Raw genomic sequence first — 72089 nt, forward strand, 5'->3', positions numbered from 1 at the left:
TAAGTATATAATCTAAACATCATCATAGTTACACGAAAACAATTCATAGTTACACGAAAACATTTCAAATTGAGGGCTTCATACCATAATGTTCACAACACTTCAAAATGATGTAATAATTTCAACACAAGTTTATCAATGATCTTGAAACAATTTCGTATATACATACATATATATATATATATATATATATATATATCCTTTAAAACAAATTTGAAAACCAAAAGCCAATGTCCATGGGGTTTAGGATAGTCCCACATACCATAGATTACTTAGGAGGGAGAGTGGAACCCGAATCTTGTTTACGTTCTTGAAATTCTTGACTTCAAAGATGAACTCTTGATCTATGAGGGAGGGGCTAGAGTTTTCTTTTGGGATGATAAGAGTAGTTTTTGATGATATTTTCCCTAAACACTCTTTAATTTTGTGTTATGGCAGAGTTATGACGAGGGAAAAAAACTGAATTACCCTCCCTAAGGCTAGTTATTTAAAAAAATTCACGAACTGGGCATCGACATGATGCATCGAGATCACATCAGTCCACTATTTCATCGATGCTAGCATCGACGTGTCGCGTCGAATTTGCATGGGGCCACTGTTTCCAACATCCAAAAACATCCCAAATGTCGTTCAAAAAATATAAAACTTTACCGAGACATCCCCCTTACTCCCCCGGACATGAATCAACTTAAAAATCCATATCTCAAGGTTGGAAAAATCAATTTAGGGGTCACACAAGTTTAGGAGCTCAAAATATGACAAAGTCCTTTTGATCCTTAGGAAATTTTCAGGTGATTAACCCCTTAAGCATGCTACGACGTGAGGTATTAAATCAAGGATACCACGGGGTATTACATTATCCCTCTCTTGGGATCATTCATCCCTGAATGATGGCTCAAAACACAAACAAGCATGGTTCAAGCATACTAGGGAAAGATAAAGAGAGCAGGTTATAACTCGTACTATTTAGGTCGTCGTCAATAGTCTCAAAGAGAGTTGGGTATCTGATCTGTATATCATCTTCTGATTCCCAAGTGGCTTCCTCAACTTCTTAATTCCTCTACATCACCTTAACCAAAGCTATTTCCCTATTCCTTAACTTCCAAACTTAGCGGTCTAAGATAGCAATAGGTTTGTCTTCATATGATAAGGAGTCGGTCACTTTGATCTCCTCAACAGGCAATACTAGGGAATGATCTCCAATGCACTTTTTCAACATAGACACATGGAATACTAGGTGAACAGAAGCTAGACTTGCAGGAAATTCTAACTCATAAGCAACCCTACCTATCTTTCTCACAATCTGATATGGTCCTATAAAGCGTGGACTCAGCTTCCCTTTCTTCCCAAATCGCATGACTCCTTTCATAGGGGAGACTTTTAAAAACACCCAATCTCCAACCTTTAATTCCAGGTCACTTCTCCTAACATCGACGTAGGATTTTTAGCGACTCTAAGTTGTCTTAAGTTGTCCTCTAATGATTTTCACCTTCTTCATTGCCTAATGAACAAGATCAGGCCCAAACAACTGTGTCTCACCCATTTCATACCACCTAATCGGTAATCTATATCTCCTCCCATAGAGTACTTCAAAAGAAGCCATCTTAATGCTGGTATGATAGCTATTATTGTAGGCAAACGCTATCAATGGAAAATGATCTACCCAACTACCTTTGAAGTCAATACACAAGCCCTCAACATATCCTCTAAAGTCTAAATAGTGTGCTCCGCTTGTCCATCAGTCTGAGGGTGGAATGCAATACTCAGATTCACTTGGGTACCTAAACCTCTCTGAAAAGATCGCCAAAACTTTGAAGAGAATTGCGTACCTCAATCAGATATAATGGACACACAGCCTGCTTTGGTACCTCTAAATACCATCACCGATAATTTTAAAATCCATCACCTTCTGTTGACCCATATCTTTCTTAATCTGCATCAAGATGGGATTCTCAGCCTATTTCTCCTTAACTTCCGCACATAAGGAAGACTTAGATATTTTATGCACAACTAATGCGCCATCTTCGGAATTTAAAAGTCATACCCCTAGATTTGCCAGCTGGTGAATATCTTTCACCATCTCTCTCTTTCCTTTCTCAACATGAGAAAGACTGCCTATAGATAATCTATTGAGGGTGTCAGCCACCACATTTACCTTTATCGGATGATAATGCAGTCTCATGTCATAATCCTTCAACAGTTCTAACCACCGCCTTTGCCTAAGATTCAACTCTTTCTGCGAGAAAACATGCTATAAACTTTTGTGGTCAGTAAATATATCAAGATGTACACCATAAAGACAATGCTGGCATATTTTAAATACAAATATCACAACCGCTAACTCCAAGTCGTGAGTAGGGTAATTTCGCTTGTGTACCTTCAACTGCCTAGATGCATAAGCTACCACCTTGCCATGATGTATAAGTACACATCAAATTCCTACTCGGGATGCATCACAGTATACAACAAAACCCTCTGTACCCTATGGAAGAGTCAAAACAGGTGCAGTAGTCAATTTTTCATTCAAGTTACCAAAACTATTTTCACAAGAGTCAGACCACACAAATTTTAACTTTTTATGTGTCAACCTGGTAAGTAGAGCAGCTATGGAAGAAAAACTCCCTACGAATCTTCTGTAATACCCTATAAGAAGCTCTGAATGTCGGTTGGAGTCGTGGGTCTGGGCCACTTCCTCACTGCCTCAATCTTTTGGGGATCGACTTTAATTCCCTCACTAGACATAATATGCCCCAAGAAAGCAATAGCATCAAGCCAGAATTCACACTTAAAAAATTTTGCATACAATTTATGATCTTTGAGGGTCTGAATAATACTTTGGAGGTGATTGGGATGATCCTCCTCACTTTTAGAATAAATCAAAATGTCATCACTGAAAACTATGAAAAACAAATCTAAAAACTGACGGAACACTCTATTCATTAGATCCATAAAAGCTACAGGGGCGTTAGTCAGTCCGAAGGACATGACTAAGAATTCATAATGGCCATATCGGGTTTGGAAAGTTATTTTGGGGATATCAGCCTCCCTAACCTTCAACTAATGATACCTCAAATGAAGGTCAATCTTTGAAAAACACCTAGCACCCTAAAGTTGGACAAAGAGATCATCAATTCTAGGAAAAAGGTATTTGTTCTTAACAGTGACCTTGCTCAGCTGGCGGTAGACTATACACATGCGGAGAGAACCATCTTTCTTATGCACGAACAGTATAGATGCACCCCAGGAAGAAACACTAGGACAGAGAAAGCCTTTGTCAAGCAAATCTTTTCACTATTCTTTCAACTCTATCGGAGCCATCCTGTATGACGGAATAGAAATAGAATGAGTGTCCGGTAACAAGTCAATGTCAAAATCTATCTCCCTATCAGGTGGTATTCCTGGGAGATCATTGGGAAAGACTTCCGGGAATTCATTTACTACAGGGACAGACTGGAGAGAAGGACTGTCAGCACCAAAATCCTTGACCCAAATAAGATGATACAAACAACCCTTAGATATAAGTTTGCGGGCTCTAAGATAAGAGTTGAATTTCCCTTTTGGTGCTAAGAAATACCCCTCCCATTCTATCATAGGTTCATTTGGAAAAGATAAAGTAACCTTTTGGGTTCTATAGTATAGGATAGCATAGCACTAGTTGAGCCAATCCATTCCCAAGATGGCATCAAAATTAATCATGTCAATATCTATAAGATCTTCCACAATATCATGGTCACAAATAGTCATTATATAGTTTTTATACACCCTTTTAGGTACCACAGGGTCACCAACAGGAGTAGATATGGAACCCAAAACTAACTGACACATACGGGGTCACATAAGACAAGGTAGACCCTGGGTCAAGCAACACATACGCATTATGGGAAAATATTTGTAACATACCCGTGACTACATCTAGGGAAGCCTCTGTATCCTGGCAGTTTGCCAGGGTATACAACTAGTTGCGACTGCTCTCGGTAGCTGAAGCATCACCCTTAGGAGGTGGTGGTGGTGCGGAGGAGTTTGCCTGAGACCTGGCGCCTCCAACATTTCCCTTCACTGCTGGGAAATCCCTCTTGAAATGGCATGGCTGGCCGCAGAAATAACAAACAAGATTCCCAAACGGACACGGCCCCTGATGATATTTTCCATATCTTTTACAACGCGGGTATGACCGAGGAGTATAAGCTACACTTCCCTGAGACTGAATACCTTGCATTCTCAGTCCCTATTTAAGCTGAAAATTCTAGGACCGCCGATCAACTGAAGGTCTGGGTGCATGGGCGTTGGCTGATGACTGGGAATGAATCTAAAACTTTTTCTTTGGCCACTTATTACACCAATTACCATCTTAGTGTTGACTATAGTTCTGGTCTGCTGGTCTGGCCCTTTTGGTCTGTCTATCTTTCTCTCTTGCTTCAGTAACCCTCTTTTTCTATTTCTCTACTTATTGCATGTGAATTGGCAATTTGGAGAAGTCCATAGCTCTATACAATATTGCCCCATTGTACTCCAATACCAAGTCATACAAAAGACCGAATGCAAACTTCCTCATACGGTCCCTAATATTTCCTGCCGATTCCGGAGCATAACGGGATAGTTGATTGAATTTTAGGGTGTACTCCTTGACGCTCATTTTCCCTTATTTCAAACTCATGAACTCTTCAGCCTTGGATTCCCTCAACTCTTAGGGAAAGAATCGGTCCAGGAAAGCTTCCACAAATTTGCCCCACACAGAGGGCCCAGCATTTTTACCTCTCAAATCTTCCCACTCATTGTACCATTAATTTTCTACCTCCTTAAGTTGATAAGCCGCTAGTTCAACCCCTTCCACTTCATCCACATGCATTACTCAAAAAAATTTCTCCATCTCATCTACAAACTCTTGTTGATCCTCCTCTACTATTGTACCATAAAATTTAGGTAGGTTCAACCTCATAAACTAGCCCACCCATGTAGTCTCGGATGCACCAGATGCAAACCCAACATCCTCTGACCGTTGGGTCTGTGAAGCCACCAACTGTGCAATCATATGCATCGACTATCTAAACTCATCATTTGATATCTCTCTCTGGGGAGATTGGGTGTGATTAGCCCCAGACTAGGAAGCCCCAGGTGCCCTAGGTGGACTGGTCTAAATGGGAGGGACTCCCGAAGCAGCAACAAATTCAGGAGTGTGAGCCCTATTACGTGTCCTCATCCCATGGGTAGGACAGACATCTTCAGTTTGGGCATTCTGATCATTGGAGCGACGTAGAGGCATGATAGTTTTTCTGAAATACAAAAGACCATTGATTAGGGGACATTTCAGACTCTACAACACGAATTAAATCACAAAGAAAGGAGATATTCCTAAATGCCTAGTAGCCTCCTGTTTATAAGTATGGCACATAAATAAGACTCTACCCAACGCAATTTCGTAGACACCTTGGGACCATGAACCATTCTCTGATACCAAGTTTGTCAAGATCTGAGTCGGGACCCTAGCCGTGACGAGCATCCCAAACCATATAGGCCCGGACGCTCTTTTCTATATGGTACATGAGACATCAACCCATAGTAGGGATATAGAATTTCTAATATCAATGATAAATTCATAATAAGGAAATAGTGGAATGATAGTATAAATCAAGGCTTAACAAATTAAATCATCATACTCTCATAATCAAATACTTTTTGGATATAATTTCATCTCAACATCATACACATATCGGATGACATAATCCCATAGCTCATGGACAATAATATAAGATATAAAACCATATTTTCGATTCATGGTAAAACATGTAAATTCTTATGTCAATGTAATTCAACAAAAATACTGGGCACAAGATCGAAAGGATAATCTTGTTCAAAGCCCCACATACCTAAAAATGGAAGATGAATATGAACTTCCGACTCCAGAACTTTATTCACAAAAATAAAGGGTGCTTCTCAAGGCCCTTAACATGATCAACTCGAATCCCAAATCAATTTGAAATTTCTACGGTTCAATCAAGAGACATAGAAGGATGAAATTTGGAGTAGTAGGGTTAGGGTTTGAGTCTTAGGAAATTTCGGAGAAAAATGAGCTATTGAATGCTCTTAATGGACTTAAATACATGGTTTACCCGAATGGATTGGAGTAGGAATGACCAAAATACCCTTAAAAATCAAATAATGTCAAATCTATCCTTTGGTAAACTATTTTGATAGGCTGAAGTAGATCGACCATAATTTTTAGCTTCGATGGCCAAATTGGATGAAACCAATTTCATTGGAAAGAGGACTTTCAGAGCTTTCTGTTGATATATAGTAGCTTACCCAGATTATTATGTACAAGGATTTATGATCGTTTGAAGTTGACCCTAAAATTCGCCTGGCCTTAGTATTTTTTTCCTGCACATTTACTGTTCACCACTATTCACGGTTAGATTAGAATGATCATAACTCATCGCTCGAGTGTCTGTTTTGGATGATCCACATATCGTTGGAATCTTATTCGATGCTCTACGCGATGACGGATCGCATATTCAGAAATTCCACACAGAAAAATTATTAATCACGATAAAGAACAGAATTCAACACATTTTCGTCCGAGATCTTAACGGAAAATTTTTCCAGGGCATCACATATGGATGGGCTGATTTTGAAACGACGATGACATGAATGAGTTAAACTTTTAACTGATGGCATAAAGGAGCCATTTCTGATAGTTCAATGGAATATTTGAGTCTTTTTCCTTAAAAAATAAGTTATCTGCTACATATTTGCTATGTATATGTCCACGATAAGTTCACAACAATAGTATTTGCTATATTTTAAAATGGAACTAAGAAATTCCGCCAAAGACCTGAGTTTTTTACCCATTTTTTAGGCCCGGTTGGTCATGATTTTTTTTTTTTTAATTTTTTCAAAAAAAAAATACTCTTTATATCAAATACAACTCGAAGTTGATGTTTGGCTATGAGAATTCCGAATACAACTCCAAGTTTTATTTGGAAAAGTGAAAAACAAGAAAAAAATTCACTTTTTCCATTTCTTTCTCACAATGATTCAAAAATAACTCCAATTATATTCATGAACAAACACATCTCCAACTCTAAAAATTTTAATTTTCATGGTCAAATATCCATTAAATAGAATTGGGCAAAAGGAAAATTTATAAAAAGAATTAAGGGATAGTTTAGACGTTTAATTCTCTCTTGAATTATTGTAGCTAGTCCAATGAGTCATTTATTTGCGTAGAAATCAGGTATCTCAATTCTGGGTATCTCTGGCTGCTGCATAATATCTTTCGGTATAATCATATCTCTGGTTAATCCTATTTTTACAACTTGTATAACTGGTTTTATTTCGTCGTATAATATCTCTGCTGGTGCAGTATAACACTTTATATAAAATAGATTTTCTTTGGTGGTGCAGTATAACACTTTATATAAAGAAATACAGCCGTAGCATATATGTTTGAATTTATATTTGAATTTATGTTTGAATTTAGATTGGATTGAATTAATTAAGAGAAGACCATTTAAAAACAGAGAAGCTTTTAGAAAAATTAAAGAATCTTTAATTAGTAATTATTCAGAATATATATGTCTAAATAAAACAAAAGAAAACCCACAAAGATTAGCCTACCTAATTACCTTAGTATCTAGTATTGAAGCAAAATTAATAATCCATTTAAAATCTAGAAGAATGAGACACATACCACCTAATTATGATAAAATTAGATTTAGTTATCCACCAAAATATTATAAATATAGTTTAAATGAATAAAGTACAAAAATACAAAGAACTAAAATAAATTATTTCTGAAAAACGTAAAGAATTAAAAATAAGAATAGAAAGACTACATTATAATATATTTGCCGGAGTTAGTGAAAACTCAATAAATACACAAAAGGATGAAATATCAAAATTAGAATCACAAATAGATAGTTTAGAATATATATATCAACATGAACTATTCACAATAAAATGAACAAAGAGGAATTTATAATAGATGAAAAAATATATGAAAATCACGAAGGATTAAAAATAAAAATAGTATTTTCTAATCTAGGAAGAAGATATAAGAAAATTGGTGAACATTTATATTTAATGTTAGAAAAAGAAGAATTAAAATTAGAAGATAAATTGACAGCTATGGTAAGAATAGAAAGAGAAAATGAAGAAATAGATAGGAAAAAGGAAATAGAAAAAATAAAACAACAAACTACAGAAGAGATACAAAAAATCGAAGAAACTAAAAATAGTAGGATTGCTGAATTAGAAAAAGAACTACTAATGTTAAAAGATTTGTATGAACAAAGACAAAAGGAAAAGGAAGAAAAAGATAAAGAACAAAAATTACTAAACGAGATAAATCAATTTAAAGAAAAATTAGAAATAAACAACAAAGAAATAAAAAAAAAGAAATTAGAAATAAATAATATAGATGTTGAAGAGACAGATAATTATGATTCAGAAGATAGTGAAACATATACAGAAATATTAACAAATACAAAAAATTTAGAAATCAATGAAAAACAAGAAGTAATTAATGAAGAAAACTTAGAAAATATCAACACAGAGATAAATACTCTTAATAAAAAAGAAGATGAAAATATAATACCTAAAACATCAGAAATAAGAAAACGTACATATGATAAAAATAAGTTTAAAAGATATAATCTAAAGAATGAATATGACAAATGGACACCAAAACAAATAGCTAATAAAAATTATAACTTTCTAGACTTAGACTGTGTAATAGATACAGAAAAAATAATACAATTATGAATAGGATATATGACAAAACAATTATTAGATAATAATATAAACATAACAGATGCACCAGAATATATAGAAAAAACACTAATAGGAACAGTGAAATTATGGTTTTCAAATTTAACTGAAAATAGCAAGAAGGTATTAAGAACTAATAAACCTATAGAAGGAACATCACCACCAACAACTAAACTAACACCTATATAATTATTAAAAAAATATGAAACAGCTATAAAAGATGAATTTGGTAGTGTGACAACAATAGAAGAAGAACAAGATGAAGAAAAAGATACAAATAGGAATTTAATGTTAAAATTAGCAATATGTAATATGTGTTATATAGATGAATATACTTGCGCATTTAAAGAATATTATTATAAAGGAGCATATAATATAGAAGAAAGTAAAGAAATAAGAAAATTATATTTTAATAAATTACCCGAACCATTTAGTTCAAAGATAATAAAGAGTTGGGAAGAAGCAAAAATAGTAGATACTCTAGGAGCAAGAATAAAATTTTTACAACAATGGTATAGAAACTTATGTGAAAAATATAGAGAAGAATTAAAAATGGAAAAAACATTGATAAGAAATTTAGCATGTTGCAAAGATAAAATAGCACCCCAATTCGGATGTGAAGAAAGATATTATAAGAAAAGAAAAAGACATAAGAAATATAAGAAATATAAAAAATCAAAATATAAATACAAGAAACCAAGAAAAAGATATTATGTAAAAAATTGTAAATACAAAAAACCATATAGAAAAAAGAAATCTATCAAAGAATGTACTTGTTATAATTGTGGAAAATTAGGACATTTAGCTAGAGATTGTAAATTACCTAAAAATCCAAACAATAAACAAATATCACAAACAAAAATAGAAAATACAGAATATATGCAGATAGATTATATACATTATGAATTAGAAAGTGAGGATAGTATATATGAAATTTCAGAAAATGAAACAGATAATGAAATAGATAGTGAAATAGATGAATCAAATGACTGAAGAAGATATAAAAATAATAACAACGGAAGAATATTTAAATGATGAAGGAACAGAACAAAAAATAATATTTGGCAGTAACATATTTGATGAAATAAAAGGAAAAGAATTAGACTTAAGTGTAGAAAAAATATTTAAAATACCAACAATAAGAAATCTATTTACTAAGAAAAAAGAAGAATATTATGTAGTATGCCAAAAGGAACATGTAATAGACTGTAGATATGCAAAAGGTAAAGCTAGTATACCACTAGTAACAAAAAGAATAATTAATAAAGAGATAAATAATATAAAAAGTAGAGATCCAATAAAATATGTACACCTTGGAGGTACAGAGATATTAATAAAAGCATGTTTTAGAGAAGGAATAGATACACCAATAAAATTATATTTAGCAGAGGATAGAATTATAAAACCTGTAGAAAAAAGCATAATAACTGCCATAAAAGGAAATTTAATATACCAAAAATTTAAATTTATAATAAGTGCAAATTATTCAGTAGCGGTAACAGATAAAAATATAGATAAATCATTAGTATTATATTGGAAAATATCAGAAATAGAATTAACCGCAGGAGTAAAATATTTACAGCAAGATGCAAAAATTTATATGTATTAACAACAAAACATAAAATAACAGGAAAAAATAAGATTAACAAAATACGAATAGAAAGTTCATTCGAAAAAATTGTAAAAACAATAGATTATAATGATTATAGCTATAGAGACATAGATATAGAAGAAAATTTAAAAATAGTAAATGATAGAATAAGTACAACGAAAAGAATAACTAATGAAAAACCAGAATCATCAAGCTCATAAAAAAGGACAAGTTATGAAATAAATTCAACAAATAATTTAAACCAATATTACATAACAGGAAAGGTAAATAAAAAAGAATATTTAATACTCTTAAATACAGGACAAGAAGAAAATTATATAGCAAAATATCTAGTAAAAAATGAAGAAATAAAAACTGATAATGATATATGCCCAGATCTACCCAGAAGTTTAATAAATAGTAAAAATATAGCAGAAAAAGAAATAATAATAGGAATTAGAAAAATAAAAATAGAATTTAAAGCAAAGGAAGAAATGCAAAAAGCAGACATAATATTAGGAATAAAATGGCTAGAACAAGTAAAACCATATAATATAGAACATACACAATTAACCTTAACATATAACAAAGAGAAATTATTTTTAAGAAAAGCCTTAACATAAAATGAAAATATATGTATTAATGAAGATAGTAGTAGAAGGATATTACAATAGATATTACACGCCTATGATAGATAGAGGAGCAAAAGCTAATTTATGTAGATATAATTGCTTACCGGAAAGCAAATGGGATAAATTAAAAATACCAATAGTAATTAAAGGATTTAATAATGAAGGAAGTTTAATTACTTATAAAGCTAGGAATGTAAAAATACAAGTATGGGATAAAATATTAACAATAGAAGAAATTTATAATTATGAACTAACATCAAAAGATATACTTTTAGAAATGCCGTTTTTAGATAAATTATACCCACATATAATAACTAAAACAGATTGATGGTTTACAACACCATGTAAACAGAAAATAAGAGCAAAAAGAGTTAATAATAAAATAAGAAAGAAAACTGATTGGATAAAAGGAAGTGAAAAAATTACACAAAAGTTAAAAAATATAAAAAAATACTGAAGATACAATAAAACTAGTTGTATTTTCGATAAATAAAACAGAAATAACTATATTTTCAATAAATAAGATAGAAATAATTAAGAAAAAATTAAAACAATTATATAGTATAGATCCATTAAAAGGATGGGAAAAACATAAAACTACTATAAAAATTGAATTAATAGATAAAAATAGTATAATAACCCAGAAACCATTAACATATAATTTTGACAATTTAAAAAAATTTAAAATGCATATAGATGAATTATTAGAAAAACAATATATACAAAAAAGTAATAGTAAACATAATAGTCCAGCATTTATAGTAAATAAACATAGTGAACAAAAAAGAGGAAAAAGTAGAATGGTTATTGACTATAGAAATTTAAATGCAAAAACTATGACATATAATTATCCAATACCAAATAAGATATTAAAAATAAGACAAATACAGGGATATAATTATTTTAGTAAATTCGATTGTAAATCAGGATTTTACCATTTAAAGTTAGAAGAAGAATCTAAAGAATTAACTGCATTTACGGTACCACAAGGATTTTATGAATGGAACGTATTATCATTTGGATATAAAAATGCACCAGGTAGATATTAACATTTTATGGATAGTTATTTTAAACAATTATCTAATTGTATAGTATACATAGATGATATATTATTATATACAAAAACTAAAGAGGAACATTTAAAATTATTAGGACAATTTACAGATATAATAGAAAAATCGGGAATAAGTCTAAGCGAAAAGAAAGATGAAATTATGAAAAATCAGATAGAATTTTTAGGAATACAAATAGATAAGAATGGAGTAAAAATGCAACGACATATAGTACAAAAAATAATAAATTCGAAAGAAGAATTAGATACAAAAAAGAAATTACAATCATTTTTAGGATTAGTAAACCAAGTAAGAGAATATATTCCAAAATTAGCAGAAACTTTAAAACCACTACAGAAAAAATTAAAAAAGAATGTAGAATATAACTATAATGAAGAAGATAAAAAACAAGTTCAAAAAATAAAATTACTTTGTAAAGAATTACCAAAACTACAATTCCCAGATGAAAATAGAAAATTTATATATAGTAGAAGCAGATGCTAGTGAATGTAGTTATGGAGGAGTACTTAAATACCGATATGAAGCAGAAAAATTAGAACACCATTTTAGATACTACTCAGGTACGTTCAATGAAACAGAAATAAAATGGGAAATAAATAGGAAAGAATTATGTTAATTATATAAATGTTTGTTAGCATTTGAGTCATATATTGTATATAACAAGTTTATTGTACGAACAGATAATACACAGGTACGCTGGTGGTTAACAAAGAAAATACAAAATTCAGTTATAATAAAAGAAATTCGGAGACTAGTCTTAAATATATTAAATTTCACATTTATAATTGAAGTAATTAGTACTAACAAAAATGTTATTGCAGATTACATATCAAGACAAAGCTACACAGACTGATATAATAGAAGAGGATACTCTAGAAAAAATACTCAACACCCTAACTATGCTTTCAATGAAAGTGGACAGTATGAGTAATGAAATAGAAAAGCTAAAGACTAATGAAGTTAAACTGAAGTCTATAGCTACAAATCAGCTAACTCAGCAGTGTGCAGAGCTATGTCGATTGGAAGATATTAAAGTTCCAGAGCTAGAAGGAGACGATGGGACACTCCATAAAACCCATAATGCTTATCAATCTACTTCTGCAAGTACAAGCAGAGGAGTTAGTAGACAAAGATATCAGAACATGAATATGAATAAGATATTTGAGAAACCATTTATACCAAAAATACAAAAAAACCCTTTGTTCATACCCCCACAAATTACCACATACCGAGATAGTCTAAACCAAGATAAAAAAGTTTACAACTATACAACCCAAAAATACATAGAAAATATCCACAGAGTACAAACTTTCCTAAACCTTAACCCCAGAGCTACAAATATCAAAGAACCAAACACAAATTATATAATCCAAAAATTACAAGGTTAAAACAAGCTAATTGCACTACCCAAAATCAACCCAAGCTTAATAAAAACTTGTTTTGACTATGGATTATTAAATACCATATACACCCAAGACGGAGAAGAACTAACAGCTATGGAAGAATTACATAAAATATTCACCACCTATAAAAAAATAACCAAAGAAAATCTATTTTATATAAAGTGTTATACTGCACCAGCAGCGATATTATACGACGAAATAAAAATAGTTATACAAGTTGTAAAAATAGGATTAACCAGAGATATGATTATACTGAAAGATATTATGCAGCAGCCAGAGATACCCAGAATTGAGATACCTGATTTCTACGCAAATAAATGACTCATTGGACTAGCTACAATTACTTAAGAATTAGCAAATAATTATACCAATGGAAATCCAATATGGAGCTATTATTCAAGAGACCATCAGATGATTTATTCAAATTCAAAAGAACTACGACAAGTAGATATGGAAGATGGTAGGCAATGGATAATGACATTACTTAACCCAGAAAAATAATCTACTGCAAACAGACGAATTATTGAAAAGTTATGCAAGATAATTGGATATAAATATCCAGACCATCAATGTTCGAGATGTAATGGAGAAGATAATATTATCCCAGAAGTCCACCTAAAATAAAAAAATCAAGAAGATAAGCATGCCAGCTGGAAGATACAAGATAAGAAGCAATAATGAAGATATGAAAAAGCAGCAGATACGATAAAGAGAAGATATCAACGGAGTAATAATAGAAGACAAGCTATTAAATTCATTTTACGTAAAGTTTTTGTATAGCCTAGATTTTTAGACTTTTAGCCTTTTTAGCCTTTTTAGACTCTTTAGTCTTTTTGACTATTATTAGTCTAGGCATTAATGATTTTTGTCTTATTAGAAGACTTTTTTGTAAAGTAGATTCATTTTAAAAACGTGCAAATTCTTGTAAAGATTCATTCAGTCTATAAATAAGATGAACCGAAGGCATTGCAAAGCAAGCCTTCATGTGTTGAAGCATAAATACTCTCTCTTGTCCACAACAAATATTTTGCTCAGTTATTAAAAAACAGATTTATTTCAATGGAAAAAGCTATGGAGGAACAAACCTACCCGAACAGGTATATTTATTTATGATTATGAATAGCTAAATTCATAATTCCCAACAATCATGGTATGATAAAATAAATTCATGTTAGTTACTTTATAGTAGAATTATTCGAAGAATAATATGTTAAGAAGTTTATTAGCAAAGTGAAAATGGAGAAAAATCCCTAAAAACTGTGTCATCCTAAAGGTGAAACCAATGAGGCAAGAAGCCGTGGTGGGGAGTAACTAGAGTAGAGGTGCTGTTTAAGGGAAAAGTATCCAGATTACCATGCTAATAGTGACCGAAGAACATGTTATTTAAAAATAATCTAGTATATAGTAATCTAAGATGACCATATTTTGTTATGTATATGGTTGAAGGAAATATTTTGAAAATAACAATTTTATGAAAATGAATAATTATTTATCTGATGTGATGGTAAATAAATTTAAAATACTTATTTTGTATGCACTTAAGGATATAAAAGTAGTAGATATAAGAAAAATCATATTAGAAAAAACATTTAGTAAATATTATATGACTAAAGTAAATTACATACCATACCTACCTAACTACTCTTACAAATACTTACCATGATAAATTATATAGAATTTTTGGAAAAAGATATGAGAAACATACAGTTAATAGAAAAACAGATGAAAGTAAATTTAGACAAATACATGAAAAATAAAGATATAAAATATACAGAATTTTTTAATGAAAATATACAAGAACTGCTAAGACTAAAACAAACAACTACAAAATATTATAATAAAATATTTAGTTAATTTTAAATGATAGATAATCTTAAAGTCTTAATCTTATATATACTTAGAGATATAGAAATTATAGATATTAAGAAAATAATATTAGAAAAAGTATTAGACTATGAAATTGAAACTATAAATTGGATAACACAGTTATACCTGGATAATTACCTAGAAGGATATTATTCAGATTAAGATATGTTAGAATATATTTGAAAAACTAGAGAAAATCAATATAATCTAAATAAAGAAATTAATTATAGAAACCAAATTAGAAAAATAATGGAGAATCTAAAAGAAAAATTAATATGGATAGAAGAAACCTTAGAAAATTTAGAAAAAAGTACATGTGATAGTTTATATAATTTAAAAAACTCGCTACGAGAAGAACAACACAAGATAATAAATAACATTGAAAATTTAGAATTAGATATACATTACAATACAATTAGGATAAATTATTATACAGAAATCTGTAACTCTGCAATTACTACAGGATAAAATAATAAACTACACAAATTAATGAATACATCTTACGAAAAGAATAAATCATTAAAAGATATTGAAACAAAATTTAAGAAATATCCACGCATAAAGAAAAATAGATTCATTATACATATAATAGATCTATTTCATAAATTAGTTATTCGCATAGATCCGCAAAAATGAGTTAAACTTTTTACAGCTCATTAAAATTTTTTATAATAGATAAATTTTAAATAATTAAATATTATATTTGGAGAGGTGTGCGGTTAAACTAGTACACCTGTATATCAATCTACTAGTTTTCCATTTCCCTACAGTTATTGGTCCACTTGTAAGGACTGGTGAGGTTAACTGATATTCATACACAGATAGTCGCCTACGCAACAAAGTTAATAACCACAAAGTCTTAATTAGATTCACGCAGGCCCCACCTAGAACCCCCAACACAGCAGTTTCTTCCTACTATTAAAAAGCAAAGCTCACGGGTAACTTCCATTCCCTCCCACAAAGATGGAAACTCTCTCTGCAAATTTTGATCTTGGATCATCAATCACCAAACCTTTGATAAAACCCACTTCAAAATCATTATTTTCTTGTAAATTTCCATCCATATATCGGGGTAAAACACCAAGATTTAGTGCCCAGGCTTTCGGCAGAAAGGAGCCTCCTATTGCACAGTTGAAGAAGAAGAAGGATTTTCTAGGAGAGAATGAAAATTTGGTGAAATGGGTAAGGAAAGGAGTTATTGGATTAGCTGCTGCTTTGTCCTTGTGTCAGTCTCCAGCTCTGGCTGAGTCTCTAACTGTAGCATTCCCTGTCTCTCACACACCTGAGGTAATCAATTTGAATTATTTCTTTTTGTTTCATAAAAGAAATGAAAGGAAAATTACTAGCTGCTGATTCTAACTCATCGTAGAAATTTACTTGATTATAATCTCTTAATACAATTAAATGATTATTTGTTTGTTTTGTAGGTAAATACAGTTCAGAGGACCTTAGTTGAGGCTTGGGGTTTGATTAGAGAGACATTTGTCGATCCAACTTTCAATCATCAAGGTAAAATCATTTACTAAAAGCAGAAGTGTGTTGGGGGGAACCTACTTTTTGTTGGGGAACAATGATAAATATCACTATTGTGAAAAATAAATAAACTACAATAATAATAATATTTCTTCCGTAGTAGTATCAACAAGTTATAATAATAATAATAACAAGAACAATAATAATAATAAAGATGGTGATAATAATAATAATAATAATAATAATAATAATAATAATAATAATAATAATAGTATTACTGTGATACTTTAAGTAATATATAAAATACTTGAGTCGTGCTAGGTACTGTCCTAAGAAACTATTTCCGTAATATGAAATGTTTCCCAAAGATTAAACAAGCACTTTCCTGATTAATTAGAGGATATTCATGAGTAAGTCTTCCCTAATTAACCAGAGGATAAAAAATCAACAAAATTAATCATAAATCCAACAAATTTTAATTTAGAAAAGGAATATTAAAATTATTATAAAATAAGGCAAAGTAAAGTAAGATAAAGAAATGGGTTAGCAGTGAAAGGAAGAAGAATATATCAATGTATTGGTGTGTTCGTTTGAAGGGAATACATTGGCTATTTATAGGCATGTTAGGATGGTGGGAACCAACATTTACTTGGACTAAAAGAACACATGTTCTTTTCTTTAATTTCCTTTGTCATCAAGTAAAGCACTTGGCCAAGATTTTGCCAAGTGGACAAGTAGTTTCCACACTTTTTTTTAATGATTAATTATTTTTAAAATATCTATCAATCCCTCGTATAGTTTTAAAATAATTTGAAATAGACATTAAAATTTATTGGATTTATATGATCAAAATGCAATAGGCTTGGTGTCTTTTGGACTATGAATCAAACTTAGATCGATAAAATTTAACTTACAGAATTATTAGTGAAATATAATATTTCTATGAACCAAATAACTCTTATTGTAAGCCAGAGACTTTACCAATCATATTTTGACCGTAATTTTGTTGTTCAACACGGTTTTGCGCCAATAGGCCATGCAAGTGCCTGGTATTCATATGAGCTCTAGAGAATAAGGCCAAAAGTCTCATAGGAACGACCTCATTCCACTTCACATATAGATTAATTCATCAAGTGTACACTGCTTTAAATACACCACTCGTAAGGGCTATGAATTCATTAACAGTTAATAACTCATCCCTCAGTTTTAGTAGCAGTTCAAGCACTCTCAATAAGTGCGCAGAGTCAATATCGACTTGTTATTACCCATATGAACCTACTTCATGGGATCTCCAATCACATAGGTTGGATTACCATCTCTATTAACAATTTTATTGGCCTTAACCCAATCTTTTTTGAGGTTTGAAGAATTAATTTTTTTCCTACAGGTTTAGTTAGTGAATCGGCCGAATTCAATTCTGACTTCACATAATTATTGGAAATTATTCCATCTCTCAGCAATTGCTTAATAACATCATGTCTCAATTTCATATGTCTACTCTTACAACTATAAGATTTATTCTTCGCAATAGCAATTACGGCTTGACAATCACAGTGTATATATACAGGAGGCATCAGATCATCCTTTCTTAAAGGAATTTTAGACAACAGATCATCCTTTTTCAAAGGGATATTAAGCGACACATCATTCTTCTTAGAAGGGCTATGAGGCAACATATCATCCTTTTTAAAAGGGATATTTGCTAAGAAATTTCTTAGTCATTCAGCCTCAGTACCAGCTAACTCCAGAGCTACAAACTCTGATTCCATAATTGATCTAGAAATGATCATCTGCTTAGCTGATCTCCATGATATTGCACCACCACCTAACGTGAACGCATAACCACTAGTGGATTTTGTCTCATCTGAATCAGAGATCCAGTTTGCGTCACAATATATTTCTAAAGTAGAAGGAAATCCACTATATAGAATACCATAATTCGTGGTTCTTTTTAAATATTTCATTAATCTTATTAATGCAGACCAATGCTCTTTATTGGGGTTGTGAGTATATCTACTTAGTCTACACATAGCATAAGCTATATCAGGTTTGGTAAAATTCATCAAATGGATTAGACTCCCAATAATCTGTGCATATTTAGACTGGACAACTGGGTCACCATTATTATTTTTTAATTTACGGGTCGTTTGGTAGAGTGTATTGGCAAAAATAATGCATGTATTAATAAATGTGTATTATAAATACCTTATTTGGTACAATTTTTAGTCTATATATAACTAATGCACGCTCTATTGTGTATTAAAGTCTGTATTACTAATACCACCCATTTTCTATGTATTAGTAATGCAAAGTCTTTAATACATGCATTAACTTATTAAATGACCTTAATACCCCTCAATTTTCCTCTCAAAATATTTCACCATTCCTTTTCTCGCCATTTTAATTTGCAATAGTGAATCTTTTCAAAACATTTCACAATTTTTTTTCCGCCATTTTAATCTACAACAATGAATAATTGATTTAAATAATTGTAACATATTTTTGCTTTGTTTCGAGGATCTTTTAAAAAAAATTAAAAAAATTGAGACTATTTCTTAATTTTACGTCTTATATTTTATTTTTATTTTGACTATGTTAATTCGTTGGCATAATATTTCATGCGCAAAGACGAATGTCTTGCAATTAATCTGAAACCTCTATATACTAGTTCAACAATACTAATTATATTTGAGATGACAAAGAAATTTTGTTGCAAAAAAATGTATAAAATCAAAGAAGGGTATTTTTGTAAACAAACATTTATTTTATAGAAATTATATAAGATGTATTATTTCTTATATATCAAACCAAACAATGTATAAGAAATAATACATGCATAAGTAATACAAGTATAAGTAATACAAGCATTACTAATACACTATATTTTGCATTGATCTTATACTGTCTACCAAACGACCCCTTAGAGTTAGCATCATAAGAAGTAGCTACGGGAGTTACCTCCTAACATTCAAACTTCTAAAGAATTCTTTCAACATGATGTTCTTGTGTTAACATTATTCCATCGTTACTCCTTATAACTTTAATGCCCAATATCATATTTACTTCGCCCAAATCTTTCATATCAAAGTTAGTAGACAAAAATAATTTGGTACATTCTACAATATTTAAACATGTACCAAATATAAGCATGTCATCAACATATAAGCAAATTATCATATAATCATTGTCTACTACTTTAGTATAAACACATTTATCCACTTCAATAGAGGAAAATCCATCTTTTATAAAAACTTGATCAAATTTCTCATGCCACTGTTTAGAAGCTTGTTTAAGGCCATAAAGAGATTTAATTAATTTACAAACTTTATTTTCTTGTCCAGAGACTACACAATCTTCAGGTTGAACCATATAAATTTCTTCTTCTAAATCGCCATTTAAGAAAGCTGTTTTTACATTCATTTGATGGATAAAAAGCTTATGAATCGATGCTAAGACAATTAAAATTTGAATAGAATTTTTTTTTGTTATTGGTGCAAATATATCAAAATAATCAATATTTTGTTTTTGAGCAAATTCTTTAGCTATTAAACGAGCTTTATATTTATCTATAGATCCATCAGGATTAAATTTCTTTTTGAAAATCCATTTACATCCAATAGGTTTTGCACCAGGAGGTAAATTAGTTAAAATCCATGTATTATTTTTCATAATTGAATCAATTTCAATTTTTATTGCCTCTTTCCAAAATTTAGCATCAGAAGAAGATACAACTTCAAAATAATTTGATGGTTCATTATTGACAAGAAAAGTTTGAAAGTCATTTCCATAAGAAAAATATTTTCTTCTAGGCCTTTTACTTCTTAATTCCTCAATATTAGAGGTAGATTCATTTTCTCTTTCAACAGGTGCATGAGAAATTTTATCTGACAGTGGAAAAATATGTTCAAATAATTCAACATTCTTTGTCTCAATTATAGTATTACTATCAAGTATATCACTTTTCAATACAAGAAATCTATATGCAACACTATGTTCAGTATATCTAATAAGCATGCAGTCAGCAGTTTTAGAACCTATTTTTCTCTTTTTAGGTTCAGGTAAAAGGACTTTAGCAAGGCACCCCTATACTTTTAAATATTTCAAATTAGGTTTGTAACATTTCCACAATTTATAAGGAGTTCTACCTGTTCTTTTATGAGGAATTCTATTTTGCAAGTGACATGCTGATAAAATAGCTTTACCCTACAAATTATCAGGTGCATTAGAGTTCATCATTTCTTTCAATGTTCTATTTTTTCTTTCAGCTACTCCATTAGATTGAGGTGAATAATGCAAAGTTACTTTATAAATAATTCCTTCTTTTTCACAAAGAGCATTTAAAGATATATATTTTCTATCTCTATCAGATCTAATTCTCTTGATTTTTCTACTGAGCTGATTTTCAACTTCAGATTTATAAGAAACAAAAGCATCAAATACATCATCTTTATTTCTAAGTAAATATAACTTAGTGAATCTAGAAAAATCATCAATAAAAGTTACATAATAATTTTTTTCACCTCTACTCATAGTTTGTTTTAAATCACTCAAATTAGTATGAGTCAAAGATAACAGTCCAGTTTCTCTGTTAACTGAAAAACATGATTTTTTAGTAATTTTAGCTTCAGCACATATTTCACATTTATCGAAATTACTTGAATCTAAACCAGATATTAAACCAAGTGATTGCATATTCGTTATATCTAATATTAACATGTCCTAATCTAGCATGCCACAAAGAAGATGATGCATTATCATTGATAATATTGAGTACATAAAGTTCATGGTTACAATAGTCTTTTCCCACAAATACATTATTTTTTGTCAAAATAATCTTATTAGATTCAATAGACACTTTCATTCCAGCTTTATCCAGCAAAGCCACATAAATCAGGTTTGCTCGCATTGTAGGAACATGTAGCACATCCATCAGGGCTAAAGTTTTTCCCGAAGTGAGTTTTAAGAGCACTTTACCCTTGCCCAAGACTTTAGCAGTTCTTGAATCTCCAAGATAGACCACTTCACTGCCATCTCCTATTGATGTATAGGAGGCAAATGCTTCTTGATTTGCTCAAATATGTCGAGTAGCTCCAGAGTCTATTGCCCATTCTTTTATATGTGCTACAATATTTACTTGAGAAATAACAACTGCAATTATTTCATCTCCTTCGGCTAAATTAGCTTTAGAAGGATTTCTCATTTCTTTGTTATTTCTTATTCTGTGCCTACATTGAGCAACATAATGACTTGGTTTTCCACAAGTAAAATAAGTGCCTTTTCTTTTCTTAAAGTTGGGATTATTAGGCATGTAACCTTGAGACTTATTATCATACCTTTTGTTGTTGCTGTTTCGGCTTTGCACTAAGTTTGCTTTGAGTGTCAGTTCTTTTGCTTTAAATGACTCCTTTCGATTGGTATCTTCAATTAAAATATGAGTCATTATCTCCTTAATAGTAAAATTTGTTTGCTTATGCTTTAGACTATTTTTGTAGTCATTCCACGCGTCAGGTAATTTTTCGATTAATATCACGACGATAGATTTTTCTGGTAAAGAAATTCCTTCGACCTTCAAATCTTCAAGTAATTTTTGATATTCGTTGATTTGAATTTTCATCTCCTTCATGTCACTTATTTGCCAATGATAATATCTTCTGACTACAAACTTTTGTTTGGTAGCATCTTCAGCAGTGAACTTTTTAATTAAGACTTCCCATATAACTTTTGCTTCCTTGCAACTACAGTATGCATCAAACAGCTTATTAGAAATAGTTTGTAATATAGTATGGCGACATACCTTATTGGCGTATTGCCATGATTCCATAATTTTATTGTCGACGTCTGCAACAGGTTGTGGATGTAGCAAAGCATGTGCCACACCATGGACATCAACTAGTGAGAAAATACATTCTTTCCATCTTTTAAAATTTTCGTAAACAAAAATTTCAATATTTGATACGTCAGGAAATAGTTTAGCATATGGTAAAACAAGTGAAGTAGGAGTAGTAGGGGTAACATCGGTATTAGTTGCAGAGTTACTAGTATTTCTTGCCATAGTTTCTTAGGTTGTTGGGAAACAATGATAAATATCACTATCAATTGTGAAAATAAATAAACTACAACAATAATAATATTTCTTTTGAAGTAGTATCAACAAGTTACAATAATAATAACAACAAAAACAATAATAATAATAAAATGGTGATAATAATAATAATAATAATAATAATAATAATAATAATAATAATAATAATATTACTGTAGTATTTTAAGTAATATATAAAATACTTGAGTCGTGCTAGGCACTGTCCTAAGAAACTATTTTCGCAATGTGAAATGTTTCTCTAAAATTAAACAAGCACTTTTCTGATTAATTAGAGGATATTCATGAGTAAGTCTTTCCTAATTAATCAGAGGATACAAAATCAACAAAATTAATTATAAATTCAACAAATCTTAATTTAGAAAAGGAATATTAAAATTATTATAAAATAAGGCAAAGTAAAGTAAGATGAAGAAATGGATTAGCAGTGAAAGGAAGAAGAATATATCAATGTATTGATGTGTTCATTTGAAGGGAATACATTGGCTATTTATAGGCATGATAGGACGGTGGAAATCAACATTTACTTGGACTAAAAGAACACATGTTCTTTTCTTTAATTTCCTTTGTCATCAAGTAGTTTCCACGCTTTTTTTTAATGATTAATTATTTTTAAAATATCTCTCACTTTTAAGTTTGTTTTTATCAAATTTCTTTTTTGTTTTTCATCAAAGTTGGATTTCAAACCGTGATAAAAGGGAGTTTATTAGTGTTCTTTTCTTCCCTTTGGTTTTCTGGTGATACTGTTTTGTTGTATCCGCAAGCAACCTAACTGTTTTTGGAACATATCTCACAGATTGGGACTTGAAACTGCAACAAACGATGGTAGAAATGTTCCCATTGAGGTCAGAAGATGCTGCCTATAGCAAAGTCAGGGGAATGCTATCTACGCTTGGAGATCCATATACGCGCATTATTAGTCCTAAGGTAGGTAATCTTCCTTGTATGATTACAAACAGATAACTGCATATTCAATATGCAGTAATATTCCTTAACGGGATTGCTTCGACTATTTAATTACCTCTACAAGATTTCCATACTGTAACACTCCGTATAATTCTTGGCTTGATTTAACTCTTAGTTGCATGCATAGGGAGTTTAAGGCCTGAAAATTTTTCTAAGTGTTTGGGACTTAGTCATATTTTAAACCTTTTAACTTTGAGGATTTTAAAATTAGTCTTTCCGATCCCGAGACGTAGATTTTTGAGTTAATTCATGTTCGGGGGTGTAAGGGGCATATCTCTGGGAAGTTTCTTATTTTTTGAACGGGGGTTGGGTCGTTTGGTTTTCGGTTCCAGAACTTCACCGCAATAGCGGTGCGTCGCGGTGAGACCTTAACCGCATTGCGGTGACCTTGTCATTGGCGTTTCAGTCGCGAATTTAATTACCAAAAGGGCAATATGGTCTTTTCCTCTCATTCCAATTCGTAAACTGACGGATTATATCGTCTGCTAGGGCAAATATTTTCCATTCTCATCAATTATACTCTCAAGCAAACCCTTCCCTCTTCCCAAAAACAAGAATTCGATCCTCTCAAGTTTAAGAATGGCAAGAAAATAGCAAAATTAGTGTTTCATTCTTCAAATTAAGAAACTTAAGGTATGTGGGACTATCCTAAACTTCTTGGGCATAAGTTTTTGTGTTTTTTTAAATCAAGTTAAAGATATATAATCATGTTTACAAACAGGGTTTTTGACATCGTATTGAATAACATGTATTATGAACTTGTTTTGATGAAAGTAAACGTTTGTCAATCTTTTTTTATAGAATTGAACTATAACCATATTTATATATGCGTTTTCAGTTTTGCAAAGTTTGATTGAGAGCATGAATAACTAAACTCCCTCTCTTGTTGTGATACCTCTTGATTTTACATGTTATGGGTTGTTCAATTGCATGTTTAGAAGCATGAGATACACGTTTTACTATTGTTATGGACTTGACATTGGTTATGAAATGAACAGAGGGTGTTTTCTTGTTTATAAATGTTCTATGTGATGAATTGAAAGAAGTGCATGGATTGTCATAAAGAAATTGACCATCATCTGTTAAAGTATTGAAAAGAGAGAATCTTTGCAAGGGTTTTCACATGTTTTGAAATAAGGACTCTCTTGTATTGTTTAAATGTTTTGGTGGTCAAATGATTTGATTGGATTGAAATTCTAAAGTATATCATGTTATGGCTTATGTATAGATGTGATTTGCAAGTCTTGGTATGACGATACCAAATAGATAAATGCCACAATAGATTCAGAACAAATTTGGAATACGAAATTTATTCAAATTTTCAGATTTTGAGTTCAGAAAAATGCATGTCTTAATAATATTGAAAATGGGCTTTAAGAGAGTTAGGTGGTTACCCAAATAAGGCACGAGTTCAAATAACTCATTGCCCAAAATCGTGTTTTGCTGATATGGGTTTTATTATGTCCCATGATAGGGATTATACGCTGGCCTTGTGCCCTTTGATGTTTAGATGTAAAGACTCCAACCCTTGCGGCAAACTTGGGTTGGGGGTTTGATGGTTGAGTTAAGGGCGGATTCCATATAGCCCGTGGGATTGTAGATATGTATGGTGTACCACTTAGCTCAGAAGTAAGACTAAGGGCTCATTTGTTTGCACTTAATGGAAGTCTGAATCTGAATGGTTCAGACTTGAAATCATTAAGTGCATTTGTTTTTTATTAAGATTTTATCTCTTAATAGGTCTGAATAGGTCTTAATCATTTAGATTTAGAATCAAATCTTAATAGGTCTGAAGAGGTATTCTGGTGTTGGATAATATTCACCGCCACTCTATTCATAATCATCAGTCATCACCACTAACCACCTCTACCACTGCCATTATTGTCAACCACCACCAACCACCTCCACCATCACAACCATCATCGACAACAAATATCGCTACCAACCACTATTGTCAACCGCTACCACACCTACTACCTCTATTATTCTAATTATATTCATCGACCACCGCCATTAACAGCACCACCATCATCAACCACTACCGGTCAATTCCTACTATCGACCAACTCATCCATCACAACTAGCACCACCACTAACTACCACTAATACATCACAACCTCCACACATTCTTTAGCTGCCATCACTATTGTGACTAGTAATGCCACCTCTACCATTACTTCAACCACTACCATCGCTATAATTTATCTTTACTAACAACAACCATCTCTACCATCTCAACTAACTACATCTCCAACTAGCATCAACACATTGCCAACCATCATGCATTCATTTGTCAGCCATCACAATCAACACCTCCAACTACTAACATCAAACAATGTCACATCACAACCACCACCACTACTATCAACCGTCACCATCATAACAGTCACTACGATACCAACCATTACAATTATCACCACCAATATTACTACTCACTAACATCAATCATTGTCACTGCAACCACCATTATAAACCATTTCCACTATCACTAACAAACATAAATATTTTTTTTAATTAAATAAGAATTTTGTTGTATTAAATTACATATTTTTCTGATATATAATTAATTTTTTATTTAAATTGTATTTTTTATTTTATTATGTACACAGATAAATATTTTTTGCATATTCAAATGTTGAAAATCAGACAGTCTTAATCATTTAGTTTTCAGATCTAGAGACAACATCTTAATCATTCAGATGTGCATTCAGATTCAGACCTCTGAATCTTAAAAAATAACAAATGCAGCCTAAGAGTCTAGTTGAGATTTATACGCATATGTTTTAAAGCCTATTTATTGTGCCCATGTATTTTCAAATGTTTTATGATATGTTTTTTTTTATGAAATACTCTCACTTACGCTGTGTATCAGTATTTTGTTTTTGGGTTGTTCTACGTACCAGTACATTGTGTATTGACCCCGTATATTTCAGGATTTAAGGCTCAGTCCCGAGGTCCCGCTAAGCAGTAGATCGTTGTCGGACGTTTGGAGTTGGTGAGCCTCCCTTATTTTGGAAGGCCTTATTTCATGTGATGTTTTCAATTGGTTTTAGTTCATGGTTCGTCCGGGGGCTTATTCGCGGTTTTAGACGAATGTTGTTTTCAGTTTAGTAGAGATTTCGCAGACTTGTGTTATATGGATTTGGGTCTTTTATGGACTTATGTCCGCATTGTCAAGTTGAGTTAATAAGATGGCCATGATCCCAGTTTATTTCCGCATTATAATTATTTGATGAATTATACATATGATTACAAGTTAAGAGAGCTCTCGGGCCTTGATGGTTCGGAATGGGCTCGTCACGGCCAGGGCCTTGGTTCGGGTTGTGACACATACTTGTTTTTCTTATACATCTTAAACAAAACATCAATAGGTTTAGGTTTAGGCAGGTCTAGGATTTAAAATTTGTGGGTTCCTATGGGGTTAGAACCCATAACCAAGGGAAGCTTACAAAGCTTTTAGCAATCTCTTCTCTTCCACTAGTCCAATAACATGCTTTGTTTATGGGTTCCCAATTTATTATTCTTATATATTTACTAAATTTCTTAATATAAATACGAGATCCGTACGAAAGTGACTGGGTTCCCGAGAAACCCCACTTATACCACTAAATCCACCCATGGGTTTAGGTTAAAAAAGGGACACCATTTCATGGAAGTTGTAGTTCATAATGCTGTATCGGAATAAAGTGATTAGCTGAAGTAGCCTTTTCAAGGACTTTGTGCCATGTCTGCCCTACTTTCCTAGTATGGCTAAAATTAATATTCTCGTATGACACTGACAACATTTTCTACAGGAGTACCAAACTTTTAGAATAGGAAGTGATGGAAATTTACAAGGTGTTGGCCTCTTCGTCAGTGTTGAACCAAATACAGGGCACCTGGTTAGTAACAACGATCGAATGAACATGCGATGTTACTTTATTTCTGTGAAGTATAGGTTGATTATTCAGAAATATATTTTATTTGAATATCTCTTACTTCCTTACAAAAATGCTTCTTGAGGGAAAATATCAGATTTTAACCGTCCATTTTATCCCAGTTTAAATATTTTCAGCAATGAAAATCTAGTTACTTAATTAGGACAGTTTCTAATAGGAACGTATCCACTCCTTCATGTCTAATGTGCGAAGCAAATTTCATTAACCTTTGGATCATATGTACAATTGATTTCAGGTTGTTTTGTCCTGTGTTGAGAATAGCCCAGCTGCACGTGCTGGTATTCATGAAGGAGATGTATTGCTTCAGATAAATGGTATGTATCAGACCAATTTTTTTTTAGAATAACTTAGCAAGCTGACCTATCAGTTGCCGAAAGTTCAAAATTTTAATCTTCCATCCTGTGGAGTAAAAGAGATTTCCTAGATGCAGTTGGTCGGAAGAATGCAGAAACATTGTTGTCTTGTTTAAAAGCGTATAGCTTTAATTTCTTCCGAAAGTTTATTAGTCCAAAGCGTGAGAACGGTACTTATCCTATATGAGTACGGTTCACAGAGAGGCACCTAAATCAGTTGCCTTTTCTTGTGTTCAATTTTGTTTGTCATCTCACAGCTTTTCATTATCTCCTCTTTCAAAATGTCTATAGGTTTCAAAGATGATCTAATCTGTCTGACCAGTTCTATACCAATTCATGTTACTAGTTTTGTACACAACTTTAGTTCGATGAAGTAAATTCTCAGTCTGCCACTCATTGTCTTCTTCGGTAATCTATTGATAGAAGTTGTGAACTGATGAACAAATTCAGAAAAGTGCTTACACTTGTGTAGCAGCAGTTACTCAATATAAGTTCATTCGTACAAGCTGTTTATATTCTTGTAAAACGCTCGCTTAGGGGCGCTCAGATGTGTATAGTGTATAGAACATAGAATCACTGCCCGTAATGCAGTGAAAAGCCTTTCTTGATGGTGAACCTGTTCCCTAAAAGGCAACTCCAGAACTTTTGTTAGTGAGCATGAATGTCGTAAATCACTTTAAAATGAGAGGAAAGACCACGATCATTGAACAGTGCTCTCCTCCATGTCCTAAAAACAGAAACCAAATAAAACAGTTGGATTAGAATGTGAATTTTTCCTGATGTCTTCAGGTGAGAGGCTTGACGGAGTTGACAGTGAAACAGCAGCTCAAAAACTGAGGGGCCCAGCTGGTACAATTGTTACAGTCAAAGTTCACAGAGTAAGCCTGTCCCCTTTTATTTGAGCCAACTGCAACTTTTCTACTGTTTCCAGAACATTAATTTATGTAAACCATCTTGTTTCAGCATCCACAACAACTTCATCAGAAATTATCTGTACAACGGCCTTTTCTGCTTGATTCTTTTGCATATTATGTGTCCGTTCTTTTAATTTTTATCCCTCTTTTGTCAGGCAATAGTACTTACGGTCGTGCTGGTGCTTGAACGAAAATATTTGCTTCATCTAGATAGGCATATTTTAGAAAAATTCTGTGTCTTTCAATGGAAGTGAATGCTCTTTCTAGCTCTAAGTTTTCACTTTTTTTTCTGCCTTTCTCTTGATCAGGGTAATGGTACAGGAGTATCTGGTTACCAAGAGGTATGATGTCTGCAAGAAGAAATGACAATAACTTATTATTTTTTGGTTAAAAGTTTTCTCAAGTACATGCACCTAACTCTTTCCTGTTATCTAAATTCAAAATTTATCGACTTCCTAATTATTATTGTTAACATTTCTTATTTTTAAAGGTTAAACTACCTCGTGAAGTGATTAAGCTTTCACCAATATTCAGTGCCATCATCCCTCATAAAATGCCCGATGGTCGTCTCTTGAAAACTGGATATGTAAAGTTGTCAAGCTTCTCTCAGGTAACGTCATCTTACGAGTCATAGATCACTCACTTTCCATTATCTTCAAATGACAAACAACATGAATTTTTTTGCATATATTGAATAAAGACTTGCATATGTTTTATGTAACAGTCTGCTGCCACGGACATGGAAAACACAATTCAGGACATGGAAAATCAGGGCGTGCAATCATATATATTAGATCTTCGGAATAATCCTGCAAGTTCCTTAAACCCCTTCTCTTCTACTTTTGTACTCTCATACTTAAATCTGTTCACCCTTTGCCATCTGAAGTGTGTCTTATCTTTCTTATAAATTGTGCAGGGAGGTCTGGTTACGGCTGGGTTAGATGTTGCCCAGATATGGCTTGACGGCGATGAGACACTTGTGAACACTATTGACAGAAATGGGAATATGGCGCCAATTAGCATGGTCAATGGACATGCTGTAACCCATGATCCACTCGTCGTCCTTGTAAGTTTAAGATATATCCTTCTCATACTATATCACAAATTCATTTGAACTGAGGGGTTTAGTTGTTGAAGAAATATTTGTGCCTTTGATTCCTGACAGGTGAATGAGGGAAGTGCAAGTGCTAGTGAGATTCTGGCCGGGGCACTCCATGATAATGGCCGTGCAATCCTTGTCGGGCATAAGACTTTTGGTAAAGGAAAGATACAGGTTTGGTTGGAACCTGGGATGCATACTAACCCTTCACTCTATATATAAAAGCTACCCAGTAGTGTTCTAAATTCCTCTTTGAACTATTGATTATCTTACCTGTTTTAACTTTCTGATTGATTTGACGCCTTCATAAAATGATGCATTACAGTCGAATTATTATTACATAAATCTCCTAGATGGGAAATGGACTTATTTAAAAGCTTTTGAACTCCTTTTCCTTTAATCTCGCATTCTTGAGTTGTACTACATTTGTTCGGTATTCTCTCCATTGTCATGTTAAATGAAACACCTAGCACATGATTTCTAACTTATCTACAAGTAGTGGTTGGTTAATGTAAGCATATAATTTTCCCTTGTCAATTTGTCAATTATGAGATAGGCTAATCCCTGTTTTGCTTATAAATCTCCTCTTTTACGAAATCTAGTTGTTTTTGACGCAGAGTGTTACACAGTTGCGCGATGGATCAGCTCTATTTGTTACAGTAGCCAAGTATTTGTCTCCAGCACTTCACGACATCGATCAAGTGGGAATAACACCTGATATTCAGTGTACAGTTGATATGCTTAATTCACCCAAAGACACTATCAAGGAAATCAGTGCATCCTCATCGTCTTTGGAGGCTGATTCTTGCATCATAGTTGCTGAACATGAATTGGATATTCAAGAATCGGAGGGCTCTGCTTCGTGACTACTAGTTAGGAATACCAATAGTCTCATGTATTCCTAGCATACTCATTGTGTAGTAGGAGATTCAAAATGGTAGGCGTGGTTTATGAATATGAATCATGTTGTGTATAAGGTAATATTTGCCCTTGGAAATTGAGGAGAAAATAACTAGTTCAACGAAGAAACTCATAGTACTACTCAAATAATTTTCCTTGAAGCACAAAGAGAAGGAATCCAGGACAAGTAAGACAATTTAGCCCTATGTTTGTGATAATTAATTGGACAAAACAAGAACATAGTCTAGCATGGTTTCAGCAAAATACAAGGAAAGCAGTGGTTAATATGACCCTAAAGATAAGTACTAATGCAAATGCCATTTCTCTTGGATCATTTCCATCCATTTGTTGTATTTTTGCGACTGCTCCGTGGGATCAGCATTATGAAATTAAGTTAGTTAAGCTCACCTTGGTCCCCTCGAACCCGCCTCTTTCAAAATGACAGCTCCAACTATTTATTATATATGGTATGGTAAAATCTCACCTAAAACTTTAGGAATTTTTGTCCTCATAACTTGGGTTCTTCAAGACTTTAAACTTCTCTTTATGTTTGAACCGAAGAAGAAGATAAATCTCTAAGAATTTAAGAAAAAGTTGGACTGCTAAGTTTCGAAAGGGTTGTCCTACACTTTAAAATACAAAGAACATGATTTCCACAATCTCTAAAGAAAGAATTGAACTAAACCATAAGTGTTTTCACTTATCTTGGCTTGCAAAGAGGAGGGTTCCTTCAAGAACCCTCGGAGAGGAAAGAGGCAGCTATTTTAGGCTTGAGAGAAAATAGAGAGAGAGAGCTAAATATGATCTGATTTTTGCAAGTAAGAATAAAGAGAAAATGAAGTAATTTGGACTCTTATAAATCACCCTACTTGACCACCTCTTTTTTTACCATTCTCAGACACATTTTGGTCAAAAATAGTCCAAGCAGGTAATGCACCTACATGGCTCTTTAAGCTGCTCAAAAAGTCCAAGTAGATGATGCACCTGCTTGGTTTATTTCTATCTGGAACACATTATATTGGGCCTTAAATATATTAGATATTGGGTTGGTCATTTGGGCCTTAAATAGATTAGGATTGGGCTATTCATTCTCCCCTTTTCTTTCACTAAATTTTAGCCTCAAATGAGCCCTCTACTTTAACTTAACACTTACCTTTAACTATAAGCTCAAATACGAAAAAATTACGTCAAGTTTAAATACTTTTGTCAATGCTAAGTTAGTCATATATGTTTTGAAATGTAAAGGGAATAGCTCTAAAAACTCGGTTGGGACAGTCCTTGGCCATATGACCAGCCTTATTACACACAAAGCAAACCCTGTGTCCTGACTTAATAGAAGGAGGTATGATTGAGCTAGGACGACCACCTAAAGCTGCTGAACTTGAAGACTCACTACCTGAACTCTACATGGTTGCTTCCAGTTGTCTACCATGATACCCATGGAATCCTCTAAATCTCTACCTCGGAAAACTTGACCTCTGAACTCGCCCTGATGGGCAACTTCTTGGCGCCTCCCTGAGGCATTAAAGAATAGACTTAGTTATCTTAGCATGATCCATAATACTCAAAAACCATGCTCCACATACTACCATCTAAGTTGTAGAAAGCTAAAGAGAAACATCCATTCTTTTATAAACTTTCAAATCTTATTAAACTCGATGGAATTACTGGCATAAAAATACACCTTAAACTCCATGTGATCAAACTAATCTCTTATCTGATCCCTCAAACTGAAAGGCACAAACCTGTCTATAAAGGCCTCAGTAAACTGATCCCAAGTCATCTCTAGAAAATCCAGAAGTCGACAACCAACAAGTGACCTCCACAAGTCTCTAACTCCATCTCTAAACTTTTAAGTATTATTAGCAACCCAATGCGACTCAAGCGAGCTAAGGTTATGCAATTTCTCATGAAAAGCCATCAAGAACTCATAGGCATCTTTGCTTACCATACCATTGAACCTAGGAAGACCCAATTGAGTGAATCTCTAAACCTTTTTTAATTCTCAAAAGACATAACTATATTCACAATAATATGAGGCATAATAAATCTGGCTGCCTGAGAACCCATCTAAGGAGCATCATAAAAAAAGGTTGAACTCCTAACCTCAGAATACCATACTTTGATGCCAATACTAAAGGAGGAACCGCACTCAGAGTCTATGGTGTACCATAAGTAGATATTGGTAAAACAAGAGAATCCATACTTAGAACTTGAGGAAACCATAAGAAGACTCTAGTACAGACAGAGGTGCAATATTTGGAGCCTCATGCTCGTACTCTATGTTGAGCCTAAGCACGACTCATAAATTGCCCTCTAGACTAGGCTCTCTCCTTAAATAATAGATCCACATCTCGAGTATCACTGGATCTAGTCCTCACTATCTATGTGGAAAAGAGTAAAATATGACTTAGAGCATAAGGTATGAAAAATCTACACGATGAGGAACAAAGTAAGGCAAGTTCCCTAAAGACATCTTATAACCTCTCAAAGATAGATATAGACGTCTACGTATCTATCCACAAGATTCTTTAGATACCCCATTCTTACACTATTAATACCAATGAATCTGATTGCTCTAATACCAATTTGCCATAACCTAAAACTAAGGGTCATGATGGTACTTGTCACAGTAAGTCTTGACAAGTAAGCTTATCACCCAAACTAATATAATAAGGAAAATAAACTACTAGAGCAAAGCCAAGCCATACAAATATGATAATAGTAGAAATTTAATCAAGGATATCAAATCAAACCATAAAACCTAGTGTCACAGTGTAAGTACCACTAATACAACTCACAGTTAAAATATGCATAGGATATTTAAAAAGGAACTACTTTGTCTCTGAATACAATAAGACATAGTCCAGATAAGAAAAGTAAGTGGCCAACTTCGAATGCATATATCAACCACTACCTCGATAGACTCCAAATGCTACCTGAATTATCTATTCGTACAGTGCACTCGTACTTAGATCTTTCCCAAAATTGCATAGTACGAATGATTACGGTCTACTTATCTTAGTAAGTATCATAGGCCGATTAAGTAAAGTAGAAAATAAAGCATATAAACATAAACTATGGGCACGCCACCTTTAATCACAAAATGTCCAACAATAGCCCATGTTTTCTCCACTAACAATTCTACTACATACACATACAACAAAAATAGGTAAGGGAAAGAAGAACAAGTTTACACATACACCAAATACAAGTATGAGAAGATAGAACAAATGGATAGTTATAAATCCATAAACAAAAATACAATCACAGAATAAGCACAACATATGGAATGCAATAAAAATGATGAAGATAATGATGATTCATGAGGATCATCGCACAACCTCGCTATACCCCTACCGAGCTTTGCTCTGAAGTAAGACCAATGGGGGATTCATCAACCTACACCTGCTCTGCTCCCAGGTAGGACCCATGAGGGGTTCATCAACCCATATATAACCAATATCCAATACCAATATCCATAACTGCTCTCTGGCACATGCATCGGTAGAGGATTTTTAAAGATATTACATTTTCTGTCAGAAAAAGCTAGTATTTCTAGTATTTCCATAATGGTACAAATATTTCATAAATGAATATGATATGAGGATGTAATACTTAAAACCAACCAAAATAAGAATATCTAATATCCAACCAATATACCAACTATGTGAGCAAAAGATCTGCTCCAATCAACCAACCGTCCATTATATAGGCTTTTCCTACTAGAAAGAGTGCAATCAAACATACATATATCGGTACCAGACCAACATCATACAAAACCCTATATGGTTACACATAGCAAATAATGTCTTAACAATGTCAAATATTATCCATATAGGCCCCACACAGGCACATAAATCACCTAAAAACATTTTCCACAATGCAACCCTATTCCCATAACATGATTTTACATTATTATCAACTACCCAACCCAGTCTGAAGAAAGTTAAGCCATAACCTACCTTGAGTACCAAAACTATAAAATATAAGACTTTATCACCAAGCTTTTACCTCACAGATGAACCAAAATTAGATAAGACTCTCAAATATTGAATCTATACATCGAAAGAAAGCCAAAGATACCCATATTACATATTTCTAAATCGAGGTCAAAAGGGACCCCTAAAATGTATTTTAAAAAAAGGGGTAAAGATCAAAATTTTCATCCAAAAATATATTTCTTGGGATTAAAGGGGCCCATAGGAGAAAATCCAAGTAAAAACGGGTTAAAATTGGGGTTTAAGTTAAAGAAAATGCTAATTTGGGCCTTCTGGGCCAAAATTCCCAAATTTTAACTTTAAATCCGAGTTTAAAGAATATTTGGATGATAAAAATTAAAGAAAGATAATTGAAATAGGGATTTGGAGCATACCCAAGCTTAGATATTGAAAATAGTGCACAAAAACTCGAATCCCAAGCTCTAAGTCTCAAAAATGGTGTAAATATCTCAAAAATGGGAATGTCATTCACCCAGGCATCACTTAAGAGACTATCAAGTCGCTTAAGCATCCATCACTAAAGTGACCAAGCATCTCTTAAGAAAAGCCTGCATTATTGCATAAGCAATATTGGTTGTTGCTTAAGCGATAAATATCTAGCATACTAGTGTCGCTTAAGCGAAAATTGCCTAAGTGAGCCCCTTGTCGCTTAAGCGACACCCTACCTATCAGGAGAGTTCGCTTCAAGGACAAGTCTCTCAAGCGAACAAAGTATCATTTAAGTGAGTGCATCTGCTGAGTGGTGCACCAGTTGGAGACTTGGAGAATAATTCTCCATAAACCCCTTGGGATTTGTTTAAAATCTCAAGAACACAAATGAACTATGCTACTAGACTAATTTTGATGCTCTGGACACACTAGAAATGTTAGATTTTTGGAAAAAACATTGTTTTCACAAAATTGACCCCCAAAATCTAATTTCACAACTTTTTAAATCGAGGGTCAAAATGAGAAATAAAAGCCATAAAAACCATAGCAACCATGTTACCAATGTAAAATTCACTTTCTAGATCTGTTGGAGAAGTCCATTTTTCCATCCAATGCACAACTCAAAAGATTTTGGCCAAAGTTAACTAATAAGCCTTTTAAACCACCCAAAACCACAACCTTACACAAATAACATCAAAATTCATTAGAAAGCATACCAATCATTCCCACACTCTAAAAATACCAAAATTCAACCATAGGGAGGGGTAAAAGGTCAAATCACACAAAAATAAATATTTCACACAAATCAACAATAAATCATCTCATTACAAGTATGACTTCGAGGATTGTTATTATTAAGATGCCAATGCGGGTACTGGTATTGGTATTTTTAGGAATTATTTGCATTTGTCATTATTATGATGCCCGATCAAGGGCTTGCATTGATATTATTTATGTCTTACATGACTCACTACTTTTGTGTTGTCAGTTGATGGCTTTTTCAAGATCTATTAAGATTTGAGGAAATTTAAGCTCATTTATACCATTATTGGGTTGATTTATTTCATGATATTGATTTGGTTATAAGAATGCATCCTTATTTCATTCATCCATAATTATGAAACTGGTACCACTAAGAAATATTAATTTTGAAATAAAATAGAACACTTTATAAAACCCCTTAATGGAGGGATGTGCCAACAAGGTTAATTGGATATAAGATTGTGAAGCCCCATGGGTCCTATCTTTTATGTCACAACCCGAGACTACCCCTATACATATTAACACAATGCTTAGAATCATAAGTGACCCCAATCTAATCCATGGTCTGTCATGACACTATGAATACTGTATAAAGCATGATAATTGTTTTGCATAAGCTAAAGAGAATTTAAATGACATAAGTAAATCCAAAACAAAACTTATAACTAAAATGGGAATCATCTAAACAAAAACCATAAGCTAAAAATCCATTGTCTAACTTTTTGAAAGCCTCTACTAAGACAAGTTATTGGGATAAGCCTCTGATTAACTCTAATTGTCTGAAACTAGAATAATAACATAATGAAAGTACTGAAAGCTAGTCCATGAAAGATGAGGACTCACCAAACTCTACTACAAATACCGGTATGAGATTGTTCTAACTACGAGCTTGATGTTAAAACTTTGAACCTATAATATAAAATAATACAGCACAGTAAAAACATATGGTCGGTATTATGAATGTACAAAGAATGCGGAATATTTACTACAGTCTATGAGTTGACTATTTTGAAGATGACATGATAATCTAAACATAAAGAAGAAATACATAAACCGAAACAATGATCAATTAATAAACATGTAACTGTATAATATGATGTATAAATTAGATACAAGGTGAAGCGAGGTTTGAGACTAAACTATGGGAGGTTTCTGTAATCAACAAAGACTATGAGAGTATTATGGAATCCTACTTATTACCAAAGTTGGGAGGGTGTTCTATATCTTTCTATGGGTATAAGTTATTATTATTATGAAATCACTCGTGATCCCATTAAGGGTAAAATAGACACTCTCAACTAACAAAGTACCCTTTAACCTACGATGAAGCATACTTTGGTACTTGGGTTATCTAAACCCATGTCCTCTCGATGCTAAGTACTACTACTAACTAAAAGTAAAGTAATTTATTGAAATGCTTAACAATATTGATGTTCTGAAATGGAAATATATGTGCTTCATCGAAAAGTATTCTGAATCGTGAATATTCATGGACTAAGTATTCAACTGATGATGCATGATATCCTAGGTCATCGTTTGTTCATAACCCGCCCATAATTAAGAATGCAAGTAATCATGAGAATTAGTTAACCTTTGCATGATATGAAATTTCATAGCTCAAACCCAAAATAAGTAATATATCAACATATGGAGAATTCATAACTATGATAATTTACAAGAACTAGAAGTTAAGGGAAAACATGTATTCATAGACTAACTAAAGAAAGATACTACGTCATAAAGGAATTTTATACTTTCACGGAAATCCTAACTCAAGGAATGGTTTAAATTAACAATTTGAATTCACTTTGGGACTCAATCGATAGACGAAAACTAAGTTATAAAATACCATATACTTGAGAGTGAAACCTTAGTGAATACTTTGAAATTGGATCTTTAAATTAAAGAATCCTAATTATTGGTTTGGAATATGATGTAATGAAACTCTGGGTTATTTCTTATTTTTTTGCATTTTCGGCATTTGGAGCCATCTTATAGTAGTTGTAGGTCATTTATGACTTGCCGAAACTATCAATTTGGTTATCAAATAGTTTATTTGGGTTTTAGGATTATTTCTCTATTTTGAAGCTTTGCTTTTAAGGAATTGGTTTCAAACCAAAGATCCTAATAAATGCCTCGAATAATAATTATGACAACACCATCAACTTCAAAACGTTGATTTAGGGGCTAGAGGGACCCTTTGGTTTAGGTTCTAAGTCTTCTAGACTCATTTTTTAGCTATTGGGTAGATTTTATGAAAAATGAAACTACAGGTGTGGGCCTCATATTTAGTCAAAACAATATCGAATGAAAGTTTTAATGGTTTCATTAAATCTTGAATATCGAATTTAATATGGTAGTATAGTTCGTCTGCATGCACGGGGTTTTGCATGAATTTTGAGCACTCAGTCAGAGTCTACTTTTAACTTAGAAAATTTGATGCCTCAAGTTGTTGGTGTGGTCTCTTAGGAGGATGAATGACCACTTAAGTAGTAGTTTCTTTAGTGATATTGGATTATTTTAGCGGCCTAAGCTATTTGAAGATCGTTTACGCAATTATTGTTTGCTTTAGGAGACATCGCTTTAGCGGCTAAGATGTTGTTTTATCTATGTTTGCAATTTTTTGCTCGACTACTATATATAAAAAGTACTATAGAAGGAGGTTTAATCAGATATTCCTAATGCCTTTTGGGAAAGAAAAAAGACATATTATTGAATTAACCTATATTAAAGGATTTGATGAAAGGGTTATTCCAACCAAAGTAAGACCTATTCAAATGAACCATGAATTAATGGAATACTATAAAAAGGAAATTAACAATTTATTATAAGGATTATTAGACGTTCTAAATTGCCTTGGAGTTGCTCAGCCTTTTATGTCAATTGTCAAGAGGCTTATAATTGAGAACTAGTCTTGGGGCACCTCTTTCCTTTTCAGCATTATTATTGACATAAAAGGTTGAGCAACAACAAGGTGATTTAGAAGGTCTAATAATTATATAGCCCTAGAAATTTGGTCCCTGGAAGATTTCTAAAATTTTATCCTTACTGCCAGACTACGGTTCTCCATATGAGTCATGGGGAGTCCTGATGGGTCTCGAGGAGCTAATTGTAGCTTGGCCAGTAGGTTGGCCTGTAGTTTCTACCATGACTATGACTAGGGGTTATGAGTCATAAAGACACAAAACGAGTCATATGGTGTTTTCCATAGACTAACTAGTGTGATGCCCAATTGTTTTTACTTTGACAACAACTGGACCATGCGAGTCGTAATGTCTGAGTCAGAGTCGTATAGTAAAAATCACAGACAAGTTAGTGTTGGTGACCATGAGCACTATCCAGACTATGAGTGGAACCTTACGAGCCATAAGGTGATCCTACGAGTCGTAAGGTCACCCATAATGACTGGATGGTAAATTTTCAGTCTTTTTACTAACGACATTTAGTCAATTCCCCTTTTCCCTTACTTTGACCCCACGGCCATAAAACACTCAAGAGGGTTATTTCTCATTCATAACATAATAAAAAATACTCTTAAACTCTCTAAACTCTCCAAGTCAAGATACTTAGGGTTTCCAAGAAGTTGATCATCTATGGGCTTAAGGGTTGATTTCTCTCCATAAATCTTGGTATTTAAGGCATGTTAGTACACCCCAATTCTTAATTTACAAAAATCATGTGTTTTACATGGTTTAATTTGTATGGATTTGAATATGGGTTTTGTTTTGGATGAGGATATTGACATGGTTGATTCTTAAATTATTTTTCCATGATTTATTATTCATTGATTATGCTTTATTAATGGTTTTGAACTTATGGGGTGCGTGGGTATTGTAAATAAACTAAGGGGTTATGGTTTTCTCCAAATAGGTGTTTGAAATATGAATTAGTTTTAAATAATTGTGTTTCCTTGATGAGTGATAATTTTACCACTTATTCTCACTAAAAATTTGCGCTCATTATCTTGTTTTGAATGAATAAATAAGACATATTAGTGATAAAATACACTAATATCCACTCTTTGTAGGCATAGAGTTGAGGATATCAAAATATGTGGATTGTAACTAAAAATGATCAAAAGAGAGCATGAAAAGTGCAGCTGAAGACTTAGAGCTGAAAGGACTCAGGAACCACGATCGTGGTTTGCTAACCGTAATTGTGGCAGTCAAGCGAAAGTCATTCAACCACGATTATGAAAGTTACCCATGGTTGCGTAACTGTAGTCGCAGCTAGACCCACGCGATCGTGGCTTAGCGAAAGAAATTAGTCCAAGGGTAAAACTAGAAATGAACGTGGCTGATCCCTATTTTGACAAAAAGACTCAAACCCTAGCCTAATGAATCATATTCCATCTTCCCCACTTTTTAGGTCTAGCTCTTGAGTTCATAATCTTCATTTTTGGAGAAGAAAATATTGTATAATTTTTGGGTTAGGAATACATTAGAAGCTTTCTAAGTGGATGATTAGCTCAATTCCATTGTTGATTTTTGGGAGTGCAAAGTTTGAAGTACCATTCACTTAATCTTCAATAATTCACTTCAATGGAGATTAAAGGTATATCTATTCTTATTTATCTTTTGTGTAGCTAGATCTCCCTGTTGGGGTTATGTGTGAATAGGGGTTAAAGTGTGTGTGGTTTGTTATTGATTGGTTTCTATTTAGTATTTCATTTTTTTGGGTTTTATCATTGCTAAGATAACTTGGTTGGGGTTTTGATATTGGGTGTATTTATGTATTCTACTGTCACTCTTCTAGTTCTTTTAGCCTTATTTTGAGGATGATTCTATGCTATATGGGTTGATAACGAGATAAATGTGTATCAAAGTGTTAAAGCATGTGTTTATAATGGTTACAAGTTTTTTCCAACAAGTTTGTGCTTCAAAAAGTCAATTAGAGTTCAAATAGAGAAAATTAGTGTTACTAGCTTGAGCTAAGTGCTTGTCTAGTCTATCTTGTTAAGCTCTATTGTGTTTTATGTGTTTCTTAAGGTTTAAATTGTGCTATTGTATGTGGAATGAGTTGTTATGAGAGTACAAAGTACAACTAATTCAAGGAAAGAGTTGAAACTTCAAGTGAAAGATCATGGAAATCAGCCTAGGCTAAGCTCTTATTTTTGATTCATCGTGATAGATATTGTGCGTTTGTACCTCTAATTCGTGCGGTGTTTTCTTGTAGGATCATTTATGAGATTAATATTATTATATATATATATTATATAAAGTCTGAAAAATCATTAGAAATACACCACAAGAAAAGGGATAAAAGGAGGAAGGACTAATACTTAACCAAATTTTGGAGTACAACTTCCAGTAGCACCATGCGATTAGCATGCGTTGTATGCTGTATTCCTATGGAATAAAGGGTGTGTCAAATTCTCCATTCCATATGAATAGAGGGTGCGACTCATGGTATACTCCACCCGTAGGCATTTTAAGCTAAATCAACTTCTACACAGACTCGGCTTACCCTTATGCTATAAATACATGTTGTATCACATTTTTACATATATTTTGACATATTTTGGAGATCAAGGGGTTGATACAACTCCATAATTAGGTTTTAATTGTTTTTATTTAGTTCATTCATGTTCTTATTTGTTAATTACAATATTATGATTACGATTATGACTATGCATTGCTAAACGCCCTGTTTTTAGGGTTGAAGCCAAGAACATGAGTATTATTATTTTGAATTAAGTTTGTTTGATTTTCTTATCACTATTGGTTGTTTTTTATTCTTATTATAACTATTTTAATGATTTTCTACCCTTAGAATACATCAATTGTCAACCTTGTGAACTCGGGAGAGGGAATAGGGAGTAGAACATGGGAATAAATAGAGTATGGTTTGTATTTCTTTATGAAATAAGGAATTCAAATTAGTATCTAGGATGGAGATGTACTTAGATGCCGTACTTGATTCATACGTAGGATGATAGCTTAAAGAAATTAAGTGGAATATTGCATCCCCGCTCAAATTAGTATCTAGGACAGAGATGTACTTGATGCCATACTTGATTCATACGTAGGATGATAGCTTAAAGAAATTAAGTGGAATATTGCATCCCCGCTCAACGATGTAGTTGTAAGGTTCAACTTAGGTAAAGAATTAGAGGTTGGGAAACCATAATCATGCAATTAACCCGACGAATCAACAACTAAGATAAGAAAGTTAACAAATGAAATTCTATAACATAATATGATTGTTTAAAGTGCTTCAAACCTAGGTTTTCTTCTATTAATTGTCTCAATACCTTTAATTTATACTTTATTTATTTTACTTGCAAACTCCAAACTTTATTTTTGTTACTCTCTCATCAATTGAATCTAAATTGTGAACTAATATCAAATAATTGCCAAATTAAGTCTCTGTTGGATCGATATTAGGTTTTCTTGAAGGCCACATTACTTCTTGATAAGACCACGTACACTTGTGTGTGCGCTTGGGTGTGTTCAAGTTTTTGGCGCTATTGCAGAGACTTGTATTTTGGCAATTGTTTATTTTAGTTTTTCTTTTAGATTTATTTGGTGTTTTTATGCTTGGTCTTGGTTTTGTTATTGCAGGAAATAGGTTTTTAGGTTGATAAGCTGGCAAGGGATCGGGGTTGGTAGAACCAAGCCTTTAACCCAAGCAAGACTTTCACCAATATAGGAAAGAAGCAATTCTTCTCCCCAGGATTCCTCAAATCTAAGAAGACCAAGAGAATACTACTCCAATGGCTGAAGAACAAGCTTCCCGAAGGACAGTTAGGGAAGTGGCAGTCCCACTTCCGATGAACTTGACTTCCACAATTCAAAGATCGACAGCTGAGGGAATTTCAAGTTAAAACACAATATGGTGCAGCTTCTTATTAGCGCTGGACTTTGTAAGGATTTCACACAAGGATCCACAAGTCCACTTGTAAACTTTCATTGAGCTTACTATATATTCATTTCGATTAGGGTGGGTACATATTATGTAAGGCTGATACTATTCCCTGTTCACTTTTGGGGGAAGCTAAAAGGTGGTTAAATGCGAAGCCGGTCAATTCAATTACATAATGGGATGACTTAGACAGAAAGTTCCTTATCAAATTCTTTCTATCAGGCAAGACTGCGAGACTTCGCAGTGAGATAGTGAGCTTCAAACAGAAGCCTGATAAAAACCTCTATTATGCTTGGGAATGCTTCAAGGTTCTTCTTCGGCATTGTCCACACCACCAAAAGTCCAATGAGGTACTCGCTCATACTTTGGTAGAAGCTCTTGATCATAATACAAAGATTTTTCTAGATTCATCTGTAGGTGGTCAAGTGATGGAATTGACTTACAATGAGTTGTACATTTTATTAAACCGCATAGTATAAGGAAATCCAGAGTGGCATTCAGATTCTAAAAGTTACACGAAAAGAATTACGGGTGTATTAGAGGTGGACCAATTTATATCCTTATCATTATAGGTTTCTACCTTACAAAATTTGATCAACACTCAGTTCAGCAGCATGAAGTTGGGAGCAGCACAACCTGCAGCCACAAGTAATGCCATCTAACAAGCTGTAGATTGGTGTGAGATCTGTGGAAATAATGGCCATTCAACGTCCATGTGTGCTTGAAATTTAGAATTTTTGATGTATGTAGGCAATTCTCAAAGGACAAATTATGGTAATGCCCACAACATGAAGTGGAAAACTCAGCCACCAAATCAGCCATGGAAAAACCCACATCCACAGGCCTAATCAAATTAGTCAATGAGCAACATAGAAAAGATGTTGAAATAACTCTTAACTAGTCAAGCATAAATGGTTGTAGATATGAAAAGTCAACAGACAAAATTAAAAAATCAGAAAGCGACCACAAGAATTTTAGAGTTGCAAGTGGGCCAATTATCACAGGCAATGAATACTAAACCACCAGGTAGTTTGCCAGTAAATACAGAAAATTCAAAGCAGGTTATGGAAATCACCTTGAGAAGTGGTAAAGAGCTATAAGGAGAACCTCCCAAGGCAACAAAGGAGGTAGATATTGATATAGTGACCTAATAGGTAAATGACAGAGTTGCTAAAAATTCAAGAAAGCCTGAGTATTTGAAAGAAAAAGTTGTTGTAGAAGAAGTGAAGAAGATGCCGACGCTACCCTTCCCTCAGAGAAAGATAAAAGTAAAGGAGGTGCAATGTTCAAAAATTTCTTTGACACATTCAGAGAGCTTCATATTAATTTACTTCTTTTAGATGTTTTGCTGAGTATGCCCAAGTATGAAAAATACTTAAGGGATGCAGTGGCTAATAAGGTAAAACTATAGGATGTGGAAGCTATAACACTTACTAAAGAGTGTAATGATGTGAGGCACAAAAAATCCCCAAGAAATTGAGAGATCAAGGAGGTTTGATATCCCAATTCAAATTGGGAGAAGTGTGGTCCATGCATTGAGTGAATTAGGGGTAAGCATAAATTTGATGCCCCTATCACTGTTTAAAATATTGGGCTTGGGAAAGACAAAACCCACCACCATGGTATTGCAGCTGGCAGATTGGTCATTTATACATCTGAATGAAATAATTGAGGATGTCCTCATAAAGGTTGTTAAATTCATTATACCTTCTGACTTTATTGTTCTTGATTTTGAGGTAGATGAACATGTACCAATAATCTTGGGGCGTTCATTCTTAGCAACTGTAGAGGCCTTGATTTATGTTAGAGAAGGCACACTCAAAATGAGGGTAGATGGTGAAGAGGTAGTATTCGATATTTATAAAGAACCCATCGTAAATTACCAATATAAAGATTTATGTATGATCAATGTTATTGAAAGAGAAAAGTGTGGGGTAGTTAATCCACTAAAACCCTTTTTGGATTACCAGAGTGAGAGGCCCAAGTTGAATCCACCATTTCCCAGCATGATGAAGGTTGAAGTGAAAGGAGATGTTGACCTTGAGAGTGTAATCTTAAGAGGTCAGAAATAAATAAAAAATGGCTTCCAAGGGGGAGTAAAAGGGTGAAGGAATATGGTTGAGTTAAGTTGGGTTCTGCTGCGACACTAAATTAGGCGCTGCTTGGGAGGCAACCCAAGTTAATTAGGTATGTTTTTTTTTTTTAATTTTTAGTTTTTATTTCATGTAGTTTTTGCTTTTGGTTGAGTCATAGGTTAATGGAAAGTCTAAGTACCATAAACTTGAGTTAAGGATTATGGCAAAGATTGAGTGTGGGGTTGCATGGATCTCTTTTATGCAAAAAATGCTACTAGCTAGGTGTAGAGGCCTCAAGAAGTATTTCTATCTCTTACCTTTAAATTCACTTTGGGGACAAAGTAGATTTTTAGGTGTGGGGAAATTCCTAAATTTTTACTCAATTTAAAGTTTTTTGTGTAAGATATTCTTATTGATGCTATTTTTGATTATAGGGTACAAGTAGGTTTGTTTGTAAAAGCATATTGGTTGAATGAATTACTATTTTTGAGACTCCTAGGCTCATTTTTATGACTCTTGTACTTATTGGCATAATTTTGAATTTATGTTATTGTTTGGTTGGGAGTCTATGATGATCCTATATGAGTTAAGCATGTGTCATGTGCATGTGAGAATTTTTGTATATTCCTTGTTGCATGTGATGTGTAGAACTTGCCTGGTGTGTGGGAAGACAAAATGGTGTAATTGGTTGCGGTGATTAGTTTTAAATGTATAATATAGTGTATTAAAGCTCTTAGAGAGGTTAGTCACTATTCCCCAAATAGTTCCTACCCATCCCCTAGCCTACATTACAATTAGGAAAAGTCCTAATTGATCCTAACCTTTACCTTCAGATATTAGTGAAGCATTACACTAAGGGAACTCCTATGGTTCATTGCGTTTAACTTGTGAATTTTTTGTGAGAGTGAGCGTAATTTGATTCTTGTACCCATTATAGTATGAATTGCTTAATTATGAGTGATTACGATTAACTCTTGTTGTGAGGGGCACATGTTTGATGAATGTAGGTGACTTGTATTACATCCTTGATTGAATGATAAGCATGAGTTTTCCAACTAGGTGAGTTAATTCTTGAGTCTAGGATGTTTTGGAGTAGTGTTCATGATCTTTCAATTGTGTAAATAACATTCTTAGTGTAGTAAGTTGCAGTCTATATAGTCATTATAGTACTAGATTGAGTGTCTTACATTTAGTATAAGTGCAGAGTCTCCTTAGATGATGATGATTAAAGATAAGAATTTTTCGAGGAAGAACAAGGCTTTAAGTGTGGGGTGGTGATGTTGGGTGTATTTATGTATTCTAGTGTCACTATTCTAGTCCTTTTAGCCTTGTTTTGAGGATGATTCTATGCTATATGGGTTGATAATGAGATAAATATGTATCAAAGTGTTAAATAATGTGTTTGTAATGGTTACAAGTGTTTTCCAACAAGTTTGTGCTTCAAAAAGTCAATTAAAGTTCAAATAGAGAAAACTAGTGTTACTAGCTTGAGCTAGGTGCTTGTCTAGTCTATGTTATTGAATTGTATTGTGTTTTATATGTTAATTATGGTTTAAATTATGCTATTGTATATGGAAAAAGTTTTTAGTAGTTTACAAAGTTCAAGTGAGTCAAGGAAAGAGTTGAAACTTCGAGTGAAAGATCATGGAAATCAACCTAGGCTAAGCTCTTATTTTCAATTCATCGTGATGGATATTGTGTTTTTGTACCTCTAATTCGTATGGTGTTTTCTATTAGGATCATTGGTTAGATTAATATGATGATATATAGATGATATAAAGGCGGGAAAATCATTGGAAAGACACCACAAGACAAGGGATGGAAGGAGGAAGGACCAACACTTAACCAAAATTCGGAGGACAACTTCCAGTAGCACCATGCGATTAGCATGTGTTGCATTCTATATTCCTATGGAATAGAGGGTGTGTTTCATGATCCATTAAATAGGAATAAAGGGTGCAATGCATGGTCTACTCGACCTCTGGGCGTTTCAAGCTCCATCAACTTCTACACAGACTTGGCTTACCCTTATGCTATAAATACATGTTGTATCATATTTTTACATATATTTTGACATATTTTGGAGATAAAGGTTTTTATTATTTTTATTTAGTTCATTCATATTTTTAATCATTAATTACAATATTGTGATTACGATTATGACTATGCATGGCTAAACGCCCTCTTTCCAGGGTTGAAGCCAAGAACATGAGTATTATTGTTTTGAATTAAGTTCATTTTCTTTGATTATCACTATTGGTTGTTTTTATTCTTATTATAGCTATTTTAAGGTTTTGCAACCCTTAGAATACATCAATTGTCAACCTTGTGAACTCGGGAGAGGGAATAGGGAGATAGAACATGGGAATAAATAGAGTATGGTTTGTATTTCTTTATGAAATAAAGAATTCAAATTAATATTTAGGACAGGGATGTACTTAGATACCGTACTTGTTTCATGCGTAGGATGATAGCTTAATGAACTTAAGTGGACTATTACATCCCCGCTCAACAATCTAGTTGTATGGTTCAACTTAGGAAAAGGATTTGAGGATGGGAAACCATAATTATGCAATTAAACCTACGAATCAACAGCCAAGATAAGCAATTTAACGAATGAAATTCTATAACATAATATGATTGTTTAAAGTGCTTCAACCCTGGGTTTTCTCCTATTGATTGTCTCAAGACCTTTACTTTATGCTTTATTTATTTTACTTGCAAACTCCAAACTTTATTTTGGTTACTCTCGCATTAATTGAATCTAAATTTTGAACTAAAATCAAATCATTGCCAAATCAAGTCACTGTGATATTGATATTCAGCTTTCTTGATGGCATTTTTACTACTTGATAAGACCACGTACACTTGCATGTGCGCTGCCATGTTTGATAAGTGAAAGCCCCAAATACTCATATGGGTATTTAATAAGTGAAAAATCTATGCTCTCGAAAACCCAAAGCCATCTTTGAAAGAAGCGATTTGGGCGAAGTTTTGGAATCCATATCATCCTTGAAAGAGGGATGTGGAGACTAAAGAAATGATAGACAATTGTGTATGTAGTTTGCTAAATTTTCACTATCTTAGTCGTAAGGGTGAATGTGAGGTTTACTATACCATGGGTATCATCCTAATATGGATGTCTAGATTGAGGTTGTGGTTATAATTATTGAATACACCTATTAGGTATTCTAAAGAATCAATGGGTGAAAGTTTGGCGTTTTGTTGAAAGACTAGCATCAAAGTTTATTACCAAACCTACCCATATTTGACTTACTAAATTGATGTTGATTGCTAACACCCACATATCACTCCCTTATTAATGCATAATCCCATGATCCATTCATACCTGTTAAAAATCTAATTATTCATAGCCCTAAATTTATACTAGAAAAACTGAAAAAAAATATTAGTGTAGGTATATATCTCCCCCATTTTTACCTTTTTGTAACATTGGTTTGGATTTAACTTGTATCTATTATTTCAAAGTAACTTGATTTCCATTCACATTGTTCCTTGTAGATTTTACCCCGAATCCAAAGTTGGGTAAATATATTGATCACAACCACCTTGTACTTAAATTGACGTGTAAGTTGAGTGTCAGCAAAAATGGTGCCATTGTCGGGGAATAATTTGGCGTATTGAGTTATTTTGAAATTTTAGATTACTTTCTTGAATTCAAGCATGTAAATATTTGTTTGTGATTTTCTTTTGTAGGTAGCTTTTTATTTTATTTTACCTTTCTCTATGGCATCTTCCAACAAATATGATTTGGTAGTTGGAAGTCCTATCTTGACAATCCATTTTCATATTATGACATGTCACACTTTATGATATATTGTGACTATTCTTCCTGGAGAGAGATGGATTCACTATCTCGATCCTATAGGGAGTATAGGTGTTCTTTATGTAGTGGTCGAAATAGACATTGGTATGATTATCCAAATGCCCCCTCCCTTATTATACTAACTAAATCACTAGTTTTTATTATGAGATTGATAGGTCTTATAATGAGAAGAAGGATAAGCAACAAATCGGATCCATTGGTCTTGGAGCAACGATTCAAACCATTTTGGATCAGGTAACGATAACCGAGGAGAATACTCAAGACTTGCATATCTATTTCTTCCCCCAAAACCTTCTATAACACTTCTGTATGTATTTTTTTGTTTGATATAGCATATATTTGGTGTGATATAACTAATGATTGCCTAAGTGCATTGTTTATAGGATCTAAGCCTCAGAGATGGAGGGATTTGACAACACCAGATTCATGACTCCAGAATGTTAGAACCTCTGCAATGCGAATTTGCACAGGACTAAGTTACTCCCTAAAAGGGTGTGTCGGCTTGGACAAAGTAGAGGAAAAGTTCCTAAGATTTCATGCTAGACTTACTCAGATCGAGTGGCTATGCTTTTCCCCAGAACCATGTATTTCTAATGAGCATTGGGTGCATGAATTCTATGCTAACTTAAGCATAGTTTCCTTCACAAAACCAATGTTGATGATTCCGGTGAAGCAAGTGAACTTAGGGACAGAGCGGATCAATGACATGTATGGACTCCCAAATTTAGACATGAAGCAGTTCCATACAAAATCATACGAGCCAGGGACCTGGATGGAAAATATTTTATGTCCTGGTAAAGATATTCCATGGGCCACTACTAAGGGAGACATTCTGATGAATGACTTCACAGTTGAGGCCAGACTTTGGCTTAATATTATTTGTTGCCAAGTATCACCATATACTCATATGACCATTGTTACAAATTTTCAAGCTCAGATGGTGACCTGTCTTCTCTCTGGCATCGCCCTAAATATGGGCAAGATTGTTCATTTAGAATAGAGGTACATCAAAAATCATAGAGGTACACATCTTCTCCTTCCTTCCCTTATCACAGAGCTATACAGGAGGGCATAGGTAGAGAAGTATGCTATAAATACCTGGGTGCTCCCAGGACCTTTTATCTTTCTACTTAAATTTAGAGGTGAGAGTGCACCAAGATAGCGTAAGAAGAGGAAGCTAGACTCTAGCAAATCGACCCAAGAGGACATAGACTCTTGTAGATCTTCATCAGCCAGCCCTCTCAATGACATATCGAGTTAGACATGGATGGTTAGAGAACTACTGTCCAGACTACCTCAAGGACCCAGAAAGTCTTCCACCTATCTTCACTCGTACATAGCTCAGTCAGACTATTAGAAATACAGGTAGGACCAAGAAAAATAGGGAATCACCGTTGTCTATTTGGAGAGAGCTTATTCAACCTTAGCTGCATCATAAAAGGACCTCATGGATTCATATGAGAAAATGGTAAAGAGAGAGAAAAAGCAAGATAAATTCTTCTAGAAGCTATGGAAAGAGGTAAAGGGCATATTCAAGGTGCCAAAGCCCAACTATCAGCTTTCTTCACCTAGGATGTACAGTGAGGATGAGGCCCCCGCTGATTGGTCTGCTGATGATGCTGAGGGTGATGGTGAAGAGTCAGTGGGAGAGGATAGCTCTTGATGCATATTCAGGAAGACCCCTTCTACTCTTGCTAACTTGCACATGCAGTGAGGACACTACATCCTTTAGTTTGGGGGGCCTCCGTATTTGTATTATTTTGATGATGTATTTCTGGATATTTTAGTTTGATGCTATTTTGGGATGATATTTTGGATACTATTTTTATTTTTATTTTGTTTTTAGGATTATGCATTGTTTGGGTACCATGATAGCACCCATAATTTATGGATTAGCAAGTTTTTCTTCTAGTATTAGATTTTCTCTTTTCACTTTAGCTTTTATTTTGATTGTGATGATGCACGATAAGCTTTGCCCTATGATGGATTAAGTGACAACATTCTTAAGGGTAAACTGCCGTGTTTGGGTTTTGAGACATAGATATAGGGGAAGTCTGAGTACTCATAGCATAAATGTCAAAAATGTAAGGGAGGTCTGAGTACCTGTGGCATTGTATGTTGTAAAGTTAGGGTCACTTTATACACCATTGGCGAATAGTTTGCCCATTTTGAGCCAAAATATGAGACTAAGGCCTTGGTTGTAGCCATAGTTTAGCAAATTGTGCGAGAGGCTAATACAAAATGAACAACTTCCTTCATCTAAAATTTTTAAAATTTCAAGGGCATGGACGTAAACAATGTTGTAAAAAAACTTCTCTCTTTTTGTGTCTTCACAAATTTGGACTTATGAATAGAAATAGATACTCCAATTTTGTCTCTGGCATGAGGGACATTTGAGTCCCCTTGGCAAATTTTGCATGCCATATGTGGTGAGATTTTGGTATTCATCTCTTGTACACTTGTGTAATCTAGAACTTGCCCCATTAGTCTTTCAAAACTAATTTTGATTATATGTGGTTGGAGAAATAATCTTAGGCCACCTTTTTGATTTTGGAAACTACTCTAGCCTAAAAAGCCTACCCATGCATAATTATAATCCCTAGCACACACTTTGAGCCTGTGGACCTCTTTTTGGCAAACTCATTACAACCAGTGACCCATTCTTTCTATTGCTCTTCTGAAACAAACCCTTCTTGAACATAAAAATATAACTTGAGGCTAAAAGCCTAAGTTGGGGGTGGTAATAGTTGATGGAATAAAGTATGAGGCCACAAAATTGTTAGTGAAATGCTAAATGATCCTAAGTGTTGAATATAAAAGAAAAAAAAACAAAGTATCCAACAAAAGGAATGAATTACATGAAAGCTACAAGAAAAAAAGATAAAACAAATGGGTAAATAAAGGACGCAAAAAGTAAGCATGATAAAAGAGAGAAAACAAAGAAGAATGGCCCAAAGTCAAAAAGGAAGATTTAAAAATGTGGTATAGATGTTCAAGGAAGGGTGTAGCCATGTTGTTCCTGAATGATATCGTATCCTAAAATGAACCTACATTGCAAGCTTAGAAATTCCTTTGAGACCTCCAACCATTTAATTTCTTTATAGTGGTGATTGAAAATAGGGTCAAGCTTATGTTATGGAACTTGTTACATAGAGATCTCTTTTGTGTGAGAGAGAGTTCTTGCACTTAAAACTCCTTATTGCATTTTTGGTACTTGGTGTGTAGAATTTTCTTTCTTGCGAGGATTGGCATGCAAAACATATTGGGGTGGGTGATATTGTCACTTTTTGAAGAATAAGGCTAATGGAGTATAGCTAAGTTGTGGTCAAGAGGAAGCTACCTCTAGAGTATTGGTTGTTGTTTCTTGGTTTCTCTTTAAAGTCTTATGTATCCTTAAATGTTTCATCTTGTAATAAGAGGTTTAGTGGAAATTAGCTTAGCCAGTATACAATGAGCTACTTGTGATTGCGACTAAAGTTGAAGTTATTGTGAGCTTTAAGGTATAAAGTTAGGCATAGAGAATTGTTGTCTCATGGAAAGAGGTAGTGTAGCTTGAGGACAAGCAAATGCTTTAAGTTAGGGGTGTTGATGAGTGATGATTTTACCACTCAATCTCACTAATCATTTTTGCACAGTACCTTGTTTTGAACAAATAAATGAGACATATTAGTGATAAAATACATTAATATCCACTCTTTGCAAGCATAGAGTTGAGAAGATCAAAAGATGTGGATTGGAGCTGAAAATGATCAAGAAGAAGTATGAAAGTATAGCTGAAGACTTAGAGAAAAAAATACTTAGGTTCTACGATCGCGGTCAGCTAACCGCGATTGCGGTAGTCAAGAAAAAGTTATTCAACCGCGATTGTGGAAGTTACCTGCAGTCGCATAACTGCGGTCGTATCCAGATCTGTACGATCATGGCTTAGCTGAAGAAATCAGCCAAAGGGCAAAACTAGAAATGTACGTTGATAATCCCAATTTCAACAAAAAGACTCAAACCCTATAATCATGAAGTATATTCTATCTTCCCTATTTTTTAGGTCTAGCTCTTAAGTTCATAACCTCCATTTTTTGAGAATAAAATATTGTATAAATTTTGGGTGAAGAATACATTGGAGACTTTCTAAGTGGAGGATTAGCTCACTTTCATTGTTATTTTATGGGAGTGCCAAGTGTGAAGTAACATTCACTTAAGCTTCAATAAATCACTTCAATGGAGATTAAGGGTATATCTATGCTTATTTATCTTATGTGTAGCTAGATCTCCCTCTTGGAGTTATGTGTGAATAGGGGTTAAAGTATGTGTAGGTTGTTATTGATTAACTTCTATTTATTAGTTCATATTTATAGGTTTTATCAATGCTATGCTAACTTGGTTGAGGTTTGATGGGTGAAAGCCCCAAATACCCACATGGGTACGATGAGTGAAATCTCCATGCTCTAGAAAACGCAAAACCATTTTTGAAAGACGGGTCTTGGGTGAAGGTTAGGAATCCATATCATCCTTGAAAGAGGGATGTGGAGACCAAAGCAATGATAGACAATCATGCGCGTAGTTTGCTAAAGTTTCACTATCTTGGACATAAGGGTGAATGTGAGGTTGACTATACCATGTGTATCATCCTAGAAATAAGAATGCCTAGATTGAAGTTGTCGTTACCAATTGTTGAACACACCTATTAAGTATTCGAAAGAATCAATTGGTGAAAGTTTGGTGTTCTGTTGAAAGACTAGCATCAAAGTCTATAACCAAACCTACCCATATTTGACTTACTAAATTGATGTTGATTTCTAGCACCCACATATCGCTCCCTTAGTAATGCATTATCTCAAGATCCGTGCATACATGTTAAAACTTTAATTATTTGTAGCCCCAAATTTATACTAGAAAAACTGAAAAAGAAACATTAGTGTAGATATCTATCTCCCCCATTTTTACTTTCTTGTAATATTGGTTTTGATTTGACTTGTATGTATTATTTTGAAGTAACTTGATTGCCACTCACATTGTTCCTCATAGATTCAACCCCGACTCCAAAGTTGGATAATTATATTGACGACGACCTCCTAACACTCAAATTGACGTGTAAGTTGAGCGTTATCATTTCTCAGCCCACTTATGTAAATAGATTTAAATCAAGCTAGCGATGGACCATTTCTCCGATCATCGCAGCCCCCGTTCCATATTTTAAACTAGTTTTTAAAAGGTTTTTTCGGTCTTTCCACTCATTTATACCCTTATATATTCAAAACAAAGCAAATAGATTTCATTCATCATCCAAAATAAAAGAGAGCTAGGGTTTCTCCCTCAAGATCAAATCTAAAACCCTTCTTCAAGTAATCGAAGAAATCATCATAGATTCTATAAATTGAGTTGAGATTTAAGTTCTCCAAGTTCAAGGGTTGCAAGAACCCTCTCTCAAGAGTAATAAGAATAGTTCAAGCAAGCTTGTTCATCCAATTTTATAGTTTAAGGTATGTGGGGTTTTGAACAAGGGTAATCATTTCACCCTTGTGACCAAAGGATTATTTAAACTACAATTTTCTATAATTTATGAGATTTTACATGATATTGAATTGGGTTTTTTCACCCATTGTTATTGGTTACAAGCTTTTGATGTTTTCCCATAAATTGAGAGTCTAATGGCATGATTTTTACATGTTTTCTTAAAAAATTATAGCTGGGTCTATACTCCATGATTTTAATCCTTGAGAAGTTAATAGTTGAAATGTTTGATATATTGAAGTATATGAGTATGTTGAGATTATGAGCTAAATTGCTGTAAATTCTAGGTTTCTATATGATTTATGAATCTATATGCTATCTAATATGCATTTTTACGAGGTTTAACTTGAGATTGAATTATGGGTCATTAAGCCCCACTAAAGACTTGTAATTTTATGATTTTTTTTCTATAAGAACCCATGATTTGAGTATTCTGAGATTATTGAGAAATGTTTTGACCTAATGGTCATAGAGCTTTGAAATCCACTTCAATACATGAGATTACATATTTGATTGATGAGTTCTTATGACCCATGAGATTTTTGAAAAGTGGATTTTAATGAGATGAGCGAGATAAACTAAAGGGAGTAGTATTTAGCACCGAGTTGGGTAAGTTACTATGATTTCTTACCCTAGAACTACGTGCTACTGTAGGTTTTATATTTTGGGACTAAGGCCGAGATGATCAGGCCTGAGGATGAGATAAGTGATCACTGAGTTGAGGTTATACTCCTTGGCAAGAGTATGATGCATCTCCCCAACCTGAAGTATCTTTCTTAGGAGGAAAAGACTTCGGACTACATATAGCTCACATGGTTTATGTTGGTTAAGAGAACCTCCCTAAACTAATGTATTTTCCTTGAGATAGAATGTTTACCCTAAAGCTTTGGGATGAGATATTTTCTAAAATAAATGAACTGTTTCGAGTATTTTCCAAAGAAGGAAGTAGTTTTCTCTACTAATATGAGTTGATCACCAGTTTTCAAATCAAAGTTATATGATTCCGAGTTCCAAGTGTTTGAGTTCAAAAGAGTTATAAGTTCTTGAGCATTAAAGAATTTTTACTCCCCATGAGATATATGCATGAGTTTGAAAGTATTGTTTAAAGATTTCTTTAGTCTTCAAGCACTGAGAGTAAAGAAGAGCTCAGATTTTTAAGGATAAAGTATAATGACTCACGAGATTTGTGTTACATGCTTTATTCTACATGATTTATGAGCTTTACATTTTGACTTTTTCAAGTCAGGTGAGTTATTCTTAATTGCATGCATGATTTGATTGAAGAGTATTGATACTATTTTTATATAAATGTATACACCCCCATATACTCAGTACATTCCCAAGTGCTGATCCACATATACATCTATGTTCTACATTGTCTTATAATATAGGTTCAGGTGCTCAGTCCTAGCCTCGTCAATGATTTTTGAGTACCTTTGTCTACATCTCCACAGTGGTGAGTCCTTATGGTTCGAGGATCTATCTTCAGAAATTTCAGTATTTGAGTGGTTATGTTATTATTCCAGTCTAGTTTGAGTCATTTGGGGACCTGTCCCAACGGCTCTCTAGTTCATGGTCTAGTAGAGGCTTTGTCAGACTAGTTATCCGATTGTGGTTGTGTTGAGATTTCAAGTATTGTGGTCATTTGGACCAAGTATTATCTTCGTATTTCCTTTCATTTGATATGACAGTACCAGTATTTTGTATATTCCTTCTTGAATAAGTTATTATCAGAAGTGATAGGCTTAAAGGGTTAGCTTGGGGCTACTCGTAGCCCTAAGCACCGTGTGATATCTCGGGAGGTAATTTTGGGCCATTATAAACTTGGTATCAAAGCCTGGTTTTAAAGGAGTCCTAGGGAGTCTAACAATCCACGTTGAGTAGAGTCTTGATCATCGGTGTGTAGCGCGCCACATCTATGAGCAAGAGGCTACGCGATGTTTTAGAAAAAAGTTATTTCTTTCTTTCAAATTCCACTGTGCCTATAGTTGTCCCTCTCATCTTATAAGTCATGCTCTCCTATTTCAGAAAATGCCTCTCCAAAGAACAAATACCCATGGAAATGATGATGAGCAACCCCTACCTGTTGATCCTTTGAATGAGACTGTATCTCATGTTGAGTTTTGGCCGGCCTTTCAGGCATTATCCTAAGCAGTCACCGCTAATGTTCAGGCCAATAACCAGCCCGCTGTTGTAAATTAGTAGGGAGGTAATGTAGCTGCTTCTAGGATCAGTGATTTTATACGGATAAATCTGCCAGAGTTTTATGGGTCCAAGGCAGGTGAGAACCCACAATTATACGTTGAGAAGATGAGAAAGATCACGCAGGTGATGCATATTTCTAAGGAAGAAAGTGTTGAGTTGGCATCTTACAGGTTAAAGGACATAACTTATGAATGGGTTGTATTATGGAGGAAGGGTAGAGGTGAGGATGCTGCTTCTATACTTGGTAGGTGTTCCAAGATGCATTCTTGGACAAGTTATTTTCTCTTAAGATGAGGAAAGCAAAGATTGAGGAGTTTATGAACTTGAGGCAGGGCTCAATGACTGTTAAGGAGTACTTCTTGAAGTTCAAGCAGTTGGCCAAGTATGCTCCTGATTTGATTTCTGATGCCCGAGCTAGTATGAGTAAATTCGTGAAAGGTGTTTCTGGTTTGGTACTGAAGGAGTGTAGGACTGCGATACTGTATAAAAATATGGATCTGGCTAGGTTGATGATGCATGTATAATAGATAGAGGAAGATAAGATAAGGGAGAGAGATAGAGTGAGGGGTAACAAGAGGGCTAGATTTGAGCAACATGAGTATAGTCAGCCTAGGTTCCTTGGAGGGAAGCACCCTCAGTTTCAGAGATGTCCATCTATTCCAGTGCCTTCATCAGCAAGTTTTCCCGTGCCTAGAGGTAGGCAGGAGCAAGGGAGGAGTTCTTTTATGTCTAGGTCATAGAATAGTGTTGGTAACAGGCCCTATTATCATTCTTGTGCTAAGTGTGGTAGGGATCATCCCGATGAGTGTTTCATAGATTTGAGGGGTTGTTTTGATTGTAGAAAGCTGGGCCATAGACTTAGAGATTATCCATATGCTAGGCAGGGGACCAGAGATGCTCGACCTCAGGCATAGACCACTAGTGCACTAACTCCTGTACCTCATCCCACTCCTCGTCAGGGCACTTCATCTAGCACTATTAGCCATCAATGCTAGAATAGATTCTATGCCTTACCATTCCGTCAAGAGCAAGAGAACTCTCCCGATGTTGTTACTGGTATGCTCTGCATATTTTGTTTTGATGTTTATGTGTTGTTAGACCCCATGATAGGTCTCATCTATGTGACCTCACTTGTGGCTGCGAATTTCAAAATGATTCCCAAAAAGATTCCTGAGCCTTTCCTAGTCTCTACACCAGTAGGGGAGTCAGTTGTTGCTATTAACAAGTGTATAGAGATTGTCCTGTTACCGTTCTTCATATAGTCATACTTGCTGATTTGATAGAGTTAGACATGGTGGATTTTGACCTTATTCTGGGTATGGATTCGCTTTATTCTTGTTATGCATCAATAAACTGCCGTACCCATGTGATCAGGTTTCAGTTCCCCGATGACCCAGTTTTTGAGTGGTCCGAGAGTTTGGTATCTTCCTAGTGTCATTTTATCTCCTATATCAAAGCCAAAAAGATAATATCCAAGGGTTGCATTTACCACCTTAATAAATTCAAAGATACTAAGTTCGAGGCTCCAACTATTTAGTCAGTTGATATTGTTAATGAGTTTCCAGATGTTTTTCTAGAAGATCTCCCAGGGGTACCTCCCGATAAAGAGATAGAGTTCGAGATTGACCTTTTTCCCAACACTCATTCCATTTATATTCTACCATACTGTATGGCACCTGCTGAGCTTAAGAAGTTGAAAGAGCAACTCAAAGATCTTTTAGACAAAGGTTTCATAAGGCCCAGTATTACTCCCTGAGGCGCACCTGTTCTATTCGTGTGGAAGAAAGATGGTTCTTTGTATATGTGCATAGACTATCGTTATCTTAACAAGGTCATAGTAAAAAATAAGTATTCTCTTCCGAGAATTAATGACCTACTAGATTAGTTGCAAGGTGCAAGTTATTTCTCCAAGATAGACCTTAGATCTGACTATCACCAGCTTAAAGTGAGGGAATGTGATATTCCAAAGATAGCCTTCCAAACCCACTATGGTCACTTTAAGTTTCTAGTCATATCTTTCGGGCTAACCAATGCCCCAACAGCCTTCATGGACCTCATGAATCGAGTGTTTAATCCATATCTGGATATGTTTGTTATAGTGTTCTAGATGACATCCTTGTCTACTTCTGCAGTGAGCATGATAATGAAGATCACCTTAGAATTGTCTTGCAAACTCTGAGAGGTCACCAGTTATTCACCAAATTCATCAAGTGTAAATTTTGGCTAAGGCCTGTAGCCTTTCTGGGTCATATTGTCTCAGTTAAAGGTATTAGAGTTGATTCCCAAAAGACAGAAGCTATAAGAAATTGGCCTAGATCCATCTCTCCATCTGACATTAGAAGTTTCTTAGGTCTAGTGGGCTACTACCATTATTTTATTTAAGGTTTCTCTTCTATTGCACCTCCCATGACCCGATTGACCTAAAAGAAAGTTAAGTTCCAGTGGTCAGATTCCTGTGAGAAGAGTTTTTAGGAGTTGAAGACTTGACTTACTTCAACCCCTGTGTTGACTTTTCCTGATGGTACAGATGGTTTTATGGTGTATTGAGATACCTCTAGAATTGGATTGGGTTGTCTATTGATGTAAAGAGGTAAGGTTATAGCCTATGCCTCTAGACAGTTAAAGCCGCATGAGAAGAATTACCCAACCCATGATCTTGAGTTAGCTACTTTGGTTTTTGCTTTGAAAATCTGGAGACACTATCTTTATGGTGTTCACGTTTATGTGTTTACTAATCATAAGAGCCTGCAGTATTTGTTTACTCATAGAGAGTTGAATCTTAGGTAGATAGTTGGTTAGAATTATTAAAAGACTATGATATGAGTTGTTGTATCACCCGAGCAAGGCTAATGTAGTAGTGGATGCCCTTAGCAGATTATCTATGGGCAGTGTTGCTCATGTAGAGGAAGGTAAAAAAAAGTTAGCTCGTGATGTGTATTTTTTGGCTAGGTTGGGTGTTAGGTTGCTTGATTCAGCTGAGAGAAGTAATTTGGTCCAAAGTAGTTTCAAATCCTCTTTAGTTTTGAAAGTGAAGGAGAAGCAAGATAGAGATCCAAGTTTGGTCAGACTAAAGGAGGCAATTAAGGACCAAAAGGTAGAGGTTTTCTCCCAAGGGGGAGATGACATGTTGATATTGAAGGCTAGATTGTGTGTTCCATGTGTTGATGATCTGAGGCAGAGGATTATGGCTGAAGCACATGGCACGTGGTATTCTATTCATCCCGACACTACCAAGATGTACCACGACTTGTAGGAAATCTATTGGTGGAATGGTACGAAGAAGGATATAACTGAGCTTGTAGAAAAGTGTGCAACATACCAACAGGTTAAGGTAGAGCACCAAAGACCTGGTGGTATAATGCAATAGTTTGGTTTACCTAATTGGAAGTAGGAGGTGGTGAATGTGGACTTCGTGACTGGGTTACCTTTTTTGCGTCGTTGTCATGATTCTATTTGGGTGGTTGTAGACAGGCTAACTAAGTCCATGCATTTCTTTCCCATGCACACATCTTATACAACTGAGGATTATGCTAGATTGTATATTCGGGAGTTAGTCAGGCAGCACGAAGTTCCCTTGTCTATTATTTTAGATAGGGGTACTCAAATTACTTCTCAGTTTTGGAGGGCGTTTCAGCAGGGTCTTGGTGTCCAAGTTCTTTTGAGTTCTGCTTTTCATCCACAGACAGATGGTCAGGTTGAAAGGACCATTCATACCCTAGAAGACATTTTGAGGGCGTGTACTCTTAATTTCAAAGGAAGTTGGGACAAGCATTTGCCATTGATAGAGTTCGCCTATAATAATAGTTACCATTCTAGCATCGGGATGGCACCATTTGAGGCCTTGTATGGTAGAAGATGTAGATCACCCATAGGTTGGTTTGAAGTAGGTGAAGCTGCCGTGATTGGACCTAATACAATATTTGAATCTATGGAGAAAGTTAAGTTGATTAGAGAAAGTTTACAGACAACTCAGAGTTGTCAAAAGTCATATGCTAAAGAGAGGAGAAGAGATCTTGAGTTCGGAGTGGGTGATTTTGTGTACTTGAAGATTTTACCCATGAAAGGGGTGAAGAGGTTTGGTAAAAAGGGAAAGTTTAGTCCCTTTTATGTTGGCCCGTATAGAGTTTGAGCAGTATTGGGAAAGTATCCTATGAGGTGGAGTTGACTGTAGAGTTGTCAGCCGTTCATCCTATTTTTCAAGTCTCCATTCTTAAGAAACATATTAGTGATTCCATTATGGTAGATCCTTCAAAGAGTGCTAATATTCATAACAGTCTTTCATTCGATGAGATTCCCATTGAGATCCTAAATTTTCAGATCCGTAGACTAAGGAATAAAGAGGTTCCCCTGGTCAAAGTTTTATGGAGGAACCAGTAAGTTGAGGGTGATACTTGGGAGGCAGAAGCAGACATGTGAGCCAAGTATGTACCTCTTTTCCGCGAGTTCAGATCGATCCAAAGGTATTATTCTTCCTGAATTCAGCCCTTCTAATCTAAAGTTCAGCTATATATCTATTCTTGCATGAGTTCTTGCAATTTCTAAGGTATTCAGAAGTTTAGAAGATTTTGAGCCGTTTAGTAAATTGCTTCAGCTATATGTACTCTGTTTTCTTGTGTTCCTAGTCTAACTATCAACATTCGAGAATGAACGTTTCCAAGGGGGAGATATTATAGCGTGTCAAGTAAAGTGTAATTTTGGCCCTAAAAGATTGAGAAGAGACTTCCCAAATGATTGGTATTTAAACCATATAGAATTTTCTTAAATTTACTTTTTGTCGTGAAGAGAATCAAATTAGCTTTCCAATGATACTAATTTCGTCCAAATCCGGCAGCGGGGTGAGAAGTTATGGTCATTTTACTGAGAGTTGTCAGAATTTCCTAGGTGTGATGGATGATCCGATGGACCGTCGAGTCTGCGATGGACCGTTGCTCGGCCCATTGGAACCAAGGTAGTAACTTTCTTTTCTGGCCCAAGTGCAACGGCCAGGATGACGGACCGTCGCTGAGACCGTCGCCACTATGGCAGTGTAGTCAAATCCTGGCCAACGTGCAACGAATGTTCAGACGGACCGTTAAGACTGCAATGCACTGTCGCTTCGACTGTCACATTAAGGCAGTGTGTTCTTTTTCCGACAGGCGTGCGATAGATGATCCGCAGACCATCAGGCTAGTGGCGAACCATCGTTGTCCCCATTTAGTATTTTTAACTCATTTTTAAAAGGGTTTTTTTGGTCTTTCCACTCTTTTATACCCTGATATATTCCAAATGAAGAAAATGACTTCATTCATCGTCCAAAACAAAAGAGAGCTAGGGTTTCTCCCTCAAGATCAAATCTAAAACTCTTCTCCAAGAAATCTAAGAACTCACCATAGATTATGTAAATTGAGTTGAGATTTAAGTTCCCCAAGTTCAAGGGTTGCAAGAACCCTCTCTCAAGAGAAAGAAGAAGAGTTGAAGTAAGCTTGTTCATCCAATCTTTTAGTCTAATGTATGTGGGATTTTGAACAAGGGTAATCCTTTCACCCTTGTGCCCAAAGGATTGTTTAAACTACAATTTTCTGCAATTTATAAGATTTTACATGAAATTGAATTCGGGTTTTTCACCTATTGTTATTGGTTACAAGCTTTTGATGTTTCCCCATGAATTGAGAGTCTAATGGCATGATTTTTATATGTTTTCTAGAGAATTTGCAGCTGGGTCTATACCCTATGATTTTAATCCTTGAGAAGTTAATAGTTGAAATGTTTGAGATATTGAAGTATATGAGTATGTTGAGATTATGAGCTAAATTGCTGTAAATTCCAGATTTCTATTTGATTTATGAATCTATATGCTATCTAATATGCATTTTGATGAGTTTTAACTTGAGATTGAATTATGGTTCACTAAGCCCTACTTGAAACTTGTAATTTTATGATCTTTTGTGCTATAAGCACCCATGATTTGAGTATTCTGAGAATATTGAGAAATGTTTTGACCTAATGGTCATAGAGCTTTGAAATCCACTTCACTACATGAGATTACAGATTTGATTGTTGAGTTCTTATGAACCATGAGATTTTTTGAAAGTGAATTTTCATTGGATAAGCGAGATAAACTAAAGGGAGTAGTATTTAGCACCGTGTTGGGTAGGTTACTACACTTTCTTTCCCCAGAACTACTTGCCACCGTATGTTTGAGATTTTGGACCTAAGGCCGAGATGATTGGGCTCGAGGCCAAGATAAGTGATCACTGATTTGAGGTTATACTCCTTCACAAGAGTATGACGCCTCTCCCCAATGTGAGGTATCTTTCTTAGGAGGACAATACGTTGGACTCCATGTAGCTCGCATAGTTTATGTCGGTTAAGATAACCTCTCTAAACTAATGTATTTTTCTTTGAGATAGAATATTTTCCCTAATGCTTTGGGATGAGATATTTTCTAAAATGAATGAACTATTTTAAGTATTTTCCAAAGAAGGAAGTAGTTTTCTCTACTAATACGAGTTGATCACCAATTTTCAAATCAAACTTATATTATTCCGAGTTCCAAGTTTTTGAGTTCAAAAGAGTTATAAGTTCTTGAGCATTAAAGAAGTTTTACTCCCAATGAGATATATGCGTGAGTTTGAAAGTATTGTTTACAGCTTTCTTTAGTCTCAAGTAATGAGAATAAGAGAAGAGTTCAGATTTTTAAAGCTAAAGTATAATGACTCACGAGATTTATGTTACATGCTTCATTCTTCTTGATTTATGAGCTTTATATTTTGACTTATTCAAGCCATGTGAGTCATTCCTAATTGCATGCTTGATTTGATTACAGAGTATTGATACTATTTTTATATAAATCCATACACCCCCATATACTCAGTACATTCCCAAGTGCTAATCTACATATATGTCTATGTGCTATATTATCTTATAATGCAGGTTCAGGTGCTCAGTCCTAGCCTCATCAGTGATTTTCAAGTACCTTTGTCTACATCTCCACAGTGGTGAGTTCTCATGGTTTGAGGACCTATCTTCAGATATTTCAATATTTGAGTGGTTATGTTATTACTTTCAGTTCAGTTTGAGTCTGTTGGGGACCTGTCCCAATGACTCTCTAGTTCATGGAGTAGTAGAGGCTTTGTCAGACTAATTGTCAGATTATGGTTATGTTGATATTTCCAGTATTGTGGTCGTTTGGACCGAGTATTATCTTTGTATTTCCTTTCATTTGATATGACATACCAGTATTTTGTATATTTCTTCTTGAATAAGATATTATGTGAAGTGATAGGCTCAAAGGGTTAGCTTGGGGTTACTTGTATCCCTAAGCACCGTGTGACGTCCCAGTAGGTGATTTTGGACCATTACATATATATATATATATATATATATATATATATATATATATGTTGGATGGCTAGTTGCCTTGATTGCTTTAGATTTCCCTTGATTTTTCTCTGATTTATGCAACTAACACTTACTGGGGCCCTTTCAGCAGGGGGAGTTGAACCCATATATCCCGTGGGTGCCTTTTTATGACTATTAAGATACATAGTCTAGGATAATGTTTTACATTATGCTAAGCCTTATTACCTATCCCGACATATTATTTATTTATGTATATGATGGTATTTACATAGTTTTAAGTTATATTTGACTTGGCATTATTTTATCCCTTATCCTCAAGTTATATGCTAGTGCTCAACCCACTAACCGTCTTAGAATGTTGTATCCCCATGCGATTGAGGCACTAGAGATACTTCTAATTTTCCTGCACAGTGTTAGGTTGATCGGCTCTATTTGTCGATCGCGTTGTAAAGTGGTTAGCTTCCATTCTCCGGAAGAATTGATCTTTTCATCAGTTTTCTTTCATAGACTAGAATTGAAGAGTTCACATTAGTATTAACATTGTCATTGCCATTGTCAGAGTCGGGGGCTTGTCCCAGCTAAGATTGATATTTTTATTGTTTAGAGTCTCTGTAGATATTACTGTGGATTAGGTTGTTATGATTGACACTGCTAGTTGTCTTAAGTTTAATATTCTCTATCTTGTTATATGTTCAGATTTCAGCCGCTGCTAGGTGTTATGTTTTATTTTTCTAGGCAAAAGGGGTATTCTCCAGTCCTTGGTGTACTTGAGATGCCTGTAATGGCTAGGCCCCAGATGGGGTTGTGACAAAGTTAGTATCAGAGACTAGGTTTGGTGTTATTGGGTGTCCATAAATTCGTGTAAAGTAGTTTCTTTTATGGGCGTGTAGTGCACCATACTTATAAGGAAGAGTCTATGAGGCATTTTGGAATGTTTTCTTTTCTTGTGATCTACTTTCGGGTCTATGGTGTTTAAATCTCCTCTAATTCCTATCTGTTAGCTTTTTAGATCAAGCCTCCCATGCTCATAGAAAATGCTCTGTCCCTCTTGAGGATAATATGGATGGGACTTTTTCGACTCAAGGAGTTCAGACCAGGTCTAGGGTTACTGCTTCTGATTTCCCTAGTGGAGTTCCAACGATCCCAACTGATCCTTCTTCCCCTAGTAACACTCCTTCTCGGTTACCTCTAGGAGATATTACTAATGCTTTGTTCCACCATTGTATTCATTTGTTGACCCAGTTGGTGACATCTCAGTCACGTCAGTTGGGGCTTATTGGTGCTGCTATGAGTTCTTCTGAGGCCACTAGAGTTGGCTAGTTTATGAGGCTGAATTCCCCAACCTTGACTGGCTCTAAAGGTTGAGGAGGATCCTTAAGGGTTCATGGATGAGATGGAGATAATATTCTATGTGACTGGTACCATACGACTGGTACCATCCAGTTGTAACCAAAACTGAAGATTGGACAATCATACACTGTCCACCATATGACTCCATCCCAACTCGTGACGAGACCATATGACTCGTATGGTCCAGTCGTATCCAAGATGGAATGCAAAGGGGTTGACACTAGACAATATACGACTAAACTATACCACTCTGACACTATTCTTACGAATCTTAATGAGCCACTCGTACTAAGAGACAAGTTAAGTTACTAAGTCTCAGATTAAGTGAAGGACAACCCAATGACCAGTCACCAAACCATATGATCCGTACCCACTAAGTCGTACCCATAATAAAAACCAAACCACCAATAAATGGTTTTCTTACGAGTTGGGTCTCCTAACCCGTAACCATACCATACAACTCGTATGGTGAGTCGTTACAAGACCAGTGAGCTTACAGCCCAGGAAATTCCAAAGGTCCAAAACACAGGGTGTTTCAATTCTCCTCCACTTGGATTATTCATCCTCGAATGACGGAGCAAGGTAGTACAAGAATGACTTGAACTCCATACTCCTCTATTCTTACCTTTAACTAAGTTAGAAGAAAAAGATGCAAAGAAATCAATATTTCCTTTAACTAAGTTAGGAGATACAGATGTTAAGAAGAAAACATTCCATTCATACCAATTTCTAGAGCAAAAAACATCAACGGATACTTGGACTTCATGTCCTCTTCATCTTTCCAAGTATACTCTTCGAACTTACGGTTCCTCCATAGAACATTTACTGAGGCCATGTCCTTGGTCTGCAACCGATGAACTCGCCGATCCAAGATATCCACCGGGATCTCCTCATAAGATAGAGAATACAAAATACTAATATCCTTAATAGGCATAATTTATGATGGATCACCCAAAAGCTTCCTCGACATATAAACATGGAACACCGGATGAATGAACCTCAAACTAGAAGGCAACTCCAACTCATACACAAAATTACCAACCCTTCTCAAAACAAAGTACGGACTAACATATCGGGGACTAAGCTTCCCCTTCTTTTCAAACTGCATCACTCCTTTCATGGGAGACACCATCAATAACACCCTATCCCTAATGTCAAACTCTAACTTCCTTCACCTCATATTTGTATAGGACTTTTGGAGACTTTGGGCTACTTTAAGCTATCCCAAATCACCTTCACCTTCTCTATGGATTGGTGAACTAAATTTGGGCCAAACATAGCTGCCTCACGAACCTCAAACTACCCAATTGAAGACCTATACCTCCTACCATACAAGGCTTCAAATGGGCCATCCCAATGCTAGAGTGGTAGCTATTATTATAAGAAAACTCTATAAGAGGCACATACTCAACTCAACTACCACCATAGTTAATCATACAAGACCAAAGAATATCCTCTAATGTCTGAATAGTCCTTTATGCTTGCCCATCTAACTGCGGGTGAAAAGAAATACTAAGACTCACCTTAGTCCCTAAAACTTTTTGAAATAATTGCCAAAAGTGAGATGAAAAATGCATATCACGATCCGAGATGATAGAAATAGGTTCTCCATGCAACTTCACAATCTTTTGGAGGTACAACTTTTCATGTTCCTCAAACGAGAAGTTAGTACGTACTAGCAAAAAGTGAGTAGACTTTGTCATTCTATCCATGATGGCCTAAACTGAATCAAATTGATTCTGCAACCTAGAAAGACCAGTAATGAAATCTATATTGATCACTTCCCACTTCTACACAAGAAACTCAATTTCTTGACACAATTCTTCAGGCCTCATGTGCTCAACTTTTACTTGTTGGCACACTATGTACTTAGCTATAAGGTTAGTCACATCCCACTTCATATTGTTCCACCAATACATCCCCTTAAGGTTATGGTACATTTTCATCAAACCAGGATGAATAACATTGCCCGACTCATGCACCTCAACCAAGATACACTCTCACAAACCATCAATATAGGGAACACATTACCTCCCTTGGTACCGCAAGGTATCATCACCACTAATCTAGAAGACCATCATCTTCTGCCCACCTATATCACCCTTAATCTTAATCAAGATAGGATCTAACACTTTCTTTTTCTTAATTTTAGCACCAAGAGATGACTGCACCACCTCCTATACAAACACACCACCATCCTCAAAGTCCAAGAAGTGAACTCCAAAGTTATCTAAATGGTGATTATCCTTCATAAACTCCCTCTTCTCCTTATCCACATGAGCTAGACTCCCCATGGATAACCTGCTAGAAGTATCAACAACTATATTAGCTTTACCTGGGTAGTGGTGAAGACTCATGTCATAGTCCTTGAGAAGCTCAAGTCATCTTATTTTCCTAAGATTAAGCTTATTCTAAGTAAACGTATACTGCAGACTCTTATGATCAGAAAAGATATCCATATGCAATCCATACAAATAATGATGCCAAATTTTTAATGCAAACACAAGATGAAAAAGTATTATGATCAAAGACTTAAAAGTAGATACTTTCGGAAAGGTGATCTGGTACTTCTGTTCAATTCGAGGCTTAAATTATTTCCAGGTACACTCAAGTCTAAGTGGTCAGGACCGTTTAAAGTTAGTCAAGTCTACTCATTTGGGGTAGTCGAGCTTGAAAATGAAGACGACAGGGTCTTTAAAGTGAACGAGCAACGAATCAAACTTTATATCAGTCCAAAAAACTCGATAAGAAGTGTTGATATCTTTATCTCAATCAAGTCTGAGTAATTGAGATAGCTGAGTCATGCCGCGATGATAAATCGGGCGCTAGTGGGAGGCAACCCACAACATGTTGTTGTAACCATAGTTAGAGTTCATTTCATGTTTTTGTGCAATTTTAATGTGTTTGTGAAGTGTGCAGGACCAGAAATACAATAAAAAAGGAAAAGAGGGATACAAGTGAGCTACTGGAACAAAGTGACGGATGACTTGGCGGACCACCAGTCCCCTAACGGACCACCACTTTCACCCGTCAAGAAATGGGATGAAAGTTTATTCACTGGATAAGCCACGACGCCCTAAGTGGCAGACCATCACAAACCTGGTGGGCCATCATAAAAGCCATCAAAAGTAAGATCGGTGATCTAAATTTTGGTAAGAAGTGACGATCAGATTGGTTGACCATCACTTTCTTGGGTGACTGTCCCACTTACCGTCACACGAAAATGAAAACACCCAAACTCTGGTGACAAGTAACGTTCAAAGTGGTGGTCTACCATACTTACGACGTACCATCAGTATCACTGTCACTTTAGCCCTAATTATAAATCAGGTCGGGTTAAATCAATACTCTTTATAAGTACTCTGTAATTGACCCAAAGTGATATTTTATGGATAAAATTGAGTGGGTACATTCATTGTAATGGTTCCACGACCTTTAGAGTTTCTACTTCCTTAAGATTCAAAGAACTTGAAGGGAGTTATCACATCTAAGACTCCCTATCTTCTCTATTTCTTACCTTATTTAAACTAGATCACTTCTTTCCTCTCTTTAACATAAATAAAGAGTAACACAAGAGTTAGAATCTGTAAAGTAGTTTTGTCTTTGAAGTTTCAAGAACGTAGCACACCTGTAAAATCTAGGTATGTGCATACCCTTTTCTTTTTGTTGTCCATATTAAGTGTAAGAGCATGATTTGTTTTCTTAGTTTGCTCCTATTACTTTGAGTTTGAATGACTTGAGTTGGACTTCAATGTGTAAATTTGTGTGAAATCTGAGTAGCATAAGTTGAAAAATTCAAAGAATGTGTTTAAAATATGAATTTAGTGCTGTGGTGATAGCTGGAAATTGATCTGGTATGCAATTGCTCGACAAAAAGGTTGAACCCAAAATTTTGGCTGAAGAAGAAGGTGCGACGATTGAATTGATGGACCGTCAACATTATGATGGATCGCCAACTTGACTGTCACAAAGCACTCAGAAGTGGCACATTCTAGATAAGCAGCGACGGTTGAATTGGTGGACCGTAAACTTTATGACGGACCTCTAACTTGACCATCACAAAGCACTTTGAGATGGCATATTTTGGATAAGCAGCGACAGTTGAATTGTTGGACCGTCAACTTTTTGACGGACCGCCAACTTGACCGTCACAAGGCAAAATTACATGATGTGACTATTTTTGAATTTTGAACTAATTCATTATTTCTTTTTTAGACGTTATGGCCCCTAAACTTCTACAAACCAGAGGAGAAGATCTCAACGAGGTAGGAATGAGTCTGCACCGGCTTACAACACCAAACAAAATAAAAGAGAAGATCTCATACTCTCTCAATCTGAGGAGAAGAGTGAGAGTACCTTAACCAATACAAGTTTAAGCCCCGATGAGGCAACTTTTGCTGCAACTCAACCATTGCCTGTAGAGGGTGATACTAAAACTGTAAATGTGGTGGATCAAATGGAAGTTCCTAATGTTGTATCTGAACCAGAGGGTGATAATGTTATCAGGAAGAAGGATCCACAGATTTGATAGGCTATCAAGTAGCAGATAGAGAGAGCATAAAAAGAGTTCTATGATGGGTTAACACCCACAACTCGAGGGATTAGAAGATCATTCATAGAAGAACATCAGATTATGACAATAAAACTTCATGAATATCCCGAGTTAGAGCTCTGGTTCAACGAATATGGACTGGCACGGGTGAGCAGACCACCAAGCGAGTACCAACCAAACTACGTAAGGGAATTCTTTACAAATTATCTATGTTTGGTGACAGCGAAATGCCCAAAGGGGATTCCAATCTTAAATAAACCGAATCTTAAATCCCAATCCGAGGGGTCATTATTGATATCTCATCCCAAAAAATTAACAGGATGCTATTCGGGCCAAGATATGAGGCTCCACCCACTATCCTAAATTTTAAGTGTAGAATGAGAAATGCTTCCAGTCAGAGACGTTGGGTAGCTTCTTTACTGACTGATTATGGAAATCCTTCCTTTTGACTAATTCAAAAGAGCACATTGTAAAGTTCACTCTTAGCTAAGTTCTAGTGGGACATTGTTCGGTTGAGGTTAATGCCAATAAAAGGAGATGGGAACTTAGATCATCACAGAGCAGTAGTAGTAGCCAGTTTGGTTTTAGGGATACATATTGATTTTGTATAGCTAATTGTAGATGAGATGTTCGTGCCGGTACATAAAGTGACTACCTATATACCCTTCCCTTGTTTGATCACTGAGTTATACAAATGAGCCGGTGTGCCACTAATTCATGGGGTTGATTACAAAGTATAGGCTAAACATAGGCAGGACATTGAGAAGTCGAAAGACGAATCAAAGTTTGAAATTTATGTGACCAAGCCTCTAGTATATCAGTCTCAGTCTGCACAAGCTCCCGAGGCCACAAAAATGCCCAAAGGTATACCTTTACCCATCACCACATATGTACCATCTGATTTTGTACCCCAGGTACGTCTGCAGGGTCAGGTTCTACACAGTTTTTTGGTGGAGCAGAGTTTGTGGAATACAGGTTCAACCCGGAAAACTTTGTTAAGGTGGTGAAGAATCAAAAGCAGTTATAGAAATAGTTAGAAAAGTGGGCTGGAGATTTCAAACCTTTTATGGATGAAATTGTAATCGAAGCAGTTAGTCCATTTCAAACTATTCAAGTCAAGATGGATAACATGGAAGCCTACATAAACAAACGGCTTGATTCACTATCTTTCCCTAATCTTGCCAAGCTCATGCCAGAGTTCGACGAGGCAAAGGCTGACATAGCAGAGTTAAAGGGAAAACAATCACAGCCACCGACATTTGACCTATCATTAGTGGTAAGTGACGATGATGATGGCATTCTAGATCTGATTGGTAGACTTGTGAAGGACAAAGGCAAGCAACAAATAGATGAAAAAGCAATAAAAATGGTGCGTCTGAAGAAGAGCCCATTATTATAAGTAGTAATGAGATGATATGGCTATAGAAATGTCTAGGCAAGGAGATTTAAGTCTTAATGAGTCACTTTATCCAAAATCATATCCTTACCTAACCTGAAGCCTTATGACAATCCTTGAGAAGACCTGTTTGATCCTAGAGAGTCGACCTTGAGGAGGTGTCGTATGGCTAAGGCAAGCCTATGGGTATTTTAGACTATGATTGTAACTTCTTTGATGATTGTGAGAGTTTAGATTGTGTCCACATCATGTGATGAGTGGTGGATTTCATTGTTGTGAGGGCAACTGGAGTTTTGCTATTCTCTGTAGGATGTAACATCCATGTTTGTGCTCTGAATTGTGATCAATGCCGGGTGTACACCCTGATGTGTTAAATTCATGTGAGTGAAATTATGAGTGAATAGTTGCATCAAAATATTTCAGTGCTTGGTTGCAGATAATTGAATTGTTCTTGTTCGCAATTAGGTGCTGAGTTGCTTAAGGATAAGCAATTATCTTAAGTTGAGGGTGTTGATGTTCTGGCTTTTGATGAAATAATTAGCATCATCTTCTTGGGAAAATTGTATATTTTCAAACAACCAAAGTGTTATTTAATGAGTCTTTCTAGTGTTTCAAGGAAAGGAGTGAACCACAGAAGAAACTTGGAAGAAGTAGCAAAAAAAGGGAATTTGACAGTCAAAGTAGT

General features: G+C 34.7%; 1 protein-coding gene and 1 non-coding gene across 6 annotated transcripts; one reads left to right on the forward strand and one right to left on the reverse strand.

The window, feature by feature from the left end:
* Positions 1-16167: 16167 nt before the first annotated feature.
* Positions 16168-31203, forward strand: LOC107863581 (carboxyl-terminal-processing peptidase 3, chloroplastic). 5 transcript variants are annotated; one of them, XM_047408262.1, is made up of 13 exons: positions 16170-16618; positions 16759-16840; positions 22652-22696; positions 23701-23831; positions 27665-27751; positions 28044-28122; positions 28951-29039; positions 29384-29416; positions 29566-29685; positions 29800-29886; positions 29992-30141; positions 30241-30348; positions 30792-31203. In XM_047408262.1, exons 1-13 carry the CDS (start codon positions 16295-16297, stop codon positions 31038-31040), a joined length of 1584 nt encoding a protein of 527 aa, XP_047264218.1. In that variant the 5' UTR covers positions 16170-16294; the 3' UTR covers positions 31041-31203. The 5 variants fall into 5 exon arrangements, with proteins under 5 accessions (XP_016565053.1, XP_047264218.1, XP_047264219.1 ...); XM_047408263.1 differs by having other exon boundaries at positions 30241-30331; XM_047408264.1 differs by having other exon boundaries at positions 30241-30406; positions 30792-30934.
* A 12160-nt stretch (positions 31204-43363) lies between these two features.
* On the reverse strand, positions 43364-43474 carry LOC124897426. Its single transcript, XR_007054146.1, has one exon. It is a non-coding gene; the product is annotated as a small nucleolar RNA R71 (small nucleolar RNA).
* Positions 43475-72089: the final 28615 nt, after the last annotated feature.

The sequence above is a fragment of the Capsicum annuum genome, chromosome 3 (assembly GCF_002878395.1).
Source record: "Capsicum annuum cultivar UCD-10X-F1 chromosome 3, UCD10Xv1.1, whole genome shotgun sequence".
Classification (NCBI taxonomy): Eukaryota; Viridiplantae; Streptophyta; class Magnoliopsida; order Solanales; family Solanaceae; genus Capsicum; species Capsicum annuum.

What these genes read in the sequence shown, in the direction of transcription:
- LOC107863581 (XM_047408262.1), top strand. Translation starts at nt 16,295, where the DNA reads ATGGAAACTCTCTCTGCAAATTTTGATCTTGGATCATCAATCACCAAA. An exon ending in CGCGCATTATTAGTCCTAAG is followed by an intron (nt 23,832 to 27,664) that starts GTAGGTAATCTT and finishes CATTTTCTACAG; the next exon opens with GAGTACCAAACTTTTAGAAT. An exon ending in ATGATCCACTCGTCGTCCTT is followed by an intron (nt 30,142 to 30,240) that starts GTAAGTTTAAGA and finishes GATTCCTGACAG; the next exon opens with GTGAATGAGGGAAGTGCAAG.